Source organism: Trematomus bernacchii, unplaced genomic scaffold (assembly GCF_902827165.1).
Source record: "Trematomus bernacchii unplaced genomic scaffold, fTreBer1.1, whole genome shotgun sequence".
NCBI lineage: Eukaryota > Metazoa > Chordata > Actinopteri > Perciformes > Nototheniidae > Trematomus > Trematomus bernacchii.
The window spans coordinates 99,841-167,500 of NW_022987528.1; the positions used below are offsets into that span (position 1 = coordinate 99,841).

General features: G+C 38.4%; 3 protein-coding genes across 4 annotated transcripts in view; all 3 read left to right on the forward strand.

The window, feature by feature from the left end:
- The first annotated feature begins 5,377 nt into the window (after positions 1-5,377).
- vgll2a (vestigial-like family member 2a) lies at positions 5,378-15,914 on the forward strand. Of its 2 annotated transcripts, none has more exons than XM_034121398.1 (4): positions 5,378-5,609; positions 10,046-10,277; positions 13,478-13,963; positions 15,261-15,914. In XM_034121398.1, the coding sequence occupies exons 1-4, from the start codon at positions 5,532-5,534 to the stop codon at positions 15,302-15,304; spliced, it is 840 nt and encodes a 279-aa protein (XP_033977289.1). In that variant the 5' UTR covers positions 5,378-5,531; the 3' UTR covers positions 15,305-15,914. The 2 variants fall into 2 exon arrangements, with proteins under 2 accessions (XP_033977289.1, XP_033977297.1); XM_034121406.1 differs by having other exon boundaries at positions 15,453-15,914.
- An 18,028-nt stretch (positions 15,915-33,942) lies between these two features.
- Positions 33,943-59,579, forward strand: plg (plasminogen). Its single transcript, XM_034121035.1, has 19 exons — positions 33,943-34,075; positions 36,982-37,117; positions 37,196-37,302; positions 39,278-39,392; positions 40,131-40,270; positions 43,656-43,776; positions 44,727-44,845; positions 46,468-46,630; positions 46,976-47,100; positions 48,038-48,197; positions 51,883-52,067; positions 52,416-52,564; positions 54,273-54,366; positions 54,662-54,776; positions 55,092-55,166; positions 55,796-55,936; positions 58,074-58,180; positions 58,700-58,845; positions 59,128-59,579. Exons 1-19 carry the CDS (start codon positions 34,027-34,029, stop codon positions 59,287-59,289), a joined length of 2,409 nt encoding a protein of 802 aa, XP_033976926.1. The 5' UTR covers positions 33,943-34,026; the 3' UTR covers positions 59,290-59,579.
- Positions 59,580-63,323: 3,744 nt separating this feature from the next.
- The window catches only part of LOC117475158 (plasminogen-like), a 27,315-nt gene continuing 22,978 nt past the window's right edge, over positions 63,324-67,660 (forward strand). Inside the window, exons 1-2 of the mRNA XM_034121307.1 lie at positions 63,324-63,454; positions 66,020-66,134. Coding sequence (XP_033977198.1) covers positions 63,406-63,454; positions 66,020-66,134 — 164 coding nt within the window. The 5' untranslated portion in view covers positions 63,324-63,405. The remainder of the gene's footprint in view (positions 63,455-66,019; positions 66,135-67,660) is intronic.

Below are 67,660 nucleotides of genomic sequence, written 5' to 3' on the forward strand. Positions count from 1 at the left end.
CGCCCGGCTAACCTGTCGGATAATAGAGAGTCCAAAATCAATACGCATATTACAGCTTTTATAACTGTGCTGCACTGTTATATTACGCTGCTCTTTGGTAAAAACGTATTGAAGAAAGAGCAACAGTTTGCCTTTAAAAAATGAGACGGTTATTTAGTAAGTGACCCAAAACAATGCATGCTTACATCATCGACTGAAAACAATTACATATATCTTATAATATAAGCAGTTAACTTCCATGAACTGTAGACACACTGTTAAACCGTTAAAGTTCTGAGAAGAAATGCAAAGATCACCAACAACAACGGTTGGTAATGACCACGCCTTAATGCATACCCTGCTTTATCCTTTATTTTACTCTAAAAGGGACATTAAATTATAAAAGGGACATCAGGCTGTATTGAAAAGACTTGAAACTAGGGATTAAGACCATAAACAAGCCAGGAAGATATTCATAGAGGTATTAAATCAAGTTAGAAGTAGGGTGATTTTCTCATAGACTTCTATACAATCTGAATTATTCCAGAAGAGTCGCCCCCTGCTGGCCATTTGACACATTGCAGGTTTAAGGCTATTTCACAGTGGCTTTACGTTTTCATGGGTTTCAGCTTGATTTATGTTCAATTGACAAAACCCTTCACAGGTTGTAGTCATTATGACAACAGCAAAGAAGGAAGTTAGGTAACAGGATTATAGAGCGACTTTATCTTTCCCCTTAACCGGACCAAGTCATTTTCTGCGCTAAAACCTTCCCAATTCTTAACCATAGCAGTTTCACGCCATAAAACTGTGTTTTTTGTGTTAAGAGGGCAAAGATTAATGATGATATTCTACCAAATGTGACATCAGAACAATAAAAACGTTGATATTTTGATATAAATGTGAGGACAAACATAATATTTGGTGTTTTTATTTTTTAAGAATTTTCTTGCCTTTTCTTGAAACTTGACAAGTTTCGGTTAAAATCCTGGAACAAATCAACATAAATAAAGAATAACATAATTGTGATGGCCAGCATTTAGACGTGAAAGACTCCCAACTTTCAAGGACTTCTGACTTAACTTTGATTTGGCCTTTTGCTGAAAACCTGCTGAAACTCTTTTGTTTTGTTGTTCCTTCTCTTTGGAAAATGGGAAAATGATTTCCTTCGAAGGGCTTCAAAGCACCTGATTCTTGCCGTGACCTTCTGTCAAACAGCAGAGAGGATGCCGATCATTCCTCATTGAACCTTGGCGTTTTCGAGGTCCATAATACCCACAGATCAATGGCAGGATGAGCTGAGCGTCACACTTCAATGGGAGATATTTTGGGTTTTAATAGCTTCTCCGCGCCACTTGTTGTGGGCAACAGGTGTGCTGGTGGTAGAGGGGTCAGCCAACAGGGCCGTCAAGTGCCACAATGACACAAATCACTGCATCAGATTATTTATACAAGGGCAAATACCACTGGGATAACATAATGGTTATAATAATCTACAAAAATGTGTAATTAATGCTCCTTTTCTGGTTTCATATCAGTATGTAGTGTCTCTACTTTAAAGAGTCCTCTCCTGCTGATGTACAGGTGTATATCAGTATGTAGTGTCTGTACTTTAAAGAGTCCTCTCCTGCTGATGTTCAGGTGTATATCAGTATGTAGTGTCTCTACTTTAAAGAGTCCTCTCCTGCTGATGTTCAGGTGTATATCAGTATGTAGTGTCTCTACTTTAAAGAGTGCTCTCCTGCTGATGTTCAGGTGTATATCAGTATGTATTGTCTCTACTTTAAAGAGTCCTCTCCTGCTGATGTTCAGGTGTATATCAGTATGTAGTGTTTCTACTTTAAAGAGTCCTCTCATGCTGATGTTCAGGTGTATATCAGTATGTAGTGTCTCTACTTTAAAGAGTCCTCTCCTGCTGATGTTCAGGTGTATATCAGTATGTAGTGTCTCTACTTTAAAGAGTCCTCTCCTGCTGATGTTCAGGTGTATATCAGTATGTAGTGTCTCTACTTTAAAGAGTCCTCTCCTGCTGATGTTCAGGTGTATATCAGTATGTAGTGTCTCTACTTTAAAGAGTCCTCTCCTGCTGATGTTCAGGTGTATATCAGTATGTAGTGTCTCTACTTTAAAGAGTCCTCTCGTGCTGATGTTCAGGTGTATATCAGTATGTAGTGTCTCTACTTTAAAGAGTCCTCTCCTGCTGATGTTCAGGTGTATATCAGTATGTAGTGTCTCTACTTTAAAGAGTCCTCTCCTGCTGATGTTCAGGTGTATATCAGTATGTAGTGTCTCTACTTTAAAGAGTCCTCTCCTGCTGATGTTCAGGTGTATATCAGTATGTAGTGTCTCTACTTTAAAGAGTCCTCTCCTGCTGATGTTCAGGTGTATATCAGTATGTAGTGTCTCTACTTTAAAGAGTCCTCTCCTGCTGATGTTCAGGTGTATATCAGTATGTAGTGTCTCTACTTTAAAGAGTCCTCTCGTGCTGATGTTCAGGTGTATATCAGTATGTAGTGTCTCTACTTTAAAGAGTCCTCTCCTGCTGATGTTCAGGTGTATATCAGTATGTAGTGTCTCTACTTTAAAGAGTCCTCTCCTGCTGATGTTCAGGTGTATATCAGTATGTAGTGTCTCTACTTTAAAGAGTCCTCTCCTGCTGATGTTCAGGTGTATATCAGTATGTAGTGTCTCTACTTTAAAGAGTCCTCTCCTGCTGATGTTCAGGTGTATATCAGTATGTAGTGTCTCTACATGTCTCCATGCTTTAATGTTCAAAAAGCTCTTTATTTTTCTCATACTGTCTGTGCTGCTGCACTTCTTTTCACCCTCTGTCTGAAACCAGAGCCCAGTCTGCTCTGATTGGTTAGCTGGCCGGCTCTGTTGTGATTGGTCGACCGCTTAGAGATGTCCCGCCCCTTAGCCTCACGTACAATGTGTTGGAGCGCTAGCCAATAGAAGTGTGAGTATTACATAGGGATGTCACTATGTTCCAGAAGTAAACAATGGAGTCCAATGGAGGCGTTTCAGGTCGAGGAAACACAGGGATTTTAGCCTTTTCAGACCATTTACATGCACAAAGACCTATATAACTACAGGGAAGGCAAATCCCCCAAAAGCATAATAGGGCCTCTTTAATACAGGTTGCCTTGTGTTTTGCACCAGTTTCTCACACAACAACAACTTACTACTCTCATAACTTATGACATTAAAAGTGTCTTTACATGTCACCCAAGAAACTCATGTAGTCTAATTACGGGTCAATACTGGCAAAGCCGCAACAATAAACAGATCCCTGTGGTATCAAAACATGTCAAGATTTCTTAGATGTTGATGTCATTAGGAACGTGACATTGATTAGTTAAAGGTAGGGTAGGTAAGAATGGAGAAACCAGCTCGAGTGCGCTAGAATTTGAAAGTACGTAACCGAAAAAAATCTGCCCCTTCCTTCAGACTTCCTTACAGAGCCCCTCCTCCAACACACACGAACGCGCACATGACCAATGAGGGCACGAGATAAGTTTGTGCACAGATGGAAGGCTGACAGGCAGGTAGGCCATCCAGTTATTTTAGCCGGGCCGGCTCAGATGATTGGTCGTGCTTTTTACAGCACCACGGCTTCCACAGATGACATTTTTTAATGTATTTATTGTCAAAGCATTTAATGTATTCATTGCTATCGGGATGTTAAGAGCATTCCATGGAATATAACAACAAGTGTTTCTGAAGTGAATTACCTACCCCACCTTTAAAGGATGCATGACTCAGAAGTTATAATAATCTGTGAGGTGAAGACTATACAAGATCAAAGGTTTGTCTAAATAAATTGTTGCAACTAAAACTGAACAAAGTACCTGTACATTATACACAGTACTTGAGTAAATGTAATGTAGCTCGGTAATTGTTGGACAAGTTGCCTGTGATCTCTGACCTCTAGTAATAGCACCAAACTGGGAGCTAGCTATTTGACCTTTGACCTCCAGAATTTGGGAGGCCACTGAGGGATTGTGGGACTGCACAGCATCACATTCCTCTCATTGGTCGGTTTGATTTGTTTACTCATTTCAATTAGCAGTAAGTGCCAGTTGTTACATTCTTTACTGCGGCTGCAAAACTTCGACATGGGCATGCTCCGATTGACAAACACGATATGAAATACATTAAATATCATAATAGCAAACTACTAGGCATTGCATTTTTTAATTTAAGTCATCAAAATGTAGTTCTCTAACACTCTTGTGGCGAATAAAAGAAAAATGTATAACACTTTAATCCATTATTGGGGGAAAAGGGATACAAACATTGAACATTTTTTGACGTTTTTTGCTATTTTCTCCATCTATTTCTTTCAAACGCACACATCTGAAAGTACTATATTGGACAATATAAAAAAACAAGTCAAGTCTCCATTCACTATCCCATTAAAACTGACTGTAAAATCATTCAAAATAAAGTTCCATTCAAAGGAAAATAAAAGCATAGAAGCTGTTTCCTTTTGAGTGCCACACCTGTCAGAGAATTGAGGCCAGTCCAATATTCCTCAAAGCATCTAAAGACCTTGAAAATGAATAAAAGAATATTAAAAATGAAAGACTGAATTGACTTTCCGAGAACCAACAAAATCCCAAATTGTGCAAGTGGAGCCCATCAGATGTTCATCAATGAGCTTTTGTTGCATTAGATTCAGAGTGGGTGGCACATTTATCTTGCTGTTTTTTTATATTATTTATTTCACATTTACTGTATTTTTTTAAAATTAAAACATCATGAAACGCTAGTGAAGATAGTGTTTATATACAGAGAAAGAAATCGTAACATGTCCAATACTTGAATTATAAGTAAATATTAAGGTAAATATGGATAATAGCTTGCAATGTGCATTATCAAACATATAAAAAACACTGAGGGTGTATTTAAAATATTTGGTATATAAAGTCCATATAGGATTACAAATATGTAAGAGTAGCATCATTTTTGGTGATATAAGCAAAACTATTACAATTGTTAATCATTAATTATAATATTATCTTATTAAATGTTAAATTAACTATTCATATTTGTATAAAAAAAAGGTTCCTTGTTTTTCTACTTAAAGTCATTCCATAGTATATAGTTGTTTTTAACATGATATGGACTTTCTTCCATCTATTCATCTTAAAAAAGTAAATAAATCAATAAAGTAAGAGTAGAAAAATGACAAAATGAATGCAGCAGTAACACGAGGCAAAATTATAAATGTTTTTGGCAAACAGATAATTAATTAAATCGCTAAATAGATGCCATGGTTTCGTGTCTCCGTAGTTAAAAGCTCGTTAAGGCAGAGGTGGAGCTCTGGCCTCTGATTGGCTGACGGGAGGCGTCAGGCTGGGTGTTTTTTGGGGGGAGGGAGGGTGAGGAGGGGGATCCTCTCAGTGCGCACAGCCGCGTGTAGTGCGTAAAGAGTGGGTAAAGAGCCGCACAGAGACCCTCTCCACGGCCGGGATTACCGCTTCCTCTCCGGCCGCTCAGACTTCTCTCTCAATGACTCTCGGTTCTTCTCCGTGATTCTGTTCGCCATGAGCTGCCTGGATGTGATGTACCAAGTGTTTGGACCTCAGCCTTATTTCAGCTCCTACAGCCCCTATCACCACCAGGTATGGACCACTTATTGCTTATAAACTCTTTTTAAATAGCCCTAACATGCACCGTGGGCTTTTAATTATTGTTATAATGTTCAGGAAACCTTATTTATAGGCGTTTACATCCACAAATTACAACTTTCTTGCGTGCAAATAAATAGGAGACAAAACAGCTCATACTGACACAAACTATGGATTCTATATTTAGAAAACGTATTAACTCAGTCCTTTAGATCACTTTATATATAATAATATAGTGTAATAAGCACTTTAAACACCATTAAAAGCAAGGCATTGACTGAAAGTGTGCGCAACTTGCGGAGAGGATCCAGTGCGTAAAGCTTCACGTTTGGAGCGATGTAAAACTTTTTTTGGGGTCACATGTTCACTTTTTTGCATTTCAATTGATATCACTTACCTTCTTTACTCTTGTACTTCAAACTGCAGTCAACAGATTGTTTGTTATTTCTATTTAAGCGGATTTTAGTTCGTTAAAAGTGTAAAAAAACAAGATTATTTCTGAAGTAAAAATCGCAGATGAGCTTTATTGCAGTCAAAACTGAAGGATATCATGCACCCATTAGTTCGTATACTTGTTTTTAAAGACTTTTGTCGAGTTTAAACATGAATTATTTATTATATCCTCACTTTTCTATTGGTTTAAGGCCAAACATAGTCCAGGATTTACAGCGTTATCTGCGTTAGACCTAATTTCCTGTATCGTTTTACAATGTTAAATGACCCATACTGTAATTAAGGGTTAAAATCAATGATCTGTCATCATGCCTTGACTGTTTTTTACAGCGTAACTGTGACATTAGTTGCGAAATAATAAGATGAATTTCACTTTCTAAAACATTTGTTTCTGCTTCATGACTGAACAGTTTGAGTGCAGCAGGGTTTTTTTTCTCCAGACTTGTTAAAGGTCTTTTTCACTCTCTTAAAACCTCTCGGTCAACATCCAGGGCATATTTCACATAGTGCCAAAACTCACTTTGTCTGCCACCGAAACAGACTCTGGATCAGCCAGTCTGCCCACAATACACACCATAGTTTTTAAATATATATATATAGATCACTATGTATTAGCAGTATTTATACAACAATATATTTTTTCTTGGAGAAGTTTGTCTAATGCATGTGTTATGATTATTATTTGTCCTTTAACTGTAATTTGAAGTAATATCATTTACAAATAGTTATTTTTTCATCTTTATCTGTCATATAAGTAAATCAAAAAGGGGAAAAGTACGAAAAAAAAGTGTATTTTCAGTGAGTGCAGCAGTAATGACATTCAAATATTTATCATTAAAAAAAGGTATATGAGAATATTTCGGTGTATATGTTAATATTTGCTTATAATAAAAGGTTGATGTCTTTTAACTTTTAACTATTTGAATTGATTTCATTAACATATAGGATATTCTGTACTTTTTTGTTCCTCTATTCATCATATAAGTACGTACAAATAAATAAAAAGTAAGAGCAGACGAAGTGACTTGTGTTTTTTAGTCATTGTGTCTATCAGTAAAAGGTGCAAAGTTAAAATATTTGAAAACAAATTGTACTCTAAATGATAATATACCTGTTTACTCCCATTCATAGTTTTGAGTATTAGGTGTAATTGGTGCTCATTAAAAACCACCAATGTAAAGAAAAAAGGTTTGTGAGAAAGCATATTTTATCATTGTTTAAATTTCCTTAGGAGGACACATCAGTTCATAATTCATGTCAGTTTGTACATAAATAGATGACACTGGCTTAGGTGGATTTATGTTCTACTACACACCTGTTGTCTCCTGAAACGGACATGTTTTTAACGAGGGTTAGAAGTCAAATATCACTTATTTGTTTAAGTCTTTATAGAAGTTAAACCCCCCCCCCCCCCCCTAAAAATGAATTTATGTATGCAAAATGGGCGGTGGTGGCGAAGTCCATAGGGACTTGGCTTGGCAACTGGAAGGTCACCAGTTCAAGTGCTCCCGAGGTGTCCCTGAGCAAGGCACCGTTCCCTACACTGCTCCCCGGGCGCCGTACATAATGGCAGCCCACTGCTCCTAACACTCGGATGGGTCAAATGCAGAGAAACCGTTTCGATACATAGTTCCTGTACTACGTAATGACAATAAGTGAATCTTCAATCTTCTTCAATCTTCAATCTTCAAAATGATAGTTCATAAAAGGGACTTTAGATAAACAGTTTGCATAATGCACCAGCACGTAAAATAGTTTTATTCTTATTTAAAGCTCATGTACTTCCAGCTTACCGTTGTGTCTTAATGGTTGAATGCACTTATTGTAATAAGCTTTTGCAAATCATTTGATTACATTTAGTTCATTTGAACACTGTGAACCACTCACACCCCTCCTATATGTTGCACATTTCTGGTCAACGCTAACTCTTTCAAATGTGCACAGATTTCCAGTTTAACTTATAATACTACTGAGAGCATTTCATCATATTTTTACGTTACTTAGTTTCTTTAAATATTTATATTTTTGTAAACATTTCTATTTACATTCATGTTAAAATATGTTTTATAACTTGGTCCTTTTCTTCCAAATTCATTCCTCTTACTGTGTCTTTGTTTGCACCAAATGCACCGACGCAAATTCCTATTACGCTTAAACCTACTTAGCAATACATCTGATTCTTATTCATAAAAGTAAGTACACATAAGGAAAAGTAAGTTAAAAAAGTGTATTTTCAGTGTGTGCAGCAGCAATGACTTACACAAATAGTACTATGTATGAGAATATGTCTGTGTACTTGCATACATTTGTCTAATTCATATGATATATATTATTATGTACATATAATAAAAGGTTCATCCAAGGTTTCATTTAAGTAAGATGATATATGTTGCACATTTCTGTGTTTTATAACTTGGTCCTTTTCTTACAAATGAATTCCTCTTACTGTGTCTATGTTTGCACCAAATGCACAAAAGCATATTCATATTGCGCTTAAACCTAGTTCAATCAGGAGAGACGGTTTTGATGAAAGAATACATATTTATTGCCAGGAATACACAAATTAATGTAATGGAGTTTTGGCGATTAGGCCCCGTTCTGCAGGAGTATCATTCGGGAGGGGAGAACCGATCCGATGAAACCCCCCCGGGGTCTAGATACTGGTGGTGGTGAATGGATAGTTGGGGTCGGTCTGAAGGGGAGTGGCTTAGCTTGACCCTGGTGGTGGTGAATGGATAGTTGGGTTCGGTCTGAAGGGGAGGGACTTAGCTTGACCCTGGTGGTGGTGAATGGATGGTTGGGTTCGGTCTGAAGGGGAGGGGCTTAGCTTGACCCTGGTGGTGGTGAATGGATAGTTGGGTTCGGTCTGAAGGGGAGGGGCTTAGCTTGACCCTGGATTCAGAGGGACAGGAGGTGAAAAGGGGCGGAGGAGGGTTGCGTCGAGTCACCTGAAATGACAACTGTCAGAGGGGGGAGAGCAGATTTAAATGATAGGCGCTATGATAGGCTTGTGAGAATAGAGCGAAGTGATTGGTTAAGCTGGGGAGTGACGCCCCCGATCACTTATTGAGAGGAGAGAGAGTAGTAACATAGACATAGTAAATGAATGGTTGAACTTCATTTGGCTATAAATCTGATTCTGATAAAAGTGTCAGGTCAATTAAATAATCGCTGTTGCAAATAATCTGAGCAAATGTTGTTCATTTTAATTCTGTGAACTCTGCACACACCCCTCTGTACATTTCTGATCTTTAAAATCTGCAGCTTTACACTTTCTAACAATTCACATATTTAATTTTTCAGAGCATTTTATCATATTTTTACTGTACTTAGTTTTTCCGAATATTTACAATTTTGTGAATATTTCTACTTAATTAGTAATTTTAAAATAGTTTTTATATCTCTATTTTATGATCTTTATCTTCCAAATGAATCCCTCTTACTTGGTGTTTGCACCAAAGAAAAAAAATCATATTATGCTTAACCCTGTAAAGCCCAAATATAGAAAAACATTAGAATTTATTTTCTTTTACCTTTCAGATGTTGTTGTAGGGAGCCTCTGGTGCAGAAATGAAATCAAATGTTTTACGTAAGACATAAGCTGCTCAAAATCTAATTTAATTAATGTATTCCACAATAACTAAATATGTACATGTTCTAGACATTGTAATAATCCCCCAAAAAATATTTGAGGCATTTTACTTACTTGAATCTGACAAATCCAGTCCAATAAAACAAAGAGAAATTGTGTGAGTGTATGCTCCAGAAGGCAGGACCTATAAACACATTTACTACCCAATAGCATTGTGAGGCTGAACAAAAGGACCTTTTGACGATGTAAATGTTGTCTCTTTTTTAGGATAGCTTAAAGTAATGTTGTAAAAACATTACAGGGTTAAACCTACTTGGCAATAAATCGGATTCTTATTCTGATAGAAGTTTCCGCTAATTGAAATGTACTGTAATGTCTTTTTCAGAAACTGGCCTTGTACACCAAAATGCAAGACCCCCAGGACAGCCGCCTCGGCCCCCCCGCCATCAAGGAGGAGGACAAGGAGCTTCCTCCGGGCGCCGAGTACCTGAGCTCGCGCTGCGTCCTCTTCACTTACTTCCAGGGAGACATCAGCGCCGTGGTGGACGAACACTTCAGCCGAGCGCTCAGCCATACGCCTGCATACCCGGCCTCCAGCAGCCACAAGGCCGTAAGAGGTGTGTGTGTCTGTGTGTGTGTGTGTGTGTGTGTGTGTGTGTGTGTGTGTGTGTGTGTGTGTGTGTGTGTGTGTGTGTGTGTGTGTGTGTGTGTGTGAGTGTGTGCGTGTGAGTGTGTGTGTTTGTGCACGTTCGTGTGTGTTGGAGGAGGGGCTCTGTAAAGAAGTCTGAAGGAAAAGGCAGATTTTTTTCGGCTGCGTACTTTCAAATTCTAGCACACTCGAGCTGGTTTCTCCATTCTTACCTACCCTACCTTTAAGTGCCCCGATAAACATTCATCTTTTTGTCATCTTGCAATATACTTATTTATAGAAATTGTTATCCACGCAATATTTAATTTAGTCTTAATGTACATTCTTTTATTTCATATTCTGTTCTTGCACACATCATATTCTATTGACATGTATATGGACTTTTTGCACTACTTTTTATTTTGTATTTTATTATATATGTTGCATTGTTGGAGGAGCTCAGGTCAGAGGAATGTCATTGCCATTTCTACACTGCAGCGTTGTGCACATGACAATGAAACCTTTGAAAAAAAACAACAAGTTTCAAGGCTTTATTGTCATGTGCACATTAGCTACCGTGTAGATATGGCAATGAACAACTGAAGTCACAGGCTCCTCCAACAGAGCAACATGAATATATAGAGGACATAGAACAAATAAAACAGATAAAATAGTGCAAGAGAATGTTTGGAGATGTGCAAGTAAATACAAATAAGTATTTAAGTGTTGTACCTCAGTGGGAGTCTGACAGTGTGGAGAAAAGACACTGAAAGACAGTTTTGAGCATCATCAGGACGCTTAATGTCAAAAGGGAAATCTATGAAATGCTTACATGTGTTTTTGGAAGTTCTCTTGTAGAAATTTGGTTTAATTTATTGTGTGTTTTATTCCTTTTGTCCTGGTTTTGATAGTGTGGGAATGAAGCTGTTCAAAGACACTATGATTTCCCCAGATTCAGTCACTTTGTCTTGGTCTCTGTACACTTCCATAAGGTAACATTAATGATTAATCATGGTGATGAAAAGATTAAGGAGAACTTTTTAAAATTGCAAAAAACGGTCAGTAATCAAAAAATAATCACCAGTTAATGTGACAGTGCAAAGTCTAGATGTAATGACACTTAACACACACACACACACACACACACACACACACACACACACACACACACACACACACACACACACACACACACACACACACACACACACACACACACACACACACACACACACACACACACACACTCTAGATGTGTCCGTCCCCCCTTATGTGCCCAATCCCCCCATGTGAATCATACCTGGCACACACAAGCACACACACACACACACACACACACACACACACACACACACACACACACACACACACACACACACACACACACACACACACACACAGAACAATTTGACACATGTCCCGCTCTTATGTGCCCATCCCCCCATGTGGATCACACCTGGCACACGCAATACATGTTCAGTGTCTATTCTCTGTATATGTACTGCAGTTGTTCATGTATACCAGTAGTCTGATTCAATATTTACAGTTTGAAAGGGTGTTCAATGAAATGTGGTGATTAATGGTTTTTGTGTTAATGTAATAGCAGTTAAAACAGGACCGGTCAAATTTGACCGCGAACACCAAAGTAAGGGAGGGGGAAAACGAAGACAATATGAGGGTTAAAGAAACAATCCTTGGAAATACTTTGAACTGTGCTATGAATTAAAAAATATTCAATTGCCATTTACATTTGACCAAAAATGTGCAGCACTCCAAATTATTAACCACAAACGAAAGAAAAATAGATCTAAAATATCAATCTGATATACACCGTCCTCTCTTTTAGCTTTCTGGATGTTGCACGTTTGATCTGAAGCGGCTCAGTTTGTTCTCCTATCAGCTGTGCTTTAATCTGACCTTAAAATACAAAAACGTGCATCGAAAATCACAACTTCATCAAGCGTGTAATAAGTAAAAAAAAAAGTGTTTCCATGGGGCTAGAATCATATATATTCTTACGATAAACATACGGACAACAGCTGGAGAAATAAAACATTTTGCCAGCCTCGGCTTGTGTTTATTCTACTGTCCGTTACTCCGTTGGCAGTTTGTCTCTCCTCTGACTTTGGGTTTGATTGAAATATAAAGTTTAAACAAATAGTGAGTTTGTGTAAATAATACCCGGCAAATATAGTATAACAATATGTTGAAATGCTTACATTCTTTTGTATGTTGCTGTAAGGAGTATTCTTTTAAAGTAGGATTTAATATTTGATGTGTTTCCGGCAAAATCTGAACTCATAATTTGCAGCGTTACACATTTTTAGTTAAATGTACATTTTATAGATTTTTTTTTTTTATTCCTTCCAAAGTTTATAAGCATTTCCAAGGAATTTTCTTTTATATTTTTTAACTGTCCACTTTCAATCCAAGCTAATGGTACATTACATCCCATAAAGGATCTTTATACCTCTTACTGTAAATACCATTTCAAAGGTTGTATTGATTATTTCTACGGGCTGTAATTAATGGTTGTTGCTGAACACTCAAGTAATATCTCCAAATGATTCATTTAAAGAAGAAACGTTTTAGGTAACAGCAACTATGTATGTCTTAAAGCCTCAGAAAAATATATATAAGTGGATCTTGCGATGAACAAACCACCTTCGAGGTCAAGACTGAGCCTTCAGCCTCAATAAACAAGCTTTTACTATAATAATATTAATAATAATAATAATAATAATAACGTACCTGTTGGGAAAATACTGAATGTACTCTTCCAATATCAGAGTACACATGATAACAAAGGTATCCCAACTGTAGCTGTGTGCATGACAGGATGTTTGATTACCTAGAAGAGCATCAGGACTGTTTGAGGCATATGATAGCTATGTGATTAACATGATGATTCAGCCTCTATGGAGATAGACATATGACAAGCATGATCATTTCTGACGTGGAGCTAATCTGAAGTAAACATTGAATATTGCTTTCTATTCCTCCATCTTGTGACTGTGTAACTCCCTCTCTTGTATATCAGTGTGTGTCCCCGGTGTGTCAGGGAACAAAACCCTCTCTCTTTTCCTCCGTACCCACATCTCTAAAAACGGGGGTACAACGGAGCTGATCCAGATTTGCTGTCGATATGACGTAATAGTGATAGTTTTCTAACAGTACCTGTGCTTGCAGATGGATCATTCCCGATGAACCAGAGAAGTTTCCCTCCGTCCTTCTGGAACAGCTCCTACCAGCCGTCCTCCTCGCTGGGCAGCGCTCTCTCCTCTCCTCACTCAGAGCTCTCGTTCCCTGGGGACCCGTACGCCTCCTCCTCCTCCCTGCACAGCCACCTCCACCAGCCCAGCCCCGACTCCTGGCACCCGTCCCACCACCACCACCATCACCACCACCACCCTTACTCACTAGGGGGCGCTATAGGCAGCCAGGGATCGGCGTACCCGCGTCCGGGGGTTCACGAGATGTACAGCACGGCGTTCGATCCTCGGTATGGATCCCTGTTGGTGCCGTCGGTGAGGAATCATCACCGCATGACGTCTGGCAGCTCGGTGCCCAGCGCCTCGCCCTGCGACCTGGGGGGGAAAGGAGAGTCAGGGACGAGTTCATGGAGCGGCGCTTTCACTGGAGCCGGAGCGGAGATCGGACTCAACATGGACACAGGTAATGTCAATGTTTCACATAAAATGTAGCCTAACATCAATGGGCTTTACAATCAACAATGGGTACAGCACACAACATCTTCTGTCCTTTAAATGAGGTAACAACTAAAATGGGGTTTTAAAAGATCAAAAGTGGATGTTTTCCTCTTACAGGACCGACATATGTGCAATAGATTTACTAAGATACACATATAACAATAGAAAAACTGTCCTACAATATAGAGAAACAGAATGGTATCATCCGTCAGATTTATGACAATTTGTTGGCTTTCCTCAACGTGCTAAGCCAAGAGTTTTAGGTCAAATCAAACACCAAAGACTTCGGTAAAGAACCTGTCATGGCAGTCTTTTTAGAACTTAATACAACATAAATAAGGCCTGTGGTTTTAGGGGGTATATAGAGGTGTTATCAAGCCTTGAGCTTATTCTTTGTCAGCAAACATCTAAAACCCATAAGACTAGTATGTTGGTCTTGGACAATGGTTCTTCACCTGTTCACAACTCCTTATATGCTTATTTTTCTGATTAAGAATTGAACAATTATACAAAACAATCTTTGCCTGAAGTTCTCTCAACAATCTTACCACTTACATATTCCATTTGAATAGTTAATACATTAAAACCCTATTAACGTTGAGCTAAGTCAGAATCGTTTGGCGAATGCACTCCAAAGACCAGGTGCTGCTAGTGGAAATTACAATTATTGATGATAATAAGATGACCGCACAGTCAGCTATTTTATGATTTGACAGTATAACATAATCTTACACGTTCTCAACCAGGTCATTAAAATGATCGGACCCTATTGTGCGGTCATTACATCTTCAACAAATGTGAAAACCACCATTGGAAGCAGGCAAAAGTTGCAGCAGATTGAGATGCATTTTCACTCTTTAACATTGGTTAAATCATTGCTTGATTGGGTCCACACCTGTCTGTTAAATGTTCAACCCTACTCATTATTGTTGAAGTGTTTGAATAAAAGCAGACATTCAGTACGACCACGTAGCAAAGTAACCCCTTGAAAAAGCTTGAATACCAGATTTAAATGAGCATTTCTTTCCCCCTGCCTCAGATCGGCTTACCACAAGTGGTTTGAACCAACAAACTGACTGTCAATCAGCACCTTAACACCAGCTGTCAACTTCCTTTTCTGTTGCCGCCTTTGCTTTCATCCCCTCTCTGCCTCGGGCAATTCCTCCTGCTTTTATCAACATGACATGAGCGCTTCTTTTTCTAATCTCCCTTTTCTTTTTTCCTTCCACTGTGTCCTCCTTTCTTTCCCTTTACTCTCTCAGGTCTTCAGGCACAGGATAAGAGCAAAGATTTGTATTGGTTTTAGAGCCTGCTGAGACTCTTCCTCCCCCCCCCCCCCCTGCTTGACTCCTTTCCTTCACTCCTTTGTTGCTCTTCTGATATTATGGGACAGAGAAATTGACAATCTTTCAGACGGCCGTTTTGTGCTGTAACTGCTTCTGGTCTACTTGCAGCTCGGTATTACGGAGGACTTTGCAGCAGCAGCAGCAGCTAATTGTGGATACAAAACGAGCGTGGAAACAAAAGTGGACTCACGGAGGAACGAGAGAAACTGATCTTGACGGATGTGCTCAAAGACAAGACTCTTTGTGCCCCTGTAACAGGCAGGGACAACATTCCTAAACTGGAAAAAGACTGGGGACGGACGGACAGAGACATGTGTTGTCAAAAAACTCCAAAGACAAGCGCCTGAAGGACTTGGCAGGACTTGCCTCACTGGGACAACTGGGCAACAGACACTGGGAGAGTTGTGGCTGGAGGAAAGGCCGTGTTGGTGTTGAGAAAGGCCGCACAGCAAGAATTTGGCAGACTGAAAAAAGTCCAAACACTCTGGTTTACATGGAGTATTGGTTCAATGTCAGTATTTTATGGCACTGTAAAAGTTAAATTAAACAGTTTTGACTGATTACGAAATATATTTAAGTAATGATTTCACAAGGTGTTTAAAGTGACAGCTGCAAACGTTTGAGCGTGTTAAATCAAAATGAAGTGTGCTCAAAAATGTCAGACGAAACTGCGTATGAAATGTATTTATAAGTGTGCGGTCGGTGAACACAATTGCCTCGCAAACCATCAATGCACGAAAGAAATGGAGGGGATTCTGACAGCTGCAAAAGATCCAGGAAGACAGAAAAATAATCATTATATTTTCTCTTTGTGAAGTAGGCAGTAGCAAAGTACGATTTTGACGCTGTTTGTGGCGAGACTGATTGTATAGAAAAAGGACATATTTGTATTTTAGCATGGATTTGCAAGTTAATTAACATCTTCACAACTATGGGAACATCTTTGATAATTGAGTTGTACATTAACTATTTCAATTTAAGATCACTCGAAGAAAAAGTCACTGTAATTATTGCTAGAAAAACAATTAATTGACAACAATTTTGATAAACAATCAATCACTTTCATCAGGCACCAATAGTTATGCTGCTTTTTCTCTATTTTATATAATTTAAATCTAGGTTTTGCTTTGTTGATCTTAGAAAACAAACAATTTAAAGATGTCATCATAGGCTTTTTTTAAGCAGTTTATACATTCAATTAATCCATTAATTCAAAATGAATAGATTCTTGATTAGTTGAAGCCAGTTTAAATAAATACTGCTTGTTTTAGGGTTTTTTCGCCAAAGAAAATGTCCTATTTCCATGAGAAATAGATAGTCTCTCAGGTGGTTAGAAACGTTCTTTCTGGTTTTATTTCTTTTGAATACACTTGAAAAACAATGGAGCGGCTGAAAAACAAATATCAATGTTGAAGATAATTAATTATATTTGAATTAAAGTGTTTTTTCCCCACATAACCTTTAACGTTTAACATATAAATGAACATTTTTTATGCTAACTGAAGTACCCACCATGACATTTGAACAGTTACCTGCAGACTAGACTGCGCTTCTCTGTTTGTTTGAGACATTTCTGAAACGTTATTTTATGGAGTAAGCGGATATTTTTAAAAAACATCACCATGCCTGTGTCAACAAAAGAAAATGTAAACTTCACACCCGTGGCTGCTGAGAGGGAGAAGAGGGGAAGGGCTGCTCCGATGAATGAGGGGAACGACGGCTATTTGAAGCCACTCGACTCTTTCTCTCCCTGCTCCCTGCAGCTGTCATCGACAACTGCTCTTCAACTCAGTGAGCACACACACACACACACACACACACACACACACACACACACACACACACACACACACACACACACACGCACGCACGCACGCACGCACGCACACACGCACACACACACACACATTTTTAGTACTTAGTGTGGACCACTAACTATTTGTTCTTTGTGAGGACCATCACGTCAACTGGAGCTAAAATGGTGTGAAACCCAAAGCTAATACAAGACAACAAATAAATTATATAACTACCATAATTTTGAAAGTAAGTTTACATATACAAATATTGAAATAACAACCAGTGAATAAATAAGATAAGATAAGAGATAAGACAGTACTTTATTGATCCTAATTTAGGAAGTGTTTATGTTGCAGCAGCATAAAAAGACAAAAATAATGTTGATGATGTTAAATATTAAATCGAATATAAATGTAAAATGTACAGTGTACATCAGGGGTTCTCAAACTTTTTTATTAAAGGTCCACTTGTGAATTTTATACAAGGTCACTGGTCCGGATCAATGCCAGTAAAGTCACCCCCCCGGAGCAGAGCAACAAAACTGAAATGAAGAAGCAGTTTCTTACGACGCTCTACGCATGGGGCCCCCTTGAGGGGGTTTCCCGACATGTCGTTGCAATAAATTAAAGGGTGTTTCATGTTGTAGTTGCTGTGGACCTTCTTAATCTACCTTCTTTGGGGGCCCCCTTCTGGTCCAAGCACTTGCCTGCCTTGCCTGTCGGCAAACGGCGCCCCTGTATACACACACACATTCAATACATACATACAGTATGATGGCTTGAACTAGTGGGAGAAATGGCACTGTTTGTCTGTAGCCAATGCCTTGAACCTCGGCAAAAATGGCATTAGAAGCATTAGAAAATCAAGGTAAACTTGCGGTTAACTTGCGGTCTACAATGCGTGTCACGCTCGCGCACACAAGTAAATATATATGCACGTTCATTCTCACAAAGCGTCAGACACAAGAAAATATACATTAATTTACATCAGAATTAGAAAGTTTTCATTTTTTTATTTTGTATAATTTGTATTTGTTATAATGGGACACAGGGTTCGGTCCGGATTGATTTGCAGTTCGGTCCGGATCACACACACACACACACACACACACACACACACACACACACACACAACACACACACACACACACACACACAACACACACACACACACAACACACACACACACACACACACACACACACACACACACACACACACACACACACACACACACACACACACACACACACACACACACACACACACACACACACACACACACACCACACACACACACACCCACATTTAGTTGATACAATGATGATTCAATTCACCAGCCCTTTACAATGTGCAACCAATCAGTCTTCAAGGCCACCAGACTCCTTTAACAAAACCACTGCTTTTACCTTAGCAGAACAATTGAGTTGCTATAGTTTGTTTGTATTTGTTGTGTAACTTTGGTGTTTTTAAAAGTAAGTTTAGCTTCACCAAAGTTACACAATAACACAAACAACAGATCAAGGTAACAGCACACCATCAACAGCAGCTTTCTAAAACTGCTTTTGTGAATGGAGTCTGTTGAATCTGAAGAGAGCATTATTTCCCGATAAGAACCTATAACAATGGTTAACAATACTTTACTTTTGTGTTGGTATTCCTGTCTGATAAGTACCTCATACGACCCCACTTCAAACTATCCATGCAATCCTTTCACAACCACACACAGATTGTCCCTCGAAGCAGTTTTCGAGCCAAGCCTATAAACATGAAAAAAAGGGAACATTTAGTGCGAGCTGGATCCTGTCCTACTGGGACAACTGGTGTGATATAAGTGGAGTGAGCAGAGGACACACACACACACACACACACACACACACACACACACACACACACACACACACACACACACACACACACACACACACACACACACACACACACACACACACACACACACGCACACACACACACACACACACACACACACACACACTGATACACACAACTGTCAAAAAGTAATTTGTGAGTGTGTCTATTTCGATACTACAAGGACCAACTCAATCATCATTTCATTGCTACTTCCACTACTACTTTTCTTACTTACTTAGAACTACTTTTACTAAGTTAAAAGACCAAAACTATAATGACCTTTCTATCAATTATTGTCTCTCCTGATGCAGCGGCTCTTGCAATTAAATAATGAAGTTCATCCCTTGATTAAATGTACTCTAACGCACTGACTTTGAATATTGCATTATGCACAAATGGTGATTTTTCCTCCAAAATGAGTGCATAAAGTACCTTTGGTAGGATTGGACAAAGGGCCCATTATTTTGAAGGTTGGTGGTTTAGGTCTTGGTAATTTATCTCTGTATGTGTAAGTGTCCTTGATCAAGATAGCAAACTCAAAATATGTTCTTGATGAGCAGACGAGCATGAAAATACAATAATGTAGAATTGTATGTAATTGTAACAAAAATAAAATGGTCTGGAAAAGATGGTTTTCTTAGACATAAAAAAACAGTTTCTGTAAGATAAACGATTTAAACTAACGATTTTTCTAAAGGGTTTGCTTTAAATCAATAAAATATAATATCCTTCAAGAGTCAGAATGAAAGTCCTGTTATACAGGTAAGACAGCTTTTGACCCTGTGGATAAAAGACATTCAGAGAGCATTACAGTTCACCAATGCTTTTATTGCTTTGTGAAACTCTCCTCAATACCACATACTGTATAACCTGTTTTTGTCAGAAGACTTTAGTCAATATTTCACTTCATGACACTTGGCTTTTGAGATATCTATCACCTAAAAGCTGTATCTGCTGTAGAGATTATACGTTTTTCTCTTATACGAGACAAATAAAGTATGATTGCCTGAAAGAGGCCCTATGAGGCTTTGGGGAGTTTACCCTTAGTATGTTCAATAGGTTTTTGTGCATGTAAAGCAGGGGTGTCACACTCAATTTCATCTCTGGCCAAATTAGCATCATGGTTGCACTCAAAGGGCCAGTTTTATATATAAGACTATATCAAAATACATATATACATATTTTAATATATATAAAATAATGTATTATATTACATTATTGCCTCTGCATTGGATTATTATCGGATAGGGTAATAACTTCATAATTAACTACGTCTGAAAGCAGAAGTCTAGGGCAAATAATTGCAAGTCTCTTCAGTGAGAATGTCACAAAATGATTTAAAAAGAAAAGCCACATTCTGGAAAAAAAAGTCAAAAAATAAATAAAAATGACATAAATCTTTTTTTGAGATGCATTGTGGGACATGTAGTTTATGGGCAACGTGCTTCTGTAAAGTGGCATGTAACCGTATAAACATATTATATTCTTTGCAAGCTCTTGTGGGGCCACATAAAATGAAGTCACAGGCCGGATTTGGCCCCCGGGCCTTGAGTTTGACCCCCCTATTGTAAAGGGTCTGCAAATGCTAAAATCCCAAAGATCCCTACAGAGACCTGAAATCCTGACATCACTATGTAACACTCGCACCGCTACTGGCTAGCGCTCCAACACATTGTACGTGATAGGCTAAGGGGCGGGACATCTCTAAGCGGTTGACCAATCACAACAGAGCCGGCCAGCTAACCAATCAGAGCAGACTGGGCTCTGGTTTCAGACAGAGGGTGAAAAGAGGTGCTGCAGCACAGGCAGTATGAGAAAAATAAAGAGCTTTTTGAACATTAAAGCACAGAGACATGTCCCAGTAGAGACACATACATATAATATGAACCTAAATATTAGCACAATATGTCCTCTTTAAAATAAAACAAACAAACATGCAGCTTTTGATTGTCCTAAAGCTTGAGTATGAAGTTGATAGAAATTGCAAAAACTCAAAATGATCTTCCTGTGAGGATAAAAAGGATCCATTGTAAATGAAATTAGATTTACCCGTGGTTGTCCTTCACACAATGGCAGGTTTAGCTTGCTTTCATTATTCCTTATTTGTACAACAACGTTTTATAACGCTAATGAGGCTTCAACTTTCAAGTTTCAATATGCCTTTCACACGGAAAGAAAGGAAGGTCGGCAGGTGCTATGAGAACCTTTTGTTTTGGACACAGTTAAACAAAATACAGTTAATTTCAGCCATGTGTTCTGTTTCTCAGAAGCTGAAGGCGTGTGTTTGAATTTGTTTCAGCTGAGAGCCAGACAGCTGAGGATTGATATCGACTTCTGACTTCTGCGATGACGGACATGAGAAAGATGGAGAGGTTTCTCTGTTAGTCTCTCGATGGGGGGGGGATACAAAACTTCAATAAATAGACAAAGATGCAAGAGGTAATTAAGACGCGTTGCTAATTGTGTGAAGCACAAGGACAAGAGCTCGCCTTTAAGCTCGCACAGAGAATGGAGGAACGCTTTGATTTACCAGTTTATTTTAGCTAATTATTCCTGTAATAAACTGTTTTACTTGGATAGGTAAAGTGCATTGTTCTTGGTGCATTTCGATGAGTTTAATCAATCTGGGATCACTATATCAAAATCAATAAAACAGAGCTAGACTATTAGTGGACAACAGAGTGGCAGAGGGTCATATTTATTGGCATAGTCAATTTTTTTTATACGAGGTGCTGCAGCACAGGCAGTATGAGAAAAATAAAGAGCTTTTTGAACATTAAAGCATGGAGACATGTCACAGTAGGGGCACAAAATACAAATATGAAAAATGAACATGATAGGGAGCCTTAAATTAACAGATGTGAATAATAAAACGGTTATTATTATCACTTAAAACTCACTTCTTCTCTCTGGCCTTCTAGTCAGAGCGGAGCACGACTCCTGACATTTCCCTGTGTGTGATTTTTTATTTTTGCTGTTGTATTTGTTGTAAAGTGTTTTTATTGTATGTACAGCACTTAGGCTCGACCAAAAATCGTTTTAAAAATGTGCTATATAAATAAAACTTGATTTGATTTGATTTATTATTTAATATGTTTAAACTATCAATCAATTGACTAAATGCAACTTGAAAGGGCTCACTTGAAGTGACAGACCCACAAAGAAAAGTCACCAACCCTGCAGCTTTTACTTTTTAGCGTCTTTTAGCTCATTGTTTTGGTTTTACGCCACATTTACTTCATGTATCAGTCTCGTCACTCTCGTGTGTTTCCAGCAGTTGTTTTGAAGAAAAAAAAACTCTTTTTTTCCCCTAAAATCAGTGAGTCGATGCAACACGTTCGGGCTTGTGCTCAGGAGCCCAGAGAAAGGGATCAATGATACCGAACAAAAACAAATACATTAAATTACTTTTGTTAAGAACTTGGATACACCAGGGAAAAAAGGACTCAAATGCACGACCCGGGAGCCAGAGATAAGTAATATACTTTATTTGTCAAAAAGGATATACAAAAACTCTTAACGAGGCGACAAAAAATAGGTTTCAATAAGGCACAACAAAAATCGCTCACAAAACGTACAATAAGTTTCAGGAGCATGAATAGGGCATGTGACAAAAAGAGCAAGCGCTGATGAGCAGAGTTCTGGCATGGGGACAGGACAAGACGAACTGACAACAAACAAAGGAAGACTGGAGATAACTGGGCACAGGTGAAAACAATCAGGGGCGGGGCTGGAGCTGATGAGCGCGGGAGAAACACAAGAGTAGGGAGTCAAGGAACCTGGAATGAGACGTAACAAGTGAGTGTCAAAACAAACCAGGAAGTGAAAGACAATACAAAAATTGACCAAACAACAACTTGAAACATGACTGACAACACTTTTGACCCGATCACCTTTTTTTGCTCCCGATCCGATTCCGATCATTTGATTTTGACCATTTTTGTTTTGTAACATTAAATAAAATAATAAAAATATTTTATAAAAAAAAAAAAAAAAAAAATCCCGATCCCGATCCCCGATTTTTTTCTCCCGATTCCGATCTTTTGAAAATCACGTGATCGGCTCCGATCCCCGATCACGTGATCGGATCGGGACATCTCTACTTTTGACGGTACACAACAACTTTATCACAGCATTATTCTGAACGTCAATGATCATCACAGGTTTAATAAAACACATTTGAGTTAGAGGATCTAAAACTTAACGGCACAGCCTTTCTTTTTGAAGATAAATCAGAATGAAAATACTTACAGGAAGTGGAAATGAAGGATTAAAAGGCTAAAAAAATAATCTCTAATTAACAAAAACACATTTAATCGAGTGCCAATTTGTGTGAGAGAAGGACGTTAAACAAGTTTGAAAGGATTTAATTTTAAAAAGTCCATCGTCTTTTATTCATCTCACTGAAATCTGTAACTGTCCATAGAATATTTGGGTCTTACTTCCACTCCAATTGGCTTCCTTTTTCTAGCAATATCCTTGTTTTATTCGATGAAGGACAGAAGTCTTTGAAACGTTTTGGAAATGTTTATATGTAAGTGCAGTAGTCATTCTTACAGAGCACTTAAAGTGTTTGTTGTCTACTTGGAAGTCTGGTATGTGCGCGACATTCATTTACACCTTTACATGACAGCATAAAATGTTCAATATCTCTTCAAGGTAAAAGAAAAACCACTTCTACTTTTCAGCCTGGCCCTGTGTCTCATCTCTCCATCCTTTAGTTCATGATCTCTGTCTTTAGAGCAGATCAGAGCTAAGTGAAGCTATCGGGTTTCTCCTGAATGTTTGCAGGAGAGACGGAGCGGAACAGCCTCTAACAATGCAGAGTGAATCCTCCTGCTGTGTTCTGCAACATTCCCAGCATTTCTACCTTTGGGTTTTTGCAACAGTACTTGTGGCAAGAAGAAACAGACCAAGGGAAAGAGGGAAAGAGGGAAAGAGTGATGGACATTTTGTTGAAACTCATAGGAAGATAGGGCACAGAGAGAGGGAAAAAAAGACCTTAAACACCATTAAGACGAGACACTACAAGCAAACATATATTATTTTCATGCATAAGAAGGTGAACGCTACGAGTCCACTATCTAGTCTACAAGTCCAGTTGATTTCTGTATGAATAACAAGGATGTAGGTCAAGTTATTACTACTTTCATAAGGTTTTCTAATAATCTACACATATGTTCAGTTAGGTGAGTAATTAACTTGTGTTGCAGGGATTTTCTGCATTTCATTTCATCCATCGACATTTTTAATCCACACAATATTAACCTTCAAACATCAGTCCAACATCAGCAACCATATATTTTGATTGTGAGTGCATGTTGGAATGACATTATGAAGAAAAACTAACAGTTTCAGTATGTCACATGACAAAACAAACACCTTGCATCAACAAACACGGTGATACGCTGCATTAAAAATCATGCTTGATGTGCTTCTCATGAGCCAAAACAATTAAGCAACGAAACGTGCGATTTGTTTGAGCGGAGTGGAAACTCAGCTGTGGTTCTTGTTATCCGGGCTCTGAGTGCCAGGACTGTCAGCTTTGCGGTAAAACAAACAAACGCCGGTGCTGAACACACTCTGACTGACTTTAACTGAGGTTTGTTTACCTCCAACACGCTTGATTTCCATCGATTTCAACTGCACGAGAAGTGGAAACTGTAACAGTGTGAACAGATGCATCAATTGCCGAAATAGCTCCAAAAAGTGCTGCAAGAAATCATTTTGATTTCATATATCTCAAACGTGGAATTCAAAAAAACACATTTACTTATGAACAATTTTTAGTTACTAGTACTTAACTAGAGGATTGTTTTTTCTTTACTAACAGTCTAATAACATTTCTTATATATATTCTATTTGTCAGTACATTTTTAACAAACTATACTTTAAAAAGAGGTGGGGACAAAATTGGTCACTTCAAAAAAGGGTAGAGATACAGCGTAAATGACATCAAATGGAGAGAAGGATCTAGAGAGTTCCCCACAATAGTCGGATTAAGTATCACCTCTTTCAAACGTCAACAGTGCTTCACAATAAAACCCCGCACACACTTGAGCAGAAAGCTTTCCGTTTCCAGCCTGGACCTCCGGACTACTGGGAGGTAACCCTAAACAAACACTGACTTACCTGGACAGGTAACCTGAGAGGAGACCCACCTTGAACCCCCTTCCTCCTTAACCCTCTTTCCCCCCACAGATGCACAATTTCCTGCAAGCAAGCATTAGCAACCACCATGGGGCCTCAGGGTGTGTGTGTTAGTGTGTGTTAGTGTGTGTTAGTGTGTGTGTGTGTGTGTGTGTGTGTGTGTGTGTGTGTGTGTGTGTGTGTGTGTGTGTGTGTGTGTGTGTGTGTTCCTGATGGAGCTGAGGACCAGAGAAAAAAGAGAAGAGGGGATGAAGAGTGATTGGTGAGGTGTGAAGACGAGCAAATCTGGTTGGACAGGTGATCTACGAGAAGAAGAAAAGAAGGGGGGAAATGGGAGTAAAAGACGGAGTTTAAAGAGGATTTCTCTTTTGTCTAAAGTGTTTTAGACGAGGGGCAGCAGTAGCCTGAAGGTTAGGGATCAGAGGATCGTTGGTTCAAATCTCGCAAATCCCAAAACCTGCAAGGAATGTTTGAGTCAGGAATTAAAAACTTATAATCTTTACGGAAATTACAGCTGTGGAAGATGTTTTAAGATGCACTGGTTTAGGTTTTAGGGCATCAACCAGACTGGAGGTGAATGCAGTGTTTCTCAGGTGAAGGAAGGAAAGAGGGAGAAGGACCTTGGGTAAACAGATTTTTGTTTTATTTTGTAATCTTATCTGACAGCTGTTAGAAATAAAGTACAATCCTGTCCTTCAAAAATGTATTGAAGGAGTCGTTCAAAGTAGTAATATTAAATCCTCCCAACTGGAAAAACCCATGTAAAGAAGCATTATTGAGTTTAATTAGTACACAGAGAACCACCGTATCCTAAATTAGTTTTTTTTAAAAGCCCACAGAACCCTTCAGTTAATGCTTTGTAAATTAAAACAATATTTTACTATTTACTATCATTATTGCCGGCTCCTAATACATTACTTTTATATGTTTTTTTACTTTTATAATGCTGCTACTTATCTTTTGTACCATAAACATGTTTTTTATTGTATCAATGTGTGCTTGTCTTTTAATGTAATGTTGGTCTATTATCCGCACTGTGTCCTTGTGCTGTAACTAGGTACTTTTAATGATAATAATAATAATAAATTGTATTTGTAAAGCACCTTTCATTGCTAAAAGTAATCCCAAAGTGCTACAAGAGGCGTGATAGAAGAAAAACAAAACACAAGTTTAATCAAAGGCTTTTTTTTAAAAGAAAGGTTTTTGGGTCTTTCTTAAAGGAGACTTTTCCTCGCTTTGGGACGAATAAAGGATTTCTGATTCTGATTAATCACTCTGGACACTATGCCAGTGAACACAAACGCTGACCAAAGTTTGTCTCTCTCAACCTCCAACCTGATTCTGAAGACGTGCGGCCTCCGGGTCTCTGCGTCCGGACTGTGGGAGAACAGGTGGGCATAGTTTCTGTCAAACAGAGAGAGATTGATGGAGTGGGTTAGAGCGCCGGCCGGGGGTATTCTCTTACAGCAGAGGCAGAGTGGGAGACAGCTGGACCCCGTACACTGGACCCTGTGTTTGCACGTGTGCATATTTCTGCTGCACCGTATATATATATATACACGTGTGTGTGTGTGTGTGTGTTCGTCTATAAGGAGATGCATTGTGATCTTCCTGAAACAACAGAAGATATGAAGAGACAAAGTTTGGACATGATCTGTATTTGACACGTTTGATTCGTATTTACACATTTCAACGAAAATGAAGTGGTGTTCCTCAAGGCTCCATTTGAGGGCCTCTTTGGTTCAAAATCAACATACATTTTCTAACATAGATTATGGAAAACATATTTTATCTTACTATAACAATGCAGGAAAATACAAATAAACTTGCTAATCCTATAACATTTGTAAATGTCGGTTTAAACGGATCATCTCCCTGTTAACACAGTCTTTGTTTTCTAACATGATGTCCAAAACAAGCACGACAAGCACCAAGCAAACGAAAATGTGTGTGGTGTTCCTCAAGGCTCCATTTGAGGGCCTCTTTTGTTAGCGTCGATTATGGAAAACATATTATATCTTACTATAATAATGCAGGATACTGTATATCATGGTCACCAGCTCATTAAAGTCAAGTACAAAATCTAAATAATGCATTTAACAAGTGATTCATAGGATGTGTGAAACTTTGCTCCTGTTAACCCTTAGATGCACAAGTGGGTCTTTTTGGACCCGGTGAGGTGGTTTTCTTGAAGTATCTTTGTAATTACATTTTTTTATCATTTCATATACCAGCTATTCCTCAAAAAACATGTTTTGGATATCATGCCATTCACATTTTAAATTTACATTTTAAGAAATTGTAGTTTTTGTATTAATACCCCAAGCTTCCATAAGTGGGTCAAATATGACCCGCATGCATTTTCTATGGAATCCTATGGGAACCTTTGATTCTTATCACCTGTTGCTGTCAGGAATACATTCACTGCAGACCACACAGACTAAATCACAAGTGACACCTCTCAAGAAGATTATTTTACACAGCAAGATCTGATACCTGTCAGTATAATAATAATAATAATAATAATAATAATAATAATAATAATAATAATAATAATAATAATAATAATAATAATAATAATAATAATAATAATAATAATAATAATAATAATAATACATGATATTTGTATAGGGCTTTTCAAGGACTCAAAATCGCTTTACAATATAAGGGAAGGTTAGGGTGGGGGGTATAGGACTATCAAACTTGATCAACCGGCATGGATTGATGGGGGGGGGGGGGGGAGGGGTGGCTATGAGTAGACAAGAGGAGAAGAGATGAGTTTTGAAAAGGGACTGGAATACTGTGAGGGTCTCAGAATAGCGGAGATCTATGCATCCATATGAACAAAACGTTTTTTTTTTTTATGTAAAAAAAATGTCTAAAATTATAAATTGTGAAAAATTAAATATAAAATATTTCTAGTGTGAACCAAAATATAATACTAAATATTATACAAGTGATTTTTCTTAACCAAAATGACATAAAAACATATTCTGTTACTGGTCCTTTTAGACCCACTTATGGAAGAGTGTAGGGTCCAGTCACTCGTGCATCTAAGGGTTAATAAAGAATAAAACTGAATATTTGTCTTCGATTTGAAGAAGAACGACTATCAAAAAAGCTGGAAGTATTATCGGACATCCTTTTGTTAAACTTGCACTGTGGACCTGTGTGTACAGTTCTAAGATTAACTATAAAAACATTGATGACGTGCTTTTTTTAAAATCCGACCGGCCAGCTGCTTCTCACAGCTCCAAACATGGCTGTAAATTCCTAAACATGCGTTATTTGAATAAACTCATCACATATTGGTAATCTAAATGGTTGTTTCTTGCCCTAAAAAGTGCTATAACTTCATAACAGTCTATTAAAAGCTTAAAAACGCAAGTAAAGGTTGATAAAGCTGGCAACGGAGCCTATGCGCTAACCTGAACACACAATTAGGCAATGTGGAATAAGCCTAGAGCAGGTGAAGCATATGGTGAATACAAATAACCTTGCTAATCCTATAACATTAGTAAAGGTTGGTTTAAACTGATCTCCGTTTTAACACTGTCTTTGTTTTCTGACGTGATGTCCAAAACAGGGACAAAGGTCTCTAAAACAAGCCCTCGCCTAAAAAGGAAATATTTTCCTGTTTACTCAAGAGGAGTTACACAAGTTTCACACAATAGTGCTAACCTGCGTAGCACTTTAAATGACTTATTTCACTTTTCCTCCAGAGGACAAAGAAGTGAAGACAAGATACAGTTGTGTGATGTGGAGGGGTTGAAAGCACGGTTTCACTCTATTTTTCACGTCCATGTGGAACTGTTGTAAAAATCCATGTGTACACAGAGGATAAAATACCTGTACTGTGTGTAGTTTAAGAGGCATGTGTTTAATCACACATCCTTCGAAAACCACAGTGCCGTACAATGGTCCAGTCAAGGGTAAGTCACTCAAGCAATGTTTTAATCAAAAGAAAAATGCTTTCAATTTAACGAACAATGTTTTTAACGTGTTGCACAATTTACCATAGTGGGCTCTAATGTACCACCATTCTGCGTCCATCTGGCGGAGGCCTTCTGTCCAATGAGTCTGTAATTGAAAACGCACAAAGAGCTGACATTCGGAAAGGAGAAATAAATTAGGTTTTTCTTGTCCATAATACAAAGTGACCATGACATGTTTCTGGGGGTTCGATCGGTTTGTTGGTCAGAAGAAAAACCTCACATTGATTACCACAGCAGGCCGTCACACTGCAATACTGTATATAAAAATGAATGAAGATCATCAACACTTTACCGACACATTGGCACCATGCACGGGGAATGACACGTGCGTTTAAGTAAACAAAAGCAGATTTAGAAATAAATACAGGGAATCTAACAACTGATGAATATGTTGACAGTGGTTCTTAGATGATAGAGAATTAGCTAGCAGTGTTTATATATTCATTACCAATATGATTGCATGATTTTAAACACATTATCTCATACAGCACATTTTTTATTTGTGAAATAAAAATAGGCTTTTCTTCATATTAGCTATACATCCTTAAGAATAAGACTGTCACAACTAGCATGTTTATCACATTATTGTGCTCTGAAATTCTCTATTGTATAGTTATTTTTGATGTTTGATCTGTAAGACTTGCAGCGTTTATGTATTCGGTTGTATTTTCTGTATATTCTTGCAATTTTGTTTAGTTTTTTGTCATTATAGCAGATTTTTTCCCCATTATTTTTGTTTCATTCTGTTTAAATGCAGCTTTTGATTCTGAAAAATGTTATTTTTCTACACCTGAGAGTATGAAAAGTAGATTACAGTATGACGCTTACTTTAAGCAGATCATTAATTTTTTTCATGCAAATCCTTTTCCCGTTAAACTGTAATCTACTCTAAACAGAGTTAAAGGTGGGGTAGGTAAGTTTGAGAAACCGGCTCGAGATCGCTAGAATTTGAAAATACACAACCGGAGAAAATCTGCCACTTCCTTATAGAGCCCCTCCTCCAACACACACGAACGCGCACATGACCAATGAGGGCATGAGATAAGTTTGTGCACAGATGGAAGGCTGACAGGCAGGTAGGCCATCCAGTTATTTTAGCCGGGCCGGCTAAAATGATTGGTCGTGCTTTTTACAGCTCTACGGCTTCCACAGATGACGTTTTTTTATGGATTTTTTGTCAAAGCACTTCAGATATTCATTGCTATCAGGATGTTAAGAGCATTCCATGGAATATAACAAAAAGTGTATCTCAAGCCGGTTTCTCAAACGTACCTACCCCACCTTTAATTACTGATTTTTTTATGAATTAAATGAGTTTTGTTTGACCTTTCTATTTTCTGAAATGTGTTTTTCAGAGGGATTCTAGCAAAAATTAAAGCATAATTGTAAAAAGATTCAAGCACATGCAGCTGTAGTTGGGTACTGAAATTGTTAAAAAACATTTTTCTGGGGACTACTGTGATAAATGGCGGAAAAATATGAATGTTTCAAGCACATCCAGCTGTAATAAATAAATAAATGAATTGTTTTTATTTGACCTTTCCTTACAAAACGTGGAATTCGATTTGTGTTTTTCAAGGGAATTCTAACCAAAGAGGAAGCATAATTAAACAAGCCACTAAAAAAGTATAAAAGATATATAGAAAAAGTAAAAAGAGTACAAATAAATACGTGTTTCAAGCACATCCAGCTGTAATATAATGGAAATAGAAACAGGGTTTTCAAGGAAATTCTGACCAAAACGGCAGCATAATTACACAAACCATCGCAAAAAGATAAAACAGTTATTAAAAATGCAGTAAAAAAAGTGAACTGAAATCGAGGTTTCAAGCACATCCAGCTGCATAATACTGCGTGAGTACATTCATTGTTTTTATTTGACCTTTCTTTGAAATTCTGGAAATTGAAATGTGCTTATTCAAGGGAATTCTGACCAGCATAATTACACAAACCTTTAAAAAACATAAAACTGCAATACAAGGTAAAAAGAAAAAGGAATACATGTGAAGAAAGACTACAAATAAATACATAAATATATATGTTTTTAAGCACATCCATCTGTGACATACTGCATGTGTAAATTAACAAATACAATTATATTTCGTCATTTCACAAAGGGGAAAAATATCCTTTATTCTGAGCGAAGCAGCTGCTGAAAGCTCCTGTAAAGAGAGAGCGGGACGTCTTTGAATTGAGGTCTGACGGTGGGATATTGATTGAACACACACACACACACACACACACACACACACACACACACACACACACACACACACACACACACACACACACACACACACACACACACACACACACACACACACACACACACACACCTTTCGCCCGCCATCTCCTGTGTGTGCAGTATTGACGTGATACCACTGTATAAAGCAACAGACTGACCTTCAACTTGCAGTAAAATGGAACAGAAACAATACACCGAGTCTCTTATTGAAACAATTGTCACTGAAAGTAGGAGCATCGCTGAAAAAAAAACAACGATTATTGCTCAGAACATCCATCTGCTTTTGTTTAGGGACTGGAGATATTACATTCAGTTGTTAAGAGTCCATTAAAGGTACATTTTGAAGGATTTTTGATTTAGTAATGTTGTAGATCAATTCAAGGTAAGGGCAAATATTCAAACAAAAACCGAAGATCTAAATGCTTTTATTATGTTTGTCAATACATAACCTGTTCAGTTCACATTGAAAAATCCCGTTTTTTTGTCTGCTCCTTGGTTCTGAAAACTTGAAGGAAAATAAAACAGGCTTTTATCGAAAAAGTAGGAGCAACATAGTAACGATTATTTCTCTAAACAACCCTCTGAAAATATTACTTTAAACTGTTATCCAAACTAAAGGGGACGGTTTCAAGGATGTAACATATTGATTGAGTACACACACACACACACCCACACACACACACACACACACACACACACACACACACACACACACACTGGTTTTCATCTCCTTTTTCCTTGGTTTTGAGGTAAAATGTACTTTAAGATGAAAGAAAGCGTGATTTTATTTGGAAACATACTTTATTTGTGCCTCTTACGCCTGCTTTCCATTTCATTTTTGCTTTGAATAGATAGACTATTAGTAAGTTACATTAAAAAAAAAGGCAAAACAAATGTGGGTATAAAACATTATTTTGCTATTGTTCAAAAAAAGTCCTTGAATTGTATCATGCTGTGTGATTTTCATTCATCAACGCGGCCTATTGTGCACAAATCCTCCAGCGACACTGAACAGGTGATTGTATTGTTATCAATAACTCCATTATACTTAATATCCTTGACATTAACCCATTGACTTCATCAGGTTATCCTTTCAGTCTCACATTCAAATGCAGATCATCAACAGCACCCTCTGCAGGTCATCACTAGGTATTACATGAGTTCTGATGTATATTCTTTTTATATATTTGTTTCTGTTACAGCAGCATGTAAACAAACACTAAATATATATATCAACAGTAAAAAAAATAATGTGTGTCTTGTTAGAAAAAGCATCCAGCGCTTTCTCTTTTAGTAGACATATGAAAACAGTAATATGTTAAAGGGGACCTATCATGCAAAATGCACTTTTCCCGGTGTGTCAGGGAACTCACGCAGCGTCAGAAAATAAAAACCCTTTCTCTTTTCCTCCATACCCAAATCTTTTAAAAACGGGGGTACAATGAGCGAATTTGCTGCCGATATAACGTAATTTCGGATGGTGGACCCACAGAGAGTTGCTATCAGAAACAATGCCTGGCGGGCTTTGGACGTAATCTCGTCTTTGTTTACATTAGCAAGCCTCGCTAACACTCAGAGCTAACCTGTACTGGAGAGCACATGTGTTTAAAAAGCAGGAAATAAAAAAAGGAACTCACCTTGTGATAAACCCGCAAGAGAAAAAGCATTTGAGCTCCATACTGTTTCAGAAATAATCCTTGATGTGGTTTAGAACAGGATGGCGTTTTCTCATGGCCCTACAATATATTTTTCCAATATAGCATAATACGTCCACTTTAATATCTTGCAATCAAATACTTCTTCCAAATGTACTGAAATCATCAAAATAAAAAGTACTGATAAGGCATAGACATCAGTCAAACCCTGATCCATAATCTACCCCAAAATGTTTGTTAAATTGATGTTTTTAAGGCACACATTTCCCGTATTAATCAGTATTTCTCAACACTGAACTGTCTAACGTTGGTTGTTTTGTAATCACATGTTTGCAGTTGAGGACCTTGGTCCCTTTTAGCTAAAGATTAACTGTAACTATTGATCACATTTGATGTAGATCACATAGTATGCCCCAGTAAAATAAGGAATAAAGTGTGTGTCACATAATAACATCATAACACACTTATACGCATCGTAATTGAAATAAACATGCAACCGTTTATGTTATAATGGAAGTATTAGCGTAGCAAAGGACATGCTTAGGTTTGACACACATTCCAGTAAAGTGATAGAGAGAAAATGGGCCTAATGATAAGAAATAAAGGGTCACATGATGTCAAAAAATTGGTCAAAGCTCATCTCCTAAAATCTTTTGAAGGTGCAGAAAATAAACAGATTTGCTTGAGAAGCCTTTGGGTAAGTATTAAAAAACATGCTACATTTGTTTATCCTAATAAATATAACATATAACGGAAAAGATGTGGTTTATATGCAACATTTAGTGCTGTAAAAATCTAAGTTTAAGAAGGTTTTTGACCTCTTTTGCCGTCCTTGTCGGGCCAATGATTGACTAGCGATTAAGCTGTCCTATTTATTTTCAGGACATCCTGAAGAGAGCCCAATAACACACCAGGAGGACCCTCGGTGACTTCGTTGAATATGAACTGCTAGAATAAAAAGGCCTCAACATGGACCTGTGTAAAGTGGCTTTCCTCCTGGGAGCCCTGATCTGCACTGGTAAGATATAAAGGCATCTTTGAATGATAATTAAGGTTAAAAAACGATATAAATGCTGTTATATATGTAAAAAAACAGACAATAAGATGATATTTCGCCCTATTTGAGATGAACTCATTAGGAAAATGTGTCCAAGTTGATTAAATGTGTCTTTTAATACTATTTTTATAATTTAATGAAAACATTTCTGCATTTTACTCACACCATTTGTGTCCCTTGCACCATTGTCTTGCGCCATTTTGTTTAGTTTTATGTCTTAAGTATATTGTATGATACAATGTTGGAAGTCCCTGGGAATTAAAATGATCTTTGGCCAAAATACGCAGTAATTATTTTTGATTCGAATGATAATCTTGAATCTAGAAAGAGACAAATCTAGAAGCACATAAAAGATCATGTGTTCACTTTGACACATGATCTTTACCTAGTTTTCAAGGAATGGGACAAAAAAACAGTTTGAAAATGATCTAAAAAACGTAATGTCTGTGAGAAGCGCTAAATAAATGTGTTTTATTTGCTTAGTTTACCTATAAATAAGTGACTCAAAGGCAAATACTGTCATTCATGTGGACCCAGAGTTGATCTAATAAAATAAAATCACAATTTTTTTATTTACCTCTCAGAATTCTCATTAAAATACCAGACAATTTGAACATCAACTATTACCAAATCGTCGAAAACAATCGCATTTTTTTCAAATTAAATCTGGAATTGTGATCACTGAGACTAACCACTGGCCAAACATATCAACATAAGGAATTTTTGTGTTGGTTTTCAAAAAATGTGGTTTCATTTAACTGGTATTTCATTGAAATTGAGGACTAAATCATTACAGTTATAGATATTGACAGTGGCTCATGTACTTCAAATGAGATGCACCAGATTGTTGCATCTACATGTACATAATATATGATAATATAGTTATAATATATGCAATTATTTAATCATGTGGTTTTCCTGAATGGGATATGTCTAATTTAATTAATGTGTCTCCTACACACAGTCATGGAATCAAACTCAAATACTGTAGTTGATTACACATTCAATGTACTAACCTTGATAATTTGCATTTTAAGAATACTTGAAAGGTCACCTATTATGCAAAATCCACTTGTTCATGTCTCTTCTACATCAACATGTGTCCCCTCTTCTTCATGTCTCTTCTACATCAGCATGTGTCCCCTCTTCTTCATGTCTCTTCTACATCAACATGTGTCCCCTCTTCTTCATGTCTCTTCTACATCAACATGTGTCCCCTCTTCTTCATGTCTCTTCTACATCAACATGTGTCCCCTCTGTGGAAAGAGATTCTGAAAGTTTCAGGAACAAAGATTCTCTCTCTTTTTGTCCTGATCCATTTCTATAAAAACCTGTCTGAAAATGAGCTGATCAGATTTTGGCCACTTTATGATGTCATAACGATTGTTTTGTCTTGTGTAACCATTAGCCAATCAGCAACCAAGGTAACCCCCCCCCACCTTATCACCTGAATCTCCTCCTAGAGCACCATTGTGTTCTTTGTCACCAAATCTCTCTCAGAGGGGCGTGGGGAGGGGCTCCTTATTTTCATCTAAAGTAACAGACAGAGAATCAGCACTTTGGAAACAGGGCTGAAACAGAGGGGATTATGGGATGCTGCAATGATCTGTTTGGTGTTTCAGCCAATCAGAGACAGGCTCTGTATATTTCTGAGACCTATAATATATTGATGAAAAACAGTATAATAGGGGACCTTTAAGATACCGTGACGTGTTTTCTGTTCTGACTGTGTTGTGTATTTGCTTTCTATGACTCAACGTTAGCACAATATTGGACATTTCAGTCCAATTAGTCAACACTGGGTTTTCCCGGCACAAAGTTCGATGACTCAACTTTATAAACAAAGACATTTCATCTTATAAAGGATTTAAGTTTTTGCTTTGGAACCATATGACTTCCTAAAAGGCGAAAAAACGTAATTATTAAATAATAATAACTAAATTAATATTTTAATATCACTTACTTTTGGATAGTATACTGTATACCGTTAAGAATGCATGTTTATTTGTACAGTAGCTACAGTATGTGTATCTTATATACATATGTCTTTTTTCTTTAACCCTTTAATTCATCTTAAAATGCTTAGTGTCCTGGCTATATTTTGTGTTCTATACGTGGTGATTTGTTATCATTTTTATAATAATTATATAAAGATATGTCGTATTACTTTTAAAATTGTATTTATTTTAATAATTAATATTATCATCATCATCATTTTTTAAATTGTTATTATTATTTATATTATTATTATTATTATTATTATTATTACTTGATTTATTCAAATTTGAAAATGTTTGTTGAATGGGGTAATTTTTATTTATCCAATACCAACACCACTCGTACTGTATATTAACGGCAGTGGCTCAGTCAGTAGGGGCTTGGACTGGAAGCTGTAGGGTCGCTGGTTCAAGTCCCCGACCAGACCTAAATATGGAGTGTGGACTTCTACTTGGAGAGGTCCCAGTTCACCTCCTGCCCTGCCGTGGTGCCCTTGAGCAAGGCACCGGACACCTCTCTTCCCCCCTCACTCCCATTGCTCCCCGGGCGCTGTACAATAGCTGCCCACTGCTCCTAGTACTAGACTCCTGGTACTAGACTCCTGGTACTAGGATGGGTTAAATGCAGAGAACACATGTCACTGTGTGCTGTGTGCTCTGCATGTGTGACCATTACAGAGGGGTTCATCCCTCCGACTCTATCTATATTAACGATGTCGATTATCAACCTTGTTATCTCTTCTTTTTTTTTAAACATTTACTGCTGTTTTACCTCATACTGAAACTGGATTAGCTTGGATGACCTAATTGATGTTTAATGGTCTTTATATCTGAAACTTAATGAGTGAATATTCCTGTGTCTGATGTCAGCGAGCGGCAACGAGACGGACAGCTACACTAAAACTGAGGGAGCGTGGATTCTCTCTCTGCAGAAAACACAATACTCAGTAAACACTGTGGCCGAGTGTGCCGCCAAATGTGACGCTGAAACGATCTGGACATGCAGGTAAGTTCACTCTCTTTAAAATCCATTTCACCATTTATCTTTTACGTTTAACTCTGAGCTTCCTGTGTGTTTCCTCAGATCCTTCCTGTACATTGAGAAGGATCAGGACTGCTGGACAGCTGCAGCTAACTCTAAAACAGAGATGATCCTGCGCAGAAGCAGCGCTGCGTTATACGAAAAAAAAGGTAGGACATTTTATAATTTCTGTTATAATATGTGTGTTTTATTTGTATTTTTTTATTTACATTTTATTTTATTTATATATTTATTATATATTTATTATTATTATATAATTTTTGTTGTATTTAATTTGATTCAATTTAATTTAGTTTTCTTTTCTTTACTTTTTCTTTTATCACATGTAATAGAATGACTTATTAACCATAAGGACCCACGTGACATGGGTGTCACATGACCTTTAAATGTTCTGGAAAGTTCCTTATACAGTTTTAGCCGTAATTGTATCTCATGGAGTCCCTAGGTGACACACCCTGAACAGTCTGGGGGGTCCTGGGCCAGGTCATGTGATCTTGTGTTCCCATGACAACATGTCCAAGATGTCCATGTGTCCATGTCCATGTGTCCATGTCTAACACATGTGACAGAACGAGCTACATTTCAAAAGCTTTTTTTTTGGTTGCTAAAGGTAAAATTCAAGCCATTTAAGAATGAAAATGCTTACATAAAATGTGCTTTATTACATTTAACCTGTTGTGGAAACATTTCTTGATCAAATTGATATGAAACAAATGAGATAAATATCGCTGTGTCACATCGGGACTTTAACCCTAAACTTTCACAGTAAACCCAAAGTGACATATAATGTGCACAATTAGAAATATGATTATGATCTGCTCAGTTAATTTAGCTGATTCAATTATATTTAGTTCATATGTTATATGACATATATGTCACATTTCAGATATGTGACACTAGGGGGGGTTACTTGTCAGAAATGTGTTCTAGGTGGTCTATTTAGTCTAAATTAGGTTCCCCTTAATTTTCCCAAAAGTAGAAATGGGTCCGGGTTCTTATTACAATTAAATAAGTACATAAATAAAAAAATAACAAATAAATGAATAGAAAAAATAAAGAAATATTGAATAAATAAATATAATAAATGTATTTGTAATTAGGACTAGTAAGTGAGAAAAAATAAATAAATATATGAATAAATTAATGAAAAAAAATAAAAATAAATGGTCATCAGTTCGAATTACTGAGAAAATGTACAGTACATTATAACATTGATTTTTGTGCTCTGTTCTAATTATACAGTAATTTAAAGGGGACCTATCATGCAAAATGCACTTTTGTACGTCTTTTATACATGAATATGTGTCCCCGGTGTTCCAGGGAACTCACCAAGTGTCAGAAAACACAACCCTCTCTATTTTCCTCCATACCCAAATCTCTAAAAAAGGGGCTGCAATGGATCTGATAAAAACTGATCCAGATTTGAACACTGTCCTGACGTCAGGACGGTGGCGCTACGGCTATTGGGCCAACTCCACCAATCAGGAGGAGACAGCCACGGCCATTGCCGTTCGAAAGCGCTGGAGACGCTGTAGTACATATGCCAGGCCAGTAGATGGTGCTGTTCTCACAGAATCTGCCCAGAGCTAGAAATTGTCAAATTGAGCAAAATGAGGCATGGCTAAAATGCATGATCTGTTTGGTATTTTGAAAAAAAAAAAGTATAAATATGCCTTATATAGGTATGGTCCTACACTATATTATTCAAATATAGCATGATAGGTCCCCTTTAAGTTATAGTAAAAAAACATTTATCAATCGAGTTGTGCGATATAAAGTGTCTGGTTTAAATGTATAAATGTTTAGCTTATCAATCAGCTTATCAACATGAATTATTTCCATGTTAAGGGTACCTTTTGACCTATTTCATTTGAAAAGTAACCCTCCAAACACTGATGGTTAATGTTTAGCCCGTATGTTGCGTGATCAGTGATGTTTGGACTGTCTGCAAACACTGAGCAGATTAACACTACTGTGAATACTTTGAATTCTGGGGATAAAAACATCAATTGAGTGGGATCAGATCAATGATTCACTCAGAGAATAGTGTACTCTACAGCGCACTACACAATCCTTTCATGTATTGAATAACGATGTGTGTGTTGTTGTTTCTGTCTCGTGCAGTATACCTCCAGGAGTGTGTTAATGGAATAGGAACAGATTACAGAGGAACGAAAAGCAAATCAAAAACAGGAAAGATCTGCCAGAGATGGGACGCTAAATACCCGCACAGGCCCAAGTACGTACTCACAATCTTACTTTACACATCATTTCACATTATATCTTTATACATGTGATCTATCTGCATTATATTTGTTACTGGAAAGTTGTATTTCCACATGTATATTTTCCACATCCACGTATATATTTGTGGATGTTTTCTATTTCAGAAATATTTTGGACTGTTCATTTCTTGTGTCTTAATTTCTCTTATGTACATTGCCTTGCTTTTTTTTTATGCTGCTGCAACGCAAACATTTCCCAAATTGGGATCAATAAAGTACCTATCTATCTATCTATCTATCTATCTATCTATCTATCTATCTATCTATCTATCTATCTATCTATCTATCTATCTATCTATCTATCTGTCTGTCTGTCTGTCTGTCTGTCTGTCTGTCTGTCTGTCTGTCTGTCTGTCTGTCTGTCTGTCTGTCTGTCTGTCTGTCTGTCTGTCTGTCTGTCTGTCTGTCTGTCTGTCTGTCTATCTATCTATCTATCTATCTATCTATCTATCTATCTATCTATCCATCTATCCATCTATCTATCTATCTATCTATCTATCTATCTATCTATCTATCTATCTATCTATCTATCTATCTATCTATCTATCTATCTATCTATCTATCTATCTATCTATCTATCTATCTATCTATCTATCTATCTATCTATCTATCTATCTATCTATCTATCCATCTATCTATCCATCTATCTATCTATTTAAGTTACTATGATTTCTCTCAATGTGTGTGTGCAGCTTCACACCGAGTGAGCATCCCAGAGCAGACTTAGAGTCAAACTTCTGCAGAAACCCGGACGCAGACAGCGGCGGACCCTGGTGCTACACCACCGACTCCAACACCCGCTGGGAAAACTGCGACGTGCCCAGCTGCACCGGTAAAAAACATTTATTACGTGTGTTTTTGGGTCATTTCCAGTGTTGGAAAGTGAAGTACATATACTCAAGTAATGTTCATAAGTACATTTTAAAGGAGCTTGTAGTCAACTTTTAAAGGTCACCTATTATGCAAAATCCACTTGTTCATATCTCTTATACATAACCATGTGTCGACTTCAACTGCTAACTGCTCATTCATACTTTCACTCAGAAACCTCATTCCAACTTTAAAATGTTACACATCTTTCTGACATTATTCGTCTAACACAACTTTTAAATCTGATTCGTACTTTTAGAGATATTAAACATTGTTCAGACCTTGGTAAAGAGGCCTTCTTCAGATTTTAGAGTGCGTGATGTCACAGCTAGAGTCGAGGACAGATTTAATTTTGCCTTCATATTTTTCTTTTAAACCTGCCATAATTCCCAAATCCTACATTCCTGAGACATAATTAAAATAAAAAATCTCGTAGCTTGAAAAGTTAAAAAAAATTAAGCAAATAAATTAAACAAAATGCCTCTTGAGGGCATGCAGCAGAGGTGGGAGTAAGTCCTACATGTGCAAGTCATGAGCAAGTCTCAAGTCTTGACCTACAAGTATCAAGCAAGTCCCAAGTCACTGTGGTGAGAGTCAAGCAAGTCAAGTCAAGTCATTGCTCAGGTCAAGCAAGTCAAGTCAAGTCATACAAAATTCTGATGAATAAGCCCAGTTTCCGCATTTAAATCAGTTAAAAGACAGTGGTTATGAAAATGGATTCAACCCACACTATGATCTTCATTACATACACAGTTAATCATTTGAAATCTAATTTAGACCGATGACAATCATATTAGATTCATATTAACCCTAGAACTGCAGACAATATAGCTAGGACCCAATCAAAAAGTCTGTTCAAAAAGGCAGAATTCCAGGTAAGAAAATCATATATGGCATTTGCCATTACACATATTTAATTTAAATGTCTGTTAACACTAGAACCGCCAACAGCGTCAGCACCTACATAGATATCATTTTCAAATCATTTAATTTGTTCCACTTCATAATTTCCTTATAAACTAAGTAGGACGATTTAAAACTCACTTAATTGGGTTAATTTAGAAATTGCTTCATCATAACAGATCAAAAAGTTCAGATTCATTTTACAATAAATCAAGGAATGATGCACTTCTACAAACAAAAACAACATAATTAAAACATTTAAACAAACTACTAAAAGTAGATGAACTACATTATTCAACAGTTTACAGTAACTTCTGATAATAACACAGGGGAAATAAACGAGGCATCTCTTTTCCTCTCTCTCTCTCTCTCCCTCTCCTGACAGCCCGTCAGTATCAGGGTTAGTCAAAATGAATCCCTTGGTGGTTCTAGTGTTCATTTACCGTTTTGTCTTCTCTTTGTAATGCTTAATCGATTTGAAACCAAGTCTAACGTAGCTTAAACTTAACGTTAGCTTTCTAGCTAACACAACACATTCACGCACCTTTCTCTGTGGGTTTTGTTGTAGTGACGAATGAAGTTGGATGTTGTGGTGGTCGTGTCACTGATCTTTATGCTGCAGACCCTGCATACCGCTGTTCTCTTCTTATTAGCGTCATCGACAACATAATCCTTGAATCCAAACTTCACTATTTTTGGAGTAACGCTAGCCGCTGCCATGTTAACTGATACTCCTGCCGTCTAGTGGGTTGCCCAATCACGTTTTTCGAAAAAACTAAACGTAATATCTCACTACAAAAACAAACGCAAATATTTAATTTTAAACAGTCAAGTCCTTTCAAGTCATCTGTCTCAAGCTTAAGTCAAGTCTCAAGTCATGAATACCAAGTCAAAGTCAAGTCAAGTCTTTTATCAATGTTAGTCAAGCAAGTCTCAAGTCAAAAAATATGCGACTCGAGTCTGACTCGAGTCAAGTCATGTGACTCGAGTCCCCACCTCTGGCATGAAGTGACAAAAACGTTCAACATGTCTCCATTAAAGCCCATTGTAAGTTTAGCCTCATCGATCCCCACCACAGCAGCCACACACCTTTAGTTCATCTACCAAAAAGGCCACATTATTAACCCGAAAGTACACAAAAAGTACACTTCAGATGCTCAAGTTCCTTGACATGCTTCACGCTTTGAGATTTCACCGATATCTGTTACGGTTCTTCAACAAAACGTTCACATGTAAGAGGTTTATCTCTCATTCAGAACAATGAAAATGCTCTCCTCTCACTGATCACCATGGAAACCTTTGATCTCTGGACATGTCGTTAGCTCAAATATAAACACCTGTGTCATGGAACACGATGATGTCATAACTCCAACTGACATGCTCAGAGCAGCAGACTTCAGATAATGGTTAATGGTCCAGCCCTCAACAGCTCTACGTCAATTATGGGGTGTCATCATATGCCGTTTCCATGGAAACGCATCCCTCGCCATAAAAGACGATGTTGCTATACATTAACTCCTATGAAAATGTTCAAAAAGTGCTCAAACTTCACATCTCTGCTAACAGTCCAGCCGTGAAGACATCTACGGGACAGTTTTGAGATTTCTTCAAATGCCATTGCCATGGCAACACAATGCTCGCCATGAAACACAGTTTTCTCAAAACTTCAGTGAAGATGCTCAAAACGGCCCAAAACTTCACAGGTTTGGTAACGATGCAGCCATCAACGCATCTAAGCGTATTATGGGATGTCATCAAATGCCGTTGGCATGGCGACAGATCATTCGCCATCAAGTTAGTTCAAAAGTTTGCAGTTCAAATATTCTGCTGCTTTTCCAAGCCTTTTTACTCTCTTTCCTTTTCTCATCACACATTCAAGCCCCCAGTGTTCATGTATCATTTCAATCTAAATTCTTCACTTTCTTCTTACACATTACATTTCAGCATAGCAGTTTAGCTTCAGCTTTTCAGCATAAAGGTTTTTGTGCATGTAAATGGTCTGCAAAGGCTAAAATTCCCTCCAGATGGAATCCCCCCCCCTGACTTAAACGCCTCCATTGGACTCCTTTGCTTTCTTCAGGCTAAAAACGTTACTTTTTTCAGCTGCTTACCCAGAAGCCTTTTAACTTGTTTTAGCACCTACTGTATTTACAATGTTGTTTTTAAAATAGTCTGTATCTCTTTTATGCATGTTTTTTATGAATCTGTTATTCCATTATGTTTATTTATTGTGTTCCTTTCTGTTGTCTTATTATTAACTGTTAATGACGATGTAAAGCACTTTGAATTGCCTCCTGAAAATGTGCTATATAAATAAACGTACCTTAACTTACCTTACCTTCAGGACCACAATGACGTCACTCTGTAACACTCGCGCTGCTATTGGCTAGCGCTCCAACACATTGCACGTGATAGGCTAAAAGGGCATGTGCTTTATTTTACAGAGGAGTGTATTCACTGCAGTGGTGAGAACTACAGAGGGAAAATCTCCACGACAGAAAACGCCTACACCTGCCAACGCTGGGACTCTCAGAAACCTCACAACCACGGCTACAACCCCAGCGCGTAAGACCACAAACAAAAACAATTTATCAATCCACCACAAGCAGGATTCATTAGATATACCTTCGTGTAAAAAGAGGAGAGGTATTTGGTTTGTTATGATGCAGAACGGGCCATACGTGCATGAAGCCTGTTGCACAAACTTAAAGTGGACCTATCATGCTATATTTGAATAATATAGTGTAGGACCATACCTACAGTATATAAGGCATATTTATACTTTTTCTTTTTCAAAATACCAAACAGATCATGCATTTTAGCCATGCCTCATTTTGCTCAATTTGAAAAATGTTAGCTCTGTTTTTGCAAGGGTTGATTCTGTGAGAACAGCACCATCTAGAGGTCTGGCATATGTACTACAGCGTCTCCAGCGCTTTCGAACGGCAATGCCGTGGTTGTCTCCTCCTGATTGGTGGAGTTGGCCCAATAGCCGTAGCGCTGACGTCAGGACAGTGTTCAAATCTGGATCAGTTTTTATCAGATCCGTTGCAGCCCCTTTTTTAGAGATTTGGGTATGGAGGAAAATAGAGAGGGTTGTGTTTTCTGACACTTGGTGAGTTCCCTGGAACACCGGGGACACATATTCATGTATAAAAGACGTACAAAAGTACATTTTGCATGATAGGTCCCCTTTAAGTATTTCTGTGTATATAAGTATTTTTTTATCATGTTTTTGTATTTTCTTAATTTAAAATAAAGCAACTTTGATAACAATACATTTCCCCCAGGGATAAATAAAGTATTTTGATTTTGATATGATTTTCTTGTTACCATTGCAAGATCTGTAGCCTTAGCATCTTTGGCTGTAACATTTTGTATATTTATTATAATTATAAGTTAATGTCTCCGTTCTCCAAATGCCCTTTTAGTTAATAAATGCATTGAGGAAATAAAGCAAATATGTTTTGTCCTAACACATATTCTCACTGTTCGATGATTTATGCTTTTCCTAGTCTTCCAGAGAAGTATCTCGAGGAGAATTACTGCAGGAACCCGGATGGAGACCCCAAACCCTGGTGCTTCACCACCAGCCCGTCCAAACGCTGGGACTTCTGCTCCATTCCCCGCTGCAGTAAGTCCAAATATTTGCCTTGACTTCTGTTAACATTTGACATGGCTTAACACATATACAAACTTTTAAGAAATGTATATAAATAGTTAAACTCACCCTTTGACATGTTGAGGTGCCATTGAGCAAGGTGTTTAGTCGCTGACCCCACTCTGCAACCTGAGGAACAAGAGAAAATACCATTATAAACTGTTTATACTGTTCATATATTACTTTTATATGAATATTTCACAATTAAAATGTAAAACATACTGTAGTAGTTGTATGAGTTGCTCAACCTGCATCTTAAAGACTTTCAGCATAATACAACATCCCCTAATTGTTGATTATCAGGTTAGGTATACATGTCAATGATAGTCTGTAATATATACTTTAGGTAGAAACACAAAAAGAATCATAAACTAAACTACTATTATAAAATGTACCTTCTGAAACACTTTTCATCGTAGATTATTGACAAAAGAGAGTTTGTGTCATGGTCTGTCTTTCTGTTTCCCGTTTATTTTGAAAAACATGTCACCCCTTTGTGATTTCCCGCCTGTTCTTTTCACACTTTAGTGTTTTAAGTCTCATTGTAATCAACAGAGATGGCAACAGTTCACACATCCTTTACTCAAGTAGAAGTAAAGATACTCGTGTTTAAAAATACTCTGGAAAGTAGAAGTACTGACTAAACTTCTTTACTCAAGTAAAAGTAAAGAAGTATGGGCTTTGAAATGTACTTAAGTAAAAAGTACCCATAACTAGCAGCTGTTTTAAAGAGTACCTGACCTCCCTTTATATGAATAGAACAATAATGTCATTGTTAGCTAATGAATGTTTCCATGCTGAACAACGGCAACATGACAACGTTTTCATTGGTCCCTCTTCTTTAGAGAAGACCAGGAAATGATGGATACACGGATCGTGTTCAAATCAATAGGCACGCAATGACTCCAAATAATAATGATCACGCCACCAAACACACATTCAAACTAAAGTAACCAGACTGTTTGGAAAATGTAAGAAGTAGAAAGTACAGGTATTTGGGTTCAAAATGTAAGAAGTCAAAGTTAAAAGTCGTCAGAAAATAAGTAGTGGAGTAAAGTACTGATACCAGAAAATGTACTTAAAGGTAGGGTAGGTAATTTTGGAGAAACCAGCTCGAGTGCGCTAGAATTTGAAAATACACAACCGGAGAAAATCTGCCACTTCCTTACAGAGCCCCTCCTCCAACACACACGAACGCGCACATGACCAATGAGGGCACGAGATAAGTCTGTGCACAGATGGAAGGCTGACAGGCAGGTAGGCCATCCAGTTATTTTAGCCGGGCCGGCTCAGATGATTGGTCGTGCTTTTTACAGTATTACGGCTTCCACAGATGACATTTTTTAATGGATTTTTTGTCAAAGCACTTAAGATATTCATTGCTATCGGGATGTTAAGAGCATTCCATGGAATATAACAAAAAGTGTATCTCGAGCTGGTTTCTCAAACTTACCTACCCCACCTTTAAGTACAGTAACAAAGTATTTGTACTACACTACTTCCCACCTCTGGTAATTTGGCATTATTAAAAACACTGCCATAACTTAGGTTGTTTGTTCCCCTGTGAGATCTATAACTGAACTTCCTATTTTCAGCGTCCGAGCCCCCCACCATCGTCCCGGAGCTGAGCTGCGCCACCGGGGAGGGAGAGTTGTACCGCGGCACCATCTCAGTGACCGAGTCCGGGAAACAGTGCCAGAGCTGGTCTGTTCAGACTCCATGGAAACACAACCGCTCCCCAGACAACTACCCCTGCAAGTAAGAACAAATACATCATATATTAACGTATTAACGTATTAAAGTATTTTTACATATTTTTTATTTTATTATTAATATTTAAACTTCTTTTGGTAATTTTATTAATTATAATCCAGTGAAATAATAATACTTTTTTCCCCCAAAAATCTCCATTCTGCATAATGACTTCTTTAGTTTTATTATTTTTAGTTTATTTGAATATAGATTTATACTTACTACAGTACTACTAATACTACAATTTTTAATGCCAGACTTAAAGATTATTTATACTGTGCTATTATTACTTTTTCTAAAATATATTTTATTGTTTTAGTTAGTTACCGTTAACGTTTTTTTCCCCGTCAGAGGCCTGGATAGCAACTACTGTCGTAACCCGGACAACGAGAGGATGCCCTGGTGCTACACCACCAACACTGAGACCCGCTGGGAGTACTGCAAGGTGCCGAGCTGTGGAGACGCAGCCGGACCAGGTACAACTCTCATTAATGATTATATTAATAATGACCAGAGACGGCAAAAGTACACACATCCTTTACTCAAGTAGAAGTACAGATACTCGTGTTTAAAAATACTCTGGTAAAAGTAGAAGTACTGACTAAACTTCTTTATTCAAGTAAAAGTAAAGAAGTATGGGCTTTGAAATGTACTTCAGTAAAAAGTACCCATAACTAGCAGCTGTTTTAAAGAGTACCTGACCTCCCTTTATATTAATAGAACAATAATGTTATTGTTAGCTAATGAATGTTTCCATGCTGAACAACGGCAACATGACAACGTTTTCATTGGTCCCTCTTCTTTAGAGAAGACCAGGAAATGATGGATACACGGATCGTGTTCAAATCAATAGGCACGCAATGACTCTAAATAATAATGATCACGCCACCAAACACACATTCAAACTAAAGGAACCAGCCTGTTTGGAAAATGTAAGAAGTAGAAAGTACAGGTATTTGTGTTCAACATGTAAGAAGTAGAAAGTACAGGTATTTGTGTTCAACATGTAAGAAGTAAAAAGTACAGGTATTTGTGTTCAAAATGTAAGAAGTAGAAAGTACAGGTATTTGTGTTCAAAATGTAAGAAGTAGAAAGTACAGGTATTTGTGTTCAAAATGTAAGAAGTAGAAAGTACAGGTATTTGTGTTCAAAATGTAAGAAGTAAAAGTAAAACGTCTTCAGAAAAATAAGTAGTGGAGTAAAGTACTGATACCAGAAAAATGTACTTAAGTACAGTAACGAAGTATTTGTACTCCACTACTTCCCACCTCTGATAATGACCACAAATACCACAACTTCTAACTGTGCTCTGACAGATAGAAAGAACCAACAAATGGGCCTGGAATATTGAAATAATGACTTTTAAGAAATGCAAAACGCTGTATAAAAATGTATTCCTGTGTCTCGCTGCAGATGAGCCAGTGATCCCCGTGGAGGAGGAGGATTGTTACGAGGGAGACGGGACGAGTTACAGAGGAGTGACGACAGAGAGCATCAGCGGGAAAAGATGTCAGCGCTGGAGCGCCATGACGCCTCACAGCCACAAGAAAACTCCACAGGCCTTCCCCCAAGCGTGAGCAGTGGCCTTTTTATATGTACAAAAGTGGTGGGGCACAAACAACTTAGATGTCTATATATAAGCTTCTGCAGTGACGTGCAGTGAGGTTCATGGCTGGTGAGGCACTGGCACTGACTCTTCAGGTTTACAAATATTATATTTTGACCTAAACCAAAATATAATATTATTTTCAAAAGCTTTTTTTGTCTGATGCTTCGATTAATTTTAAACAGACAGTTCAACAAAAGGATACCCAAAAAATTTAATTTTATCATTTAAATATTGAATTGTTCTCTCTTAGTAAGATCCCATTTTCAATAAAATTGCGGTCTTACCTTGACTTGAAGATGAAGTCCATTTGCCTATCCTTCTGGACAAACATTTCTATTACTTTTTTGTAAAAGTCCTCCTTATCTTCTTGTAGTTTCAAAAGTCTATCATAAATCTAATCGATAGATTTATGATTAAAAAATTATAAAAGTAGGGTAGACATGTGGATATTATCCGGCTGAACAAAACGTGCATTTATCTAACAGGTACGTTTCCCACAGATCTTATTTCGAGCTATTTTCTAAAATCCTATGGAGAAATCTCATTGCTTTTTTGTCGAGGGAAGCCATGCGCAGCTTACTTCCGGGTTTTAGGACGCGTCACTGCAGCTCTCTCGTCTCCTCTTCACACACCACACTTTTCGCGGCACACGTACTTACAGCCAATCAGCTCTGAATTATGTGAGATGACGTATGGTGGGGATGGCAGCTCAGTGCCCCTATGGTCATTATTTTTTTGCCACACACATTAAATAGGAAAATACTCTGAGCATGCGCAGTGTCGTTTTTACAGTCACCGTTCACTTTGACAGTGAGAGGGAGGGGCATGATCAGGTTTTGTCCCACATGGCTCTAAACAGCTCAATAGCATAGACTGTATATATAAAGCTCAATAGGCACACACTGTAGACACTAATTAGAAGAACACAGACTAAAACAGCAATGTACAGACGAATCAGATGATTAAACATGATCTTAAAATATATTTTATATATTTTTTTATTTATTTTTTGCATTTTTTGTAATCATTATTTGTAATACTTTCTGCTGACACTAGGTGGGGCTGTGCCCCACCTGCCCCTAATGACCAGTCGCCACTGAGCGTGAGCATCAAAAAGCAGCTCCTGCCAGCCTTATTCTTTATTGTGAATTTAGACCTATGTGAATATGAAATAGTATACCCTGGCTAATTATCGCAGCACAATTGCCAGACTATATAAGTTTTGCTTTTACTGTATATAAGTGCAAATAAGAGTGGCTTAAAGGTCCCATGTCATGCTTTTCTGGTTATTACCCGTCCCCTTGTGTGTTATGTAGCTTTTTCTGCATGTAAACGGTCTGCAAAGTCACAAACCCTCAAAGTACATCCTGTAGCGAGTAAAACTCTAACACAGAAAAGACGTGTCCATGCTGCCCCAGAACGCCTCGTTGGAGATTTTTCTTTTTTCATTTTTTCCTTCCGGGTCCTATTGACGTAACGAAGTCCAAATGGACCAATCCGCGGAGCTCCGCACATACACACACACTCACTCAGCCTTATCTTTTATCAGCCGCGGTGCTGCGCGGAGCTCAGTACACACACACACAGGCTGTGGGTGTGTGTGTGTGCTCAGGCTGAGCTCCTCAATTACCCCATTCACACCAACGGTGTTTCGGGGCTGGTTCGGTGCTGGTGCTTGAAAAGCACCAGGTTTTCCTGTTCACACCGCAGCGGAGCAGCCTCTAAGCTCCGGAATCCGGTTCGTTTCGAGCACCAAAAAGTTGTCCGTGTAGAAGCAAGAACCGCTTACGTCGGAGGGGGGCGAGATTAACCTGAGATAACAGTTAAGGCGAGTACGGCAAATAAAAGTTGTAACCAGCAGTAGTGCTGAGCAAAGTGACTAGAACGCAACCACACACTTGTAAAAAAAAAACACGCTTTATAAAGTCAGGCAACACTAACCAGGCTTCGTGTGATTCTGTTTATTTGTACCTTACTTTGACCATCCGTTCGCTGTTATTGATCATTGTGGAGAGCAGGCAGACGTTTTGTTTGTTATTATAGCAGCTATCGGATGGAATCAATACATGGGCTGCACAGGTTGTCATGTCCGACTATCACAAGTAGAATCATAATGAAAAATACGCCGGTAAAAAGTGCCTGTATAAAACGGCTTAGCAAGTAGTCAGTTTAGCTTCGGTTGCTATGCTAACATCACCCATGTTATACCAGAGAAACTTTCATAACAGCGTTGTGATGCCAAACAGCGTCAATTCAGACTGACACACATTCACTTAAGGGGAACTGGGGATATGTAACAGCTGCTTGTGTGACAGTCAGACAGTGAATACTTTAGAGCCGTGTGAGCTAACCCGGAGCTAACGGGAGAATACACTCCCGTTGAAGAGCAGTCAGCACTGCAGCGGTCGGTAAATGCCGCTGAAACACATTAATAAACAATGAACCACGGCACTCTGGAGAAAAGTATAAGGTTGGAGAAGTCGTTATTTAATTTAATCTGGCTTCGTATGATTAAAAGCAACACGATCATCGACCCGACACAGTCCCCGGCCCGTTGTTGTGAGGTGAGCTCCGTTGGGGAGAAACTCAGCGACGTAAACTGTGACGTCATGACGCAGCAGCGGCAGCACCAATCGGGCTCTGAGCGGTGTGAAAAGAGCCGGCGCTAAACCGAAGAACCGGTTCTGAACCAGAAAAGCTCTAGCACGGAGCTAGAAGGGGAAAAGCCTTGGTGTGAAAGGGGTATTTGTCTCGCTGTCTCGCAGACCCCACGCAGCCACCAGGAAACGACACAAGTAATCCAGCTCACACTGTCCGCTCCTCGAGCCTCAAAGGGCTGAGCAGCGAGCCCCGCAACGTCCCGCCAACACGGCACCCAGACCCCACGCAGCATTCTCATCTGTTTGTCATTACTGGTGTCATTTTCTGGTTGCTAACGCCATTGTAACACATAATCACGGATGTTCCGCTGTAATGGTGGTGGACTCATCAGAACAGAGTGGGCGAGCTGACCAATCAGAGCACAATGGGCTCACAAGGAGGGGGGGGCAGGAGCTCCAACAAGGCGTGCAGGACAGAGAGTGAATACACATACTATACAGAGATGCAATATATATGTATAAATAAAAAACAAAAACCCACATGGATCTTTAGTTCCTTTCCTGGTTTTAATGTAGTATGTGAAATATAAAACCTCATAGGATACTGGATGAATAGAATAGAATATAGAATATAACTTATCTTTATTGTCATCATACAAAGTACAACAACATTTCTTTGGCAACTCTCACTGCAGTAAAAAATAGACACAATAAATAAATAAACAAGAGTGCAAAGCAGAGGTAGTAGCGATGACAGTGCAACGAGATACAATTCAATATAAATGTGCATATGTACAGTCTAAATATATATTGGTAAAATAGCCATAAGTATTTCTAAATAGTAGTGGTTGCAGTCTTTGAGGGGTGGAGTGTGTGTGTGTGTGTGTGTGTGTGTGTGTGTGTGTGTGTGTGTGTGTGTGTGTGTGTGTGTGTATGTGTGTGTGTGTGTGTGTGTGTGTGTGTGTGTGTGTGTGTGTGTGTGTGTGTGTGTGTGTGTGTGTGTTCAGTTGTTGCTCGCTGTACTAAGGGTCTCAGGTCTTCTTCCACAGGGACCTGAGGAGGAATCTGTGCAGGAACCCTGACGGGGACCGGGCCCCCTGGTGCTACACGACAGACCCTAGTGTCCGCTGGGAGTACTGCAACCTGGAGAAATGCGTCAACAAACCTTCAGGAGGAGCAACTCCCACCCAATCTTCAAACCCTCTGGTCCCCACCCCGGACTCCGCACAGAAAGGTACATTATTAGGCTTTACAGGTCACCTATTATGCAAAATCCACTTTTTCATGTCTCTTCTACATCAACATGTGTCCCCTCTGTGGAAAGAGACTCTGAAAGTTTCAGGAAAAAAGATTCTCTCTCTTTTTGTCCTGATCCATTTATATAAAAACCTGTCTGAAAATGAGCTGATCAGATTTTGGCCACTTTATGATGTCATAACAATCCAAAATGTAAATGTCTCAAATAGAAATATAATAGCATTAAAAAAGTAAAAAATCTACATGTGGAAATACAAATGAACCTTGTGTTTGTCACGTCTTTAGCCTGTTTTTATTCCTAATTCTCTGCTTGTTGCTGGGTCAGACTGTAAAACAGGAAAGGGAGACACATACCGGGGCGTGACCTCCATCACCGTGCTGGGAGTGACCTGCCAGGCCTGGAGAGCCCAGAGCCCCCAGCAACACAACAGCTTCACCCCACAAACACACCCCACCAAAGGGCTGGAGGGAAATGTAAGTGTGTGTGTGTGTGTGTGTGTGTGTGTGTGTGTGTGTGTGTGTGTGTGTGTGTGTGTGTGTGTGTGTGTGTGTGTGTGTGTGTGTGTGTGTGTGTGTGTGTGTGTGTGTGTGTGTGTGTGTGTGTGTGTGTGTTTGATTGATTGATTGAAAAGTTTATTAACAGCTTGTATATTGGGTACAGTACAGTACAGCTCAAAACATACAATTGTTAAGGGGATGCAGACCAGAGAAAGACTTTCGTCTTGTTTACATCAGGGTCCCCCATTTCCAATTCATCATATCATTTAAGACATATAAGACATATTTGACATACAGATGGCTTATTTACAATTTACATACAGGTGGTTTTTTACATACAGATGGCTTATTTACAATTTTCATTTTAGATTTCGTTCTAATACATCCTAACCGGACATTTAAGACATACCAAGTCTACAGATATACAGTTAGTAACAGAGTCTAAAATGCGAGTATATACATAGATGGGGGGGAAAGCTGTCCATTGTACGACAGGTTGTGATTTGTACCATTACCGGGGCCAGTTTTGCAATGCTCTCCCCCGAAGGTGCTCTTTAAGAGAGGTTTTGAAGGTAAGTATAGTTTTACTTTCCTTTACAGTTGTGGGAAGAGCGTTCCACCTTGATGTGGCATAATTGCGAAACGTGTATTCCCCCTTTTTTGTGCCAAATCTGGGTTTTACATGATTTGTGGAGCTCCCTCTGGTGTTATGATCATGGTATTCCTTGACCTTTGGGAAGAATTTTGACATGTACATGGGTACCATAGAGGTGTAGTGGATCTTGTAGACCAGGCCCATTGCAAGTAGCTGTACTCTGTCGTCTACTCTAAGCCATCCTAGGTTGTCAAAGTGGGCAGAGGTGAGGTGGGTTCTAGATGAAAGGTCAAGCAGTAGTCTGACCAGTTTATTTTGCGATGTTTGAAGTTTTATTTTTAGCGCCTTGGAGGTGCTATGGTACCATGACGTGCAAGCATAGTCATAGTACCCTTGAATGAGTGCTCCTGCCAGAGTTTTCAGGGTGCACCAGAGAGGAGATCCGGTATAGGAATCTGTGTGTGTGTGTGTGTGTGTGTGTGTGTGTGTGTGTGTGTGTGTGTGTGTGTGTGTGTGTGTGTGTGTGTATGGAGATGGCAGTATGTAAATGCTTGTGTAAGTAGGGATGCAGGATGAACTGTAATGTAAACCTTTTTATCACCAACCAAGTTTTGTTTCCACCTTTTTTTGTGTTTTTGTGTGTGTTAAAGGTGGGGTAGGTAAGTTTGAGAAACCGGCTCGAGATACACTTGTTGTTATATTCCATGGAATGCTCTTAACATCCCGATAGCAATGAATATCTTAAGTGCTTAAAAAAATGTCATCTGTGTGGAAGCCGTAGTACTGTAAAAAGCACGACCAATCATTTTAGCCGGCCCGGCTAAAATAACTGGATGGCCTACCTGCCTGTCAGCCTTCCTTCTGTGCACAAACTTATCTCGTGCCCTCATTGGTCATGTGCGCGTTCGTGTGTGTTGGAGGAGGGGCTCTGTAAGGAAGTGGCAGATTTTTCCCGGTTGTGTATTTTCAAATTATAGCGCAATCAAGCTGGTTTCTCCAAAATTACCTACCCCACCTTTAAGGTTAAAAAAAATAAATCATAAAATGTGTTTCTATTTGATTGATTCCCTCTTTGTTTTTCATTGTTAGAGCTGCAGAAACCCAGATGGAGATGTGAACGGACCGTGGTGCTACACGACTGACAGGAACAAGAAATGGGACTACTGTCAGATCCCCGACTGTGGTATGTAAACAATATTTTTGTGTACAATATAACAGCAAGATTGTAACTACTATACCTATGTGTTCTGACCCATGACAATATCAGTTGTCCAGAGTAACATATCAAGAATAATATTGGATAGATTGCCATTCAATTTGGTACAAGCAGAGGATGAATCTTACTGATTTTAGTAATCCTCTTAACTTAACATAAACAGTCTATATATATAAGTAATTTCCAATGGATGCAGTGACATGAAGCTGCCAAATTGTTGTCCTCTTGTTTGAATTCTTGACTGTAAACTCTCTCTTTGCAGCTGGAATGAGTTGTGGGACGCCGGTCACCAAACCGAAGCGTTGTTTTGGTCGGATCGTGGGCGGCTGCGTGTCCAAAGCTCACTCCTGGCCGTGGCAGATCAGCCTCCGCACCAGGTGAGTCAAAACAACACTGAAGTATTATTCAAACTAATGTACGACATTTGCAAGATATGATCAAGATTGGCTGATACGACAGCTGGTCTAATCGTCAGTATTATCAGTCATCTCTGGCTCATATAATTAAGTACTAAACACATTTCTTTGTATTATATTTTGTGCTTTTTACTTAAAATGTCTGTAAAAATCCATGTATTTGTGTCCACCAACAAAATCATACAGGGGTGTTATATTATCTGATATAAAAAAGGCCATATTATATCTGTCTTTTTCCTACTTTAACACCATTCTGAATTTTTTTTTTTCTAACAGCTCAGGAATTCATTTCTGTGGAGGAACTCTGGTCCACCCTCAGTGGGTTGTGACTGCTGCTCACTGCCTTGAGAGGTCAGAGAACATTCAATATTCAATATTCAAAAATATTTAAAGACTAAATCAGGGGTTTCCAAACTACAGCCCGGGGCCATTTTGAATCGGCCCTCAGCTAATTCAAAAAGTATAATGACTTAAGTATAATAAACTTCTGCTTGTCTTATATTGTACTTCTTAAATATATATGTTCAAATATATTACAGTATTCATGTGTCGATAAGCCCAATTTTCAAATAAATTCAGTCAATTAAAGTTGAAAACATCTTTTAACAAATCTAAGTTGATAAGAAAAAAGCCCAATAACTTAATTACATAACAACCTTGAAATAGACCCTTCATATTTCCTCTCATGATAATCAATCTGAGGTTTCTGTTTTAAGGAAAGAGCTGCCAACAAAATAAACCCTACGGAGAACTGGGATGTACGCTGTTTTCTTCTAACAGCATTTTCAAGTATCAAGAATAATGAATCTACATTGGATTGATTTTGCTAACTTATAACTGAACTTATGAGGCGATATATGTACCTGTAGTGAGTGGCCCAGCTCTTCGTATATTTTTGAAAAAAGTTTGGACACCCTTGGACTAAATCCTTCAACCCCACAATGATTGGATTACTGAATGTTTATCAATGTGTTGTTCAGGTCAAAGCGCCCTTCAGCCTATAAGGTGCTGCTGGGCGTTCACACAGAGCGAGCCAACGAGGCGTCCAAACAGGACAGGAACCTGGAGAAACTGATCCTCGGACCCAACGGAGCGGACATCGCTCTGCTGAAGCTGCAGACGTGAGTCTACCCTCGTAATAATTAATAATACTAGTTATAGCATTACTTAGAATGTTAATTTACTCAAATGTGGTGTTTAACATTAGATTATATATCATTTAACTTGTGATTTCAACCAAAGCCACTTACAGAAAAAGTGGAATAAAGCATAATCATACAAACTCAGATTATCAAGTACAATATCTTTAAATAATCAGAACCTTTTTAAGGTCTTTATACAGAAATGAGAAGCTATTTTTATGATATTGGCCAAACCCTGACCCATATGTTTTCTGAGATGTGTTTTCTGAGATGTGTTTGAATATATTTCCAAAACTGAAATCTGAACATTGGTTGAAGCTAGGTTCAACATCCTTGTTTGTTTCAATTAAAATTAATTGTTTGGCAGAGTGAATATATTTTTCTATCCGTCCATCAATCAGAAAATATTGTTAATTAAACTTTATCTGAACTAACCCCTCATTAAAAACCTTCAGAATATAGAAATGAAACAGATAAGTCTGATTTATTTAAGTGTTACTATAAGAGAGATTTCTGACTCACAGTATAAATAAAGAAAACAATGAATTTAGGAAAACCTTTAAAGGTATATATATATCGTACTACAAAGTAGTTGTTATGAGCTCCCCCTTTACCAGCTATGGCAATAATACACATTGATGCTTTAAGAACCTGTTAAGCCCCATTCCCCCGCGGGCAAGGGAAAAATGGCAACATCTGCAAGAAACAGCATCTGAGGGCTTCTTAACATTTAAAAACCTATTAATGTGTCATACCCACTTAACGGGAAGAAACTCAGCTATCAGACAATATTAAAAAAAAATTGCAAAACGAAACTTAAAGTGGACCTATCATGCTATATTTGAATAATATAGTGTTGGACCATACCTATATAAGGCATATTTATACTTTTTTTTTTCAAAATACCAAACAGATCATGCATTTTAGCCATGCCTCATTTTGCTCAATTTGACATTTTTTAGCTCTGGATTTGCAAGGGCAGATTCAGTGAGAACAGCACCACCTACAGGCCTGGCATATGTACTACAGCGTCTCCAGCGCTTTCGAACGGCAATGGCCGTGTCTGTCTCCTCCTGATTGGTGGAGTTGGCCCAATAGCCGTAGCGCCACTGTCCTGACGTCAGGACAGTGTTCAAATCTGGATCAGTTTTTTTCAGATCCGTTGCAGCCCCTTTTTTAGAGATTTGGGTATGGAGGAAAATAGAGAGGGTTGTGTTTTCTGACACTTGGTGAGTTCCCTGGAACACCGGGGACACATATTCATGTAGAAAAGACGTACAAAAGTGCATTTTGCATGATAGGTCCCCTTTAAGGGTAATAACAAAGGCTCTGAATTAGCCCTGAGCGGAAAAATGCTAACTCACGTTAAAATACCCTTATTACTTATCGTATCTGCACAAACAAGGTATCGATTAGCAAACTGGGATTCCACAGATTCGACAGGTATTAGTATCATTACTGACCGATCCGAACTCGCGACATGAGAAGCTAACAAAGACATCACACCACGTAGCATTAGGTAGCCAACACGGCAATATGTCTTACTGTACCTTTGTTGTTTTCTGATCAAAAGTTGTCTTCAATGGCATTAAAACGATAAAAACCCTGCTGAAGGTTAATCCATAGGTTAATCCAATGTGTCTGTGTCACTTTGAAATGATTTCTGATAATCCATCAGCAATAAACCTAGTTTTCAGATTTCAGAGCGTAAGATAGGTTTTGCTTTGGGCAAACTGCGTGCACATAGCTCTCATTTCTCAATGGTAACGTGTGTGTGTGTGTATGTGGAACTTCTCCTTCGATTACCGGCTCTAACGGTTCAAAAGAGATGTCAATCATCAAAATCGACCAATGGGTTCCAGAGAAACGGCAAATACACCCATTTCCACCCAAATGGTCCCAGAGGTGTTTTTATTTAGCTAAACCTCTCTAAAAAGGTCAAATGTCACTTGTTTTGCATCAATCTTGATACAGGGTACTTATTATATATTATAGTTTGGATTCCTAAAGCTTTTAGTCTACTATCCCATCATTCAAGGGTGGTTTATTTTTGGGCGGACACTATAATTTATTGCTATGTTTCACTTCTTCCTCCTGTGCTCCTGTGTGTTTTCAGCCCTGCAATAATGAATGACAAAGTGCTGCCGGTGTGTCTGCCAGAGAAGGACTTCGTCGTTCCCAGTGGAACCGAGTGCTATGTGACCGGATGGGGAGAAACTCAAGGTACTGCTAAAGTGTATTTAAACGTTTTTATGCTGTGATGTCTTTTAGTAAGTTAGAAAATAGGTTGTTTGCAAAGAGAGGGACGTTTTGGTTGACCGGGAGTGAATGTTTAATGTAAATAACGTCCTTACTATCGTAAAAAAACAAGGATTCCTCACTTATTATGATACTTTTATTGCCTTAAGTCTAAACTAAATAAGAGAAAATGCTCCAAAAATTAAATTAAAAGTTCCAGTGATTCTCTCCAAGTTTGCTCTTCAGATTATTTAATACAAAGACTGATATCCAAAATCTTTTTACAGCCTTTTCATCGTCAGTTTTGAAGGAAATTATGCCAAAGTTGTTATCAGACAAACTATAGAGTGTGTGTGTGTGTGTGTGTGTGTGTGTGTGTGTGTGTGTGTGTGTGTGTGTGTGTGTGTGTGTGTGTGTGTGTGTGTGTGTGTGTGTGTGTGTGTGTGTGTGTGTGTGTGTGTGTGTGTGTGTGTGTGTGTGTGTGTGTGTGTGTGTGTGTTTCAGGGACGGGGGGTGAGGGCATTCTGAAGGAAACGGGTTTCCCTGTGATCGAGAATAAGATCTGTAACCGTCCCTCATACCTGAACGGTCGAGTCAAAGATCACGAGATGTGTGCCGGAAACATCGAGGGGGGGACTGACAGCTGCCAGGTATGATTGAAAACAAAACAAAAAACACATGGGAATCAATTTAGTGTTGTGCATAGCTGTCTTTTTAATAATGTTATACAGTTATGTTAATTTACAAGAAAATAACTAAGATTTAAAATGTAACTTTACACTAAAAACGTAATTGTTCTCTGAGATTAAAGTTAATCCAAATGTATATATATTTGTATACAAATGGTAATGTTATATGTAGCGTGTTTATCACCATGTTTTACAGCCGTTAAATAGATATTTCCCCCCCCCCCCCCCCCCCCGCACCTGCAGGGTGACAGCGGCGGCCCCCTGGTGTGTCACTCTCAGAACCGGTACATCCTGCAGGGCGTCACCTCCTGGGGTCTCGGCTGTGCCAACGCCATGAAGCCCGGCGTCTACGCCCGAGTCTCCAAGTTTGTGGACTGGATCGACACAACCATCAAAGCCAACTAAAGAACATCCAGCAAATACTGAACAACAACAACAGCATCGGTCGCACAAAAAGTGACTTTTCATCGTGCTTTTTTAAGATACTTTAACATGTTCGTACTGTTCTGCTCCAACAGAGTTTGTAGTCGGGGGTTATTGGTTTTAAAAGACGTGTTTTATTTCCTGTGGTGGAAAAAATATAATAAGCAAAATATAATAATTCTGTGTAAGAGCTGAACAATAAAACCTAATACAAAGGGAATTGTTAAATCATGGTTTATAGATAGTTAAATAAAACAAACACTGTTCCTTTTTTTGGCGTAATGTTAATAAATCTACACACACACACACACACACACACACACACACACATTCACGCACACACACCCACAGCGTCACACAGTTGTTGAGTCCTTGTTGTTTGTCAGGTCGGATTTTAGAGGCTTCTTCAGTTGTTGGTTCTCCGTGACATCCGTCTTTTTCCTGGGAGCAAAAACACACAAATTATATTAAATTAAATACAAAATAATAACACTGTTTTAATTTCTACATTTTGAATCAAGGATTTCAATGTTATAAAGAGTATCACTCATTCGGGTTGTATTACATTCAGATCAGTTTTCTCCCAATTATTGGAAGAAAATAAATCATACAGTAAACATGTAATTCCTCTTTAAATGTAATTTTTAAAATAGCAAAATTAATAAAAATGACAGATAATAAACATGTATTGCCAGTCGCTCAAAGTAACCTATTATATTTACAAAGCATTTAAAGTGGACCTATCATGCTATATTTGAATAATATAGTGTAGGACCATACCTATATAAGGCATATTTATACTTTTTTTTTTTCAAAATACCAAACAGATCATGCATTTTAGCCATGCCTCATTTTGCTCAATTTGACAATTTATAGCTCTGTTTGTGCAGGGGCAGATTCAGTGAGAACAGCACCACCTACTGGCCTGGCATATGTACTACAGCGTTTCCAGCGCTTTCGAACGGCAATGGCCGCGGTGGTCTCCTCCTGATTGGTGGAGTTGGCCCAATAGCCGTAGCGCCACCGTCCTGACGTCAGGACAGTGTTCAAATCTGGATCAGTTTTTATCAGATCCGTTGCAGCCCCTTTTTTAGAGATTTGGGTATGGAGGAAAATAGAGAGGGTTGTGTTTTCTGACACTTGGTGAGTTCTCTGGAACACCGGGGACACATATTCATGTATAAAAGACGTACAAAAGTGCATTTTGCATGTTACAGTAGGTCCCCTTTAACTTATGTAGTATAATTTTGAGGTATTTCTATATTCTGCAACTTCTCTACCTTCATTTCATCGACTAATAACATTTCAATACATAGTTTGAGGGGATAATTTAAATGTATATATGAAATGTTGTCATATGGACATACTTGGACCAAGAGGGGAAGCTCTGGAGCCAATTCCTGGATCTGATCTGCCTGACTGACGGGAAAGCAGATTCAATAGTGTTGGCTCTCAAAAACATTATTCAGATGAAGGGCATCCCTGTACATTTAATCTTTGGATTAGGGACTGACGGCGCTGCAGTTATGACAGGTAGGTCAAACAGGTTTTTTGTATTCAATTAAACTGGATTTTGAATATTTCTTTCTTGTTAAATTCATTAACAAATGTATTCAATAGGAAAACACAATGGGGTTGCAAAACAGCTGTCCAACGAATGGCCATGGCTCCTCAGTGTCCATTGTGCTGCACATAGGCTGGCTTTAGTCTGTAAGGACGCATCAGAAGATGTGCCTTACATGGCAACATTCAGAGACCATTTGTAACAGCTCCACCTGTACTTCAGGAATAGTGCAAACCGCTCTGCTTCTCTGAAGGCAGCTGCAGAGGTTCTCGGTGTGTGTGAGCTGAAAGTGAAGGTAAATATTTTAAACCTCAAATAAATTGAGATTTGAATATTTATACTAATTTTTTTTAAACAACTGTTTTATCTGTCATTATTATCAAGTAAAGGACACACGGTGGCTCTCTCAACATGAGGCTGTAAAAAACCTCAGTAAAAATATCTCTGCTGTACTGGGAGCCTTGGCAGAGGAAGTGGAGACCCGTAAATGTCCTACTGCTAAGGGACTACTCATTCCTTGCCACCTATTGCTTCATTGCCGCCCTTCACCTGGCACGTCTCTCTAAGCTCTTTCAAAGGGAGGACGTCATGTTCCTGGCAATCAAAGAGCAGGTGTTTACTTTTTACTAACCCAAATCATCTGCTACATTTTCAATTCATGTTGATTTTGCAAAACATAGGTTACCACAATTTATCTTTTCATCTGAGTCAATTTGGTTAATTTCCTAGGTCCCTGTCACACTGGCATTGCTAAAGGGCATAAAAGATGCTGGGGGTCATCAACCGGGCTCACACTTGGCCAGACTAAATCAAAGTCTTGATGACCCTGACACGACTCCTGTCCCTTTAAGAGACATGCTGTCCAATGGGAGAGCAGATAAACATGACTCCTGTCCCTTTAAGATACGTGCTGTCCAATGGGAGAGCAGATAAACATGACTCCTGTCCCTTTATGAGACGTGCCGTCCAATGGGAGAGCAGATAAACATGACTCCTGTCCCTTTAAGACAAACCACCATTAAACAACGACAAACTGACAAGGGACACAAGGGCCGTTTCTCAATCTCGAGGAAACTGGCTTCCAAGCCAATATTTCAAGGATGCTACGTCATCGAGTGCCGCCGAAGGACTGTTCCAATCTCCAGCATACTTGGAATTCCACCGAGGCCGCGTCCTTGGTTTGGGGGAAATTTCGAGGCTGCACATGGGTAGACTTCGCGTCCTTAAAATCCCCACAATGCTTTGCGCACGGACCAATTTCCCCAAATCTGTGGCGGAAAATGTAAGGCGGGGCCTCTCATATGACGCACATCTGCACACTTGCTAGCCTGTTCCACTCTTCGTTTTCCGAATGCCAGGAAGGATTCTTGCCTAGCTTCTGAAGGAAGTGACTCGGAAGACATGTGCTACCAAGCAAGCATCCTCGCGATTGAGAAACGGCCAAGGGCAAGCAAGACTAAATACACAAGGGTTATCACAAGACAAGACACAGCTGGAGAGGGGAGGTGAAACACAGGGGCAACAGGTGAACACAATCAGACAATCAGACAGGAGGGAAAACACAGACAGGAAGCAAAGGCAGACATGAGACAGGGGGTTAACACCTTTCAAAGTCAAACGGGAAACAAAGACAGATCAATAAAAAAATAAAAGAATACTAACAACAGGCAACCGTTTATGTTATAATGGAAGTATTAGCGTAGCAAAGGACATGCTTAGGTTTGACACAAATTCCAGTAAAGTGACAGAGAGAAAATTGGCATTGTGAGAAGAAATAAAAGGTCACAAAAAATCAAAAGCTCATCTCCTAAAATCTTTTGTAGCTGAAGAAAATAAACAGATTAGCTTTTGTTGGGGAAATATTTTCCAAGGCCCATAACTGTGACCCAGTTTATCAGTTCATACTGCCCTGACTGAGCACAGGCACCTGTAATCTTGGCTGCTGTGCTCTCAGTGTTCTGTCTCCCTGTTCCTGCTGTTGGCGTCAGCTGATAGAGGTGTTATGATTCTATCTTGTTATGCTCAATGTTGATTATTCTCTCTGAACTAGCTAAATACACGGGTCTGGGGTAGAGTTCTTCAGAATTGACGTGGCAACTCTACCGTGAAGTCAGAACCTCTGACTCTTTGACTTGTTTTGTGAATTCTCCGGCCGAAGCTCCTAAATAAACCCATCAGTGTTTGCCATCAAAGCTCCAGCTCTCCCTGTGTCTCCTTTGAGTCGGTGACTCCTCCTGCATTGCTACACAGAAGTTTCCCCCACAGCTTTGGGTAAGTATTAAAAAACATGTTACATTTGTTTATCCTAATAAATATAGGATGGATGTGGTTTATATGCAACATTTAGTGCTGTAAAAATCTACGTTTAAGAAGGTTTTTGACCTCTTTTGCCGTCCTTGTCGGGCCAATGATTGACTAGCGATTAAACTGTCCTATTTATTTAAAAGGACATCCTGAAGAGAGCCCAATAACACACCAGGAGGAACCTCGGTGACTTCGTCGAATATGAGCTGCTAGAATAAAAAGGCCTCAACATGGACCTGTGTAAAGTGGCTTTCCTCCTGGCAACCCTGATCTGCACTGGTAAGATATAAAGGCATCTTTGAATGATAATTAAGGTTAAAAAACGATATAAATGCTGTTATATATGTAAAAAAACAGACAATAAGATGATATTTTGCCCTATTTGAGATGAACTCATTAGGAAAATGTGTCCAAGTTGATTAAATGTGTCTTTTAATACTATTTTTATAATTTAATCAAGAATTATTTTGCATTTTACTTGCACCTTTTTTGTCCCTTGCACCATTATGTTTAGTTTTAAGTATGTTGTATGATGCTATGTCTGAGGACCCTGGGAATTAAGATTATCATTGGCAAAAATACGCTGTAATTATTTTTGATTTGGATGAGAATCTCGAATCTAGTAAGAGACAAATCTTGAAAAGATCAATGATTAAAGATCATTTGTTCACTTTGACACATTATATTTACCTAGTTTTCAAGGAATGGGAAGAAAAAACAGTTTGAAAATGATCTAAAAAACGTAATGTCTGTGAGAAGCACTAAATAAATGTGTTTTTTTTTGCTTTAATGTACCTATAAATTAGTGACACAAAGGCAAATACTGTCATTCATGTGGACCCAGAGTTGATCTAATAATTGTAAAATCACACATTTTTTAATTACATCTCAGAAATCTCATTAAAATACCTGACAGTTTGAACATCAACAATTACCAAATTCTCGAAAACAATCGCATTTATTTTCAAATTAAATCTGGAATTGTGATCAATGAGCTCAACCACTGGACAACAATATCTAAATAAGGAATTTTTATGTTGGTTTTAGAAGATTTGGTTTCATTTTAACTGGTAAATCTTTGACATTCAGGACTAAATCATTACAATTATAGATATTGAGAGGACAACAGTGGCTCATGTCCTTCAAATGAGATGCACCAGATTGTTGCATCTACATGTACATAATATATGATAATATTGTTATAATATATACGATTATTTAATCATGTGGGGGAGGCTGTGGCTCAGTTTATACTGATAGTGTGCTGGACTTCGAATCAGGGGATAACAAGTTTGAGTCCCACTGCAGTCAGCATGTCGTTGTGTCCCTGCGCAAGACACTGGACCCCAAATTGCTCCTGTGGGGATTGTCCACAGTACTGAATGTATGTAAGTCGCTTTGGATAAAAGCGTCTAACAAACGACATGTAATGTAATGTAATGTGGTTTTCCTGAATGGGATATGTCTACTTTGATTAATGTGTTTCCTACACACAGTCATGGAATTAAACTCAAATACTGCAGTTATTACACATTAGGGCTGCACGATATATATCATGTTGATTATAAGTTATTTTAGCCGGGCCGGCTAAAATGATTGGTCGTGCTTTTTACAGCGCTACGGCTTCCACAGATGACATTTTTGTATGTATTTATTGTCAAAGCATTTAATGTATTCATTGCTATCGGGATGTTAAGAGCATTCCATGGAATATAACAAAAAGTGTATCTGAAGTGAATTACCTACCCCACCTTTAAGTAGGCAAATGAACTCAAACACCTCATGTTACAATTATTTTGCTGCTTGCTACAAAAGGAAAACTCGCGCTGCTCTCATGTCAGGGGTACTTGAGTGAGTGACATGCAGGCTCTGCTGATTTGATTGTGATTGGTGGTTTGCTGTGCATGCAGGCTCTGCATGCACAGCAAACCACCAATCACAATCAAATCTCCAAAGCAAACGGAGCCGGTGATTAAAGGTAAAAACACTGAATAAAGTAGTTTCATGTGTTTCTCCAGGGCAGTTCGGCGCTGCTAACCGAGCTAGCTCAGCTTGTTGCTCTGATAACTGAAGATCCAGACGTCCGTGACTAAAATCCTTCATCCGGTTCAATATAGTTAGAAAAATACCAATTGTATATCATTAAAGTTCAAGAAAGGATGATTTGTGGTAAAACAAAACTGTCTTTTCTTCAATTCCTGTATTTTTTCATATCGCAATATATATATCGCAGGGGAAACAAATATTGCAATGTCAGTTTTTTCAAATATCGTGCAGCCCTAATACACATTCAATGTACTTTCCTTGATAATTTGACTTTAAGATACTGTGACTTGTTTTCTGCTCTGACTGTGTTGTGTATTTGCTTTCTATGACTCAACGTCATCACAATATTGGACATTTCAGTCCAATTAGTAAACACTGGGTTTTCCCGGCACAATGTTCGATGACTCAACTTTATAATGTATAAAAATGTATCTTTTAATATCACTTCCTTTAGGAATGTATATACACTGTATGTTTATTTGTACAGTAGGTATGTGCAGTGTACCTTTTATGCAAAATCCACTTGTTCATGTCTCTTCTACATCAACATGTGTCCCCTCTTCTTCATGTCTCTTCTACATCAACATGTGTCCCCTCTTCTTCATGTCTCTTCTACATCAACATGTGTCCCCTCTTCTTCATGTCTCTTCTACATCAACATGTGTCCCCTCTGTGTAAAGAGACTCTGGAAGTTTCAGGAACAAAGATTCTCTCTCTTTTTGTCCTGATCCATTTATATAAAAACCTGTCTGAAAATAAGCTGATCAGATTGTGTACTGTTGTTTCTGTCTCGTGCAGTATACCTCCAGGAGTGTGTTAATGGAATAGGAACAGATTACAGAGGAACAAAAAGCCAATCAAAAACAGGAAAGATCTGCCAGAGATGGGACGCTAAATACCCGCACAGGCACAAGTATGTACTCATGATATTACTTTACACATCATTTCACATTATATCTTTATATATGTGATCTATCTGCATTATATTTGTTACTGGAAAGTTGTATTTCCACATGTATATTGTAAGAGTCGGGAGGAGCTGATAATTTATTCCGGCAAATTAACTACTAATTAACCTAACCGAAGTTATTGAGTCTATGTAAGTTTACTGCTTGGCTCAGATCCACCAACGTCAGCAAGATCTCACCTCTATTAACTCCCCGAAGAACCAGGTTCAATTAACTGCTGTTTCAATTCAGACGACCCCCTAAATCTGTTTAAGCGATCCCGAAGGATTTTGATATCAGTAAATGAGGTGTGGCCCTACCTAAGTGTGAATGTGGCAGTGTGCAATCTTACCTTTCAAGCAGGAGAGGAGAGCGCAGATGTCTTTTAAGTTGTCCCAATCCAAAAGGTGGGATCAGTTTATTTGAAGAAAAATAGGTCCAAACTAATACAGGGTTTTTACCTTCTCTCGTTACAACATTATAATCATACTAAACCTATCATGCTGTGATCATGTTCTAATATGAAACTTTAATTCACAGTTTTACATTTATTACCATAATTTGTAACTTCAACTGCCCAATTCAGTTGTGACATTTAAAATCTCCCAATAGAATTTTAGAGGCATTTCCTCATAAAAGACCAGTGATAATAAAAAGCACCTTCAAACTTTCATTCACCAAATCAATTCACATCAATTCCATACCTTTTTTCCGACACAGATGGCGGGTACTAACATTCACAAACACATACCTATATCCCGCATGTATTCGGAGGAAGATCCTCACAGGTGGCGGTTACTAATACTCACAAACACATATCAATTCATTCCACTCATTCAACCCAGAAATTCACTCCACTTTCAACAAAGAAATTCGAGAGATATTTACCAAGTTTGAGAGAACCTTACCGAGAGCAAAAACCCAGCTCTCAGGGAGAGAGCGTTACCGAGAGAGAGTATACCAGGGGATCCCCCCCCCCCCCTCTCTCTCTCTCTCTCCAAAAAGCAAGTTCCTCCCCATCTGCCAGTGTCTTTATGCTCGAAAACAGGATAGAAACCCAAAGACACCTCCTCCATACCCATATTTGTGGAAACTGGGCATGGCCTCTGATGTAAAGAACTGGACATGACCAGACATATTCTATGGCTCTGGCATAAGACACACCTTCCCATGTTTGTCTAAAAAGGACATGACCCCTACTCTGCAGGACTTGCAAAATATTATTCTCGGCTATGACATAACCACCTTTTTGGGGCCTCAGTTATTTTTCAGGAGCCCCCCTCCCTGTGTACTGCTTGTGAGGGAAGAGGGAAGAAACTGCCTCTTCTCTTATCAGTGACACCCATAAACCATTACAGGCCTTACACTCAACTTAACAAACCACTTTGTTTATACTGTAAATACAGAAAATCATAAAATATGATGCATTTTCATTGTGGGTTATACAAGAATATAATTGATTATATTTGATTATAATTAACTTTCGTTTTAA

Excerpts from the sequence above, each read along its gene's own strand:
- vgll2a (XM_034121398.1), top strand. The coding sequence starts at position 5,532 with ATGAGCTGCCTGGATGTGATGTACCAAGTGTTTGGACCTCAGCCTTAT. Across the intron at positions 5,610-10,045 it reads ACAGCCCCTATCACCACCAG|AAACTGGCCTTGTACACCAA; the intron begins GTATGGACCACT and ends TGTCTTTTTCAG. Across the intron at positions 10,278-13,477 it reads CAGCCACAAGGCCGTAAGAG|ATGGATCATTCCCGATGAAC; the intron begins GTGTGTGTGTCT and ends CTGTGCTTGCAG.
- plg (XM_034121035.1), top strand. The coding sequence starts at position 34,027 with ATGGACCTGTGTAAAGTGGCTTTCCTCCTGGGAGCCCTGATCTGCACT. Across the intron at positions 44,846-46,467 it reads CTGCTCCATTCCCCGCTGCA|CGTCCGAGCCCCCCACCATC; the intron begins GTAAGTCCAAAT and ends TCCTATTTTCAG. Across the intron at positions 58,181-58,699 it reads CGGATGGGGAGAAACTCAAG|GGACGGGGGGTGAGGGCATT; the intron begins GTACTGCTAAAG and ends TGTGTGTTTCAG.